Genomic DNA, 72,089 nt, shown 5'->3' on the forward strand with positions numbered 1-72,089 from the left:
ACCCAGGTCCTCCTTCTGACTTGCTGGCAATTGTGTATCATCATCATCCACCTCTTGTGACAGTAATTGCACTTTCCCACCGTCGCCTTCATGTGAGTGTGGCAGCTCAAATATATGGCCATCGATACGTGCGAACTCTTCTTGCCCAGCTTAAAGCAGACCGAGTGAGAGACCCGAAACTATAAATGGAAATGTGAACAGCTCTTCAGAGTGTCCAAGTGTGGGATCACTTGTATCCGGGCACTCAGCATGGTGGGAGGAAGTAGGATCAGGTTGAGGAATATGTGGTCCAGACTCATGGCTACTGAGACTGGACCATGTGGAAGACAGGATGGTGGTGGTGGCAAATTGAGTGGAGGCATTATCTGCTATCCAACCAACAAACTTCTCATTCTGCTGTGGCTCAAAGAGTAGTGTTCTGCGGCCCCCTAGAAAGTGGGACAGGAAGCTAGGTCGACATGATGTGGGTGCTTGTTGTGATCCCACAGCAGGCACAGTTTCATCTTACCCACAGCCTCGGCATTTGCGTGCACCATCAGCATCACGTCCACTTCCCCGTCCCTTACAATGCACCTTGCCCATTTTAAATGGAGTTTAATATTTTGCAGAATGCAAAAAATGTCAGGGTTATTACCGCAGTAAAATTTAATCACGTGATGACCAATTTTTTTGGACAGTGCCGGTATAGCAATGCTATTGGTCAGCGAACAAGTGTGGATATATTTTGGACCCACAAGTAGCAGAATTTAAATGGAGTATAATATTTTGCAGCTTGCAAAAAAATGTCAGGATTAATACCGCAGTATTTGATCACGTCTAGTGATGGGCGACTGCGCTTGCCACTGCTCGGTACTCGCCCGAACATCACTGTGCTCGGCGAGTATTTCTGGGTTGCTCTGGCGGGAACTCAGGTCACCTGCCTGCATGTTTGGCGCTCTTTAGAGAGCCAATGAACATGCAGGAATGGCCTGCCACGCTCTGTAATGCCGTACCCATGTTGGTTGTGGGAATTACAGTGATTGGCTGGCCGCACAGCGTCATCAGGTGTATATAAGACCGGGCATCGCCATGCTCGTCACAGTGTACACCAGAATCAGGCAGAATATGGAGAGATACTGCTGCGTCAGGGAGAGATTTGCTTGTTCATAGTTAGTATAGCTATTCCATAACATATATCTGTATCCATATGAACCAAAAGTCCTTCTGAGGACTAATCCAGTTGCATATAATCAGTGCTAGGCAGGCAGGCAGTGTATGTGGCAGACTGCAGTGTACAATACAGCACAAGAGGGTCCATAGAACGTCCTGTCTGCTGCTGCTGCTGTAATAATTACAGATATTTCTAGACATATCTGGTGCTATCAGGGGCAAGGGAAAAAAATTGTTTTATCTTAATCCTGGCTATTTGCTTAAAAAGCAACCCAGAGTACACCATTTTTTTGCTCACTGCAGAATAAAGCCAGATCTGTTCCATATTACAGCGATAAAAATCCAGAAATTTGGACTGAACGTGGAAAATATTGGCCTCCTTTTCCATTCTGTTGCAATGTGTCGGTGAAGCTATTCACACTAGGTCTCCATGTAGAATAATATTAGTAAATTACAGGCCTGCTATGTAAAATTGTGGTTCTCTGTCAGACATATCACATATAACTGCGTTCCAAAATTAACCATTTCTCGTGAACGTGGAAAATATTGTCCTCCATTTAAAATGGGAAAGGTGCGTGGCAAGGGACGGGGAAGTGGACGTGATGGTGATGGTGCAGGCAGAGGCCGAGTACGTGGCAGTGTGCAAGGTGAAATTGTGCCACAACAAACACTCACATCTTCCTGCTTGACCTTCCTGTCCCAATTAAAAGGGGACTGCAGAGCACCACTATTGCACACAGAGCAGTGTCAAAAGATTATTGGTTGGATAGCAGATAATGCTTCCAGTCACTTGGCCACCACCACCTCCACCCTGTCTTCCACACGGTCAAGTCTCAGTAGTCGTGAGTCTGGACCACATATTCCTCACCCTGATGCTCCTTCCTCCCACCATTCCAAGTGCCCAGAGACAACTTATCCCACACTTGGACACTCAGAAGAGCTGTTCACTTTTCCATTTGTAGATTTGGGCCTCTTGCCCGGCCAGCTTCAAGCGAGTCAAGAGAAGAACACGTGTAGCGATACCTGAATATTGGAGCAGCCATGGTCACACGAAGGCAATGGTGGTAAAGTGCAACTACTGTCGCAAGATGTGGATGATGATGATGAGACACAATTGCTAGAAAGTCAGGAGGAGGACCAGGGTGCGGAAGTAGAAGACGAGGTGGTGGATGATAAGGTAACTGATCCAACCTGGCAGAGGGATACACAGAGCACACAGCGGGAGGGAGGCATAGCACCACAACAGGCAAGAAGAAGCAGTGTGGTGTCCGCAGATACAAGGTGGGAAAGAATTCCTCGTAACGCCAACACGAAGGAAGTTGCCAATACAACTGTTAGGTCTTCACAAGTTTGGTTGTTTTTAAAGACTCTGCAGATAGCCACAAAAAGGCCATCTGCACCACTTGCCAGGCCAGCATCTGCAGGGGTAGCAAAACTAGCAGCCTGACCACTAGGCATGAGCGAACATTTCAGTGTTCGGTTTGGAAAAGTTCACCGAACAAATTGATATTCGCCGAATTTATTCGCCGAATGTTCGTCGAACATTTCGGACTCCCATAGGAGTCAATGGGGGGACCAAAAAAATGCATATACAACACCTAGAAACAGGATCAAAAGCTGCCAAAACACATCAAATTAGGTGTAGACACCAGGGAAGTGCCATCAATTGACCCAGAGTACAAGTACTATAATTATTGTTACTGTGACAGAGATATTTATTCAGTTGCGCTTTACATGTCAAAAGGGGTCACCGACTGGTACAACAGGAGAGAGGACCCTGACTACAAGGGCGCACTGTCACGGACGTGGTTTGTGGAACCACTGTGCCACAGACCCCGGAGAGCCTGGAGGGGCTTGACTAAGCGAGCACCGGACTGTTCACTAGAGCCTCTGATTAGAGGTTAGACTTGGCTCCCGATGAACGCCAGGTACCACTCCAGGACAGACCAACGGACGCGCAGCAGCTGGACCCAGTAGGACAGACTAGATGGTGCAGCAGGCAGAGTCTGTATCAGGAGTGCAGCAGACAGAGTCTGTTTGAGGAGTGCAGCAGGCAGAGTCTGTATGAGGAGTGCAGCAGGCAGAGTCTGTATCAGGAGTGCAGCAGGCAGAGTCTGTATGAGGAGTGCAGCAAGCAGAGTCTGTATGAGGACTGCAGCAGGCAGAGTCTGTATGAGGAGTGTAACAGGCAGAGTCTGTATGAGGAGTGCAGCAGGCAGAGTATTTATCAGGAGAGCAGCAGGTAAAGTCTGTATCAGGATTGCAGCAGGCATAGTCTGTATCAAGAGCGCAGCAGGCATAGTCTGTATCAAGAATGCAGCAGGCATAGTCTGTATCAAGAATGCAGCAGGCAGAGTCTGAATCAGGAGTGCAGCAGGCAGAGTCTGTATCAGGAGTGCAGCAGGCAGAGTCTGTATCAGGAGTGTAGCAGGCAGAGTCTGTATCAGGAGTGCAGCAAGGACTGGTAAGCAATCTTGCACAACTTAGACTGCAGAACAGGAAGGTTCCACTACAGCCAACCCAAAAGATGGAGACCAAATCAGGATTCCCCACATTTAAAAAAATTAGTGGCAGACACCAACAAAGTGGCATCAATTTCACTACTGTACAAATAGTGTAAATAAGACCCACACCTCTTCCAGTACAGCCAACCCTGGAGATGGCGACCTAACCAGAAGTGTTCACATTGCCATAAATGAGGGCCTAACACTAGAGATGAGTGGTGTTCAACTAGAATGGTTCGCCAATCTCAAATTCGAGCTGTTTTGGGCGGTGTTCGAGTCGTTCGACGAAAGCGAACGATTTGCAAAAAATTCAGCTGTTCGAGGTTATGTTCGATAACTGTTCGTGCACCAAAAGCATGTCCTGCATGTCTGGCGCTTTTTAGAGCACCAATCATGCAGGCATTGTCTGCCACTCACTGTAATGCCACAGCCATGGTGGTTGTGGCATTACAGTGGTTGCCCAAATCGATGAGAACAGTGCTCACAGTGAAACATGAAAAGCCGGCAATTCAGCAGCGGCATACACCGGTACCCGACAATTTAGAAAAGAAAGAATCGAGTATCACACATAGATTAGATAGATAGAAACATATCAGTCACATATATAATAAGTACAGTGACAGTGTTGGTTAATGTACTTGTCATTTAGTGTTAAAGGATTTATTAAAAAAATAACGTCATTGACGTGCATGAGGTGAGCTCATGTCCAATGAACTCAGCTCACCTCATGCACGTCACTTACAGCATGGGAGAATTCTCCTATGCTCAGCGCTTGAGCAGGAGAATTCTCCCACGCTGGGATGGCATTGAGATGACAGGCTGGATCACAGCTGAGCGCTGCCATCCAGCTTGTCATCCTTCAGAGACACTGCAGAGCGCAAGCATGGTGATTCCAAAATTTTTTCCTCAGAATTGAGTGATTCCATAATTTTTTCCCTCTGCTTGGTCTGAAAAAAATTACCCTTACTGAGTACCACATTTTTAATCTTGATTTCTTTTAATGTTTCTTAAAGCCCTAAAGTTGCGATCAATTTGAAATGACTTTAGTTTTGTGCCATGTCTGTGATCTGCTTTTTTTCAACAACATTAAACAACTGAATGAACATCCTCCGAGCCCGGTGATTCCACAATTTTTGCCAGGGGTTGTATCACAGATTGCAATTTCAAGAGATCAATGCAGCACACTCAAAATGACAACATCGCCTACTCTGTACAGTCTGGAATTGGGGTGCACAAGTCCTTAGAGATCCTTGACTTGTTCATCTTGATGAAAGTTAGGCATTGTACACTTTCAGGGTACAGCCAGGTTCACTTATCCGTTGAGACACTATAAGCAGCACTGAAGACACGTTCAGAGAGGACGTTGGCTGCCGGGCATAATAAAACCTACAAGGCGTGAGAGGCGAGCTCAGGCCATTCATCCATTTTTGAAGACCAAAAGGTAAAAGGGTCCAAACCCTTCCTGATGGTATTGATATTGAACTCTAGATACTCCTGCACCATCCTCTCCAGTCGTTCACCACGTGTCAGACTTGTACTCTGTTGTGCTGGTGCACGAGATGGTGCAAAAAATGTGTGAAAGGACTTCCAGAAGTTGCTTCTGCCACTTACTCTGCTGCTGCTGCTAATGTTTTGGCATTGACGAACTGACGTGCCGGAGGTTGAAAAACTAAAGCTGCGATGCACACTGTGTGCCCCACTGTTATCTTGGGGAAAACCTCTATTAAGGTTGCTTAAAAGTAGAGATGAGCGGTGTTCGACTAGAACTGTTCGCCAATCTCAAATTCGAGCTGTTTTGGGCGGTGTTCGAGTTGTTCGACGAACCCGAATGATTTGCAAAAAATTCGGCTGTTCGAGGTTATGTTCGATAACTGTTCGTGCACCAAAAGCGTGTCGTGCATGTCTGGCGCTATTTAGAGCACCAATCATGCAGGGATTGTCTGCCACTCACTGTAATGCCACAGCCATGGTGGTTGTGGCATTACAGTGGTTGCCCAAATCGATGGGAACAGTGCCAACAGTGAAACATGAAAAGCCGGCAATTCATCAGCGGCATACACCGGTACCCGACAATTTAGAACCGAAAGAATAGAGCTTCACACATAGATTAGATAGATAGAAACATGTCAGTCACACATATAAGAAGCACAGTGACAGTGTTGCTTACTGTACTTGTCATTTAGTGTAAAGGATTTATCAAAAAAAATAATAGTGTTTTCATGCACCGTCTCTTTAAAAAAGCCGGCCGGCAATTCAGCAGCGGTACCTGACAATTTATAACAGACAGAATAGAGCTTCACACATAGATTAGATAGATAGAAACATGTCAGTCACATATATATGAAGTACAGTGACAGTGTTGATTACTGTACTTGTCATTTAGTGTAAAGGATTTATTAAAAAAAATAATAGTGTTTTCATGCACCGTCTCTTTAAAAAAGCCGGCCGGCAATTCAGCATCTGTATCCAACAATTTAGAATAGAAGGAATAGAGAATCACACATAGATTAGGTAGATAGAAACATGTCAGTCACATATATATGAAGTACAGTGACAGTGTTGCTTACTGTACTTGTCATTTAGTATAAAGGATTTATTAAAAAAAATAATAGTGTTTTCATGCACTGTCTCTTTAAAAAAGGCGGCCGGCAATTCAGCATCTGTACCCGACAATTTAGAATAGAAGGAATAGAGAATCACACATAGATTAGATAGATAGAAACATGTCAGTCACATATATATGAAGTACAGTGACAGTGTTGCTTACTGTACTTGTCATTTAATGTAAAGGATTTATTAAAAAAAAATAGTGTTTTCATGCACCGTCTCTTTAAAAAAGCCGGCCAGCAATTCAGCATCTGTACCCGACAATTTAGAATAGAAGGAATAGAGAATCACACATAGATTAGATAGATAGAAACATGTCAGTCACATATATATGAAGTACAGTGACAGTGTTGATTACTGTACTTGTCATTTAGTGTTAAAATAAAGGATTTATTTAAAAAAAAATTGGCGTGGGGATCCCCATAATTTTAGGCTCTAGCGGAGGTTAAGCAGACGGCTGGGGCAGATGTTTGAAGCCTGGGAAGGGGGTAATACCCACGGAGCTTCCCAGGCTACTAATATCAGCCCCCAGCGGAATACCTAGCCTTTACTAGCTATTAAAATGGGGGAACCCCCAAAAAAATGACGTGGGGTCCCCCATATTTTAATAGCTAGCAAAGGCTAGGCAGACAGCTGGGGGCTGATATTAATAGCCCAGGAAGGGTTCCATGAATATTGGCCCCCTCCCAGGCTAGAAACACCAGCCGTCAGCCGCCCCAGAAATGGCGCATCCATAGGATGCGCCAATTCTGGCACTTAGCCTCGCTCTTCCCACTGCCCTGTAGCGGTGGCAGTGGGGTAATAGGGTTGGGGTTGATGTCAGCTTATAATGCCAGCTGACATCAAGCCCAGGTTAGTAATGGAGAGGCGTCTATAAGACACCCCCATTACTAACCCCATAGTCAAAGTTAAAAGAAAACACAAACACCCAGAATAAAATCCTTTAATTGAAATAAAGACACATTCCTTTATTGTTCTAAATTAAACCATACTTACCACCACGCCCATTCCAGCTGAAGCCAACGATCTCCTGCAATAAAAGAAAAATAATAAAGCAACCTCATCCTTACCTTTCCATGGTTCCCACGACAGCTTCAGCTCTGCTACATCGAGATAACAGGCTGGACCGCAGCAGAACGCTGCCATCCAGCCTGTCATCCCGCAGACACTGAGAAGCGCAGGCATGCTTGCGCTCTGCAGTGTCTGGCTGTGACGGCATAAAGATGAGACGAGTTCATGTCCAATGAACTCGGCGCACCTCATGCACGTCACTGACAGCGTGGGAAAATTCTCCTGCACTCAGCGCTTCAGCGTGAGAATTTTCCCACGCTGTCAGTGACGTGCATGAGGTGAGCTCATTCATGTCCAATGAACTCAGCTGACCTCATGTACGTCACTGACAGCGTGGGAGAATTCTCACGCTGAAGTGCTGAGTGCAGGAGAATTCTCCCACGCTGTCAGTGACGTGCATGAGGTGCGCCGAGTTCATTGGACATGAACTTGTCTCATCTTTATGCCGTCACAGCGAGACACTGAGGAGCGCAAGCATGCCTGCGCTTCTCAGTGTCCGCGGGATGACAGGCTGGATGGCAGCTTTCTGCTGCGGTCCAGCCTGTCATCTCGATGTAGCAGAGCTGAAGCTGTCGTGGGAACCATGGAAAGGTAAGGATGAGGTTGCTTAATTATTTTACTTTTATTGCAGAAGACATTGGCTTCAGCTGGAATGGGCGTGACGGTAAGTATGGTTTAATTTAGAACAATAAAGAATTGTGTGTTTATTTCAATTAAAGGACTTTATTCTTGGTGTTGTGTTTTTTTAAATACTTTAATAGAAATTCATGGTGGTCATGTCTAATATTGGCGTGACCCCATGAATTTCGGGCTTAGGGCCAGCTGATAATGCCAAGCTGGCCTTAACCCCTTTATTACCCAGTGAGCCACCGCACCAGGGCCCTGGATGAGTTGGGTACAGCGCCAGAAGATGGCGCTTCTATGAACGCGCCATTTTCTGGGGCGGCTGCGGACTGCAATTTGCAGCGGGTGGGGCCCAGAAAGCTTGGGCCTCCCTGCGCTGCGGATTCAAGCTCCCAGCTGCCTAGTTGTACCTGGCTGGGCACAAAAATAGGGCGAAGCCCCACGCATTTTTTTTTTACATTATTTCATGAAATTCATGGAATAATTAAGAAAAAAAGGGCTTCCCTATATTGTTGTGTCCAACCAGGTACAAATAGGCAGCTGGTGGTTGGGGGCAGCCCGTCCCTGCCTGCTGTACCTGGCTGGACACAAATATAGTGCGAAGCCCCACGTCAATTTTTTTTTAATTATTTCATGAAATAATTTTTTTAAAAAAGGGCTTCCCTATATTGTTGTGTCTGGCCAGGTACAAATAGGCTGCCGGTGGTTGGGGGCAGCCCGTTCCTGCCTGCTGTACCTGACTGGACACAAATATAGGGCGAAGCCCCACGTCAATTTTTTTTAACTTATTTCAGGAAATTCATGAAATAATGAAAAAAAAAATTGATGTGGGGCTTCACCCTATATTTGTGTCCAGTCAGGTACAGCAGGCAGGAACGGGCTACTCCCAACCACCAGCTGCCTATTTGTACCTAGCCGGACACAACAATATAGGGAAGCCCTTTTTTTCTTAATTATTCCATGATTTTCATGAATTTAAAAAAAAAATACGTGGAGCTTCGCCCTATTTTTGTGTCCAGCCAGGTACAACTAGGCAGCTGGGGGCTGGAATCTGCAGCGCAGGGAGGCCCAAGCTTTCTGGGCCCCACCCGCTGCAAATTGCAGTCCGCAGCCGCCCCGGAAAATGGCGCGTTCATAGAAGCGCCATCTTCTGGCGCTGTACCCAACTCATCCAGGGCCCTGGTGCGGTGGCTCACTGGGTAATAAAGGGGTTAAGGCCAGCTTGGCATTATCAGCTGGCCCTAAGCCCGAAATTCATGGGGTCACGCCAATATTAGACATGACCACCATGAATTTCTAGTAAAGTATTTAAAAAAAACACAAACACCCAGAAAAAAGTCCTTTAATTGAAATAAACACACAATTCTTTATTGTTCTAAATTAAACCATACTTACCGCCACGCCCATTCCAGCTGAAGCCAATGATCTCCTGCAATAAAAGTAAAATAATAAAGCAACATCATCCTTACCTTTCCATGGCTCCCACGACAGCTTCAGCTCTGCTACATCGAGATGACAGGCTGGACCGCAGCAGAACGCTACCATCCAGCCTGTCATCCCGCAGACACTGAGAAGCGCAGGCATGCTTGCGCTACTCAGTGTCTGGCTGTGACGGCATCCAGATGAGCCGAGGTCATGTCCAATGAACTCGGCTCAACTCATGCACGTCACTGACAGCGTGGGAAAATTCTCACGCTGAAGCGCTGAGTGCAGGAGAATTTTCCCACGTTGTCAGTGACGTACATGAGGTGAGCCGAGTTCATTGTCGGCTCATCTGGATGCCGTCACAGTCAGACACTGAGGAGCGCAAGCATGCCTGCGCTTCTCAGTGTTCGCGGGATGACAGGCTGGATGGCAGCGTTCTGCTGCGGTCCAGCCTGTCATCTCGATGTAGCAGAGCTGAAGCTGTCCTGGGAACCATGGAAAGGTAAGGATGAGGTTGCTTTATTATTTTTCTTTTATTGCAGGAGATCGTTGGCTTCAGCTGGAATGGGCGTGATGGTAAGTATGGTTTAATTTAGAACAATAAAGAATTGTGTCTTTATTTCAATTAAAGGACTTTATTCTGGGTGTTTGTGTTTTTTTTTTAACTTTGACTATGGGGTTAGTAATGGGGGTGTCTTATAGACGCCTCTCCATTACTAACCTGGGCTTGATGTCAGCTGGCATTATAAGCTGACATCAGCTCCAACCCTATTACCCCCTGCCACCGCACCAGGGCAGCGTGGAAGAGCAAGGCTAAGTGCCAGAATTGGCGCATCCTATGGATGCGCCATTTCTGGGGCGGCTGACGGCTGGTGTTTCTAGCCTGGGAGGGGGCCAATATTCATGGCTCCCTTCCTGGGCTATTAATATCAGCCCCCAGCTGTCTGCCTAGCCTTTGCTAGCTATTAAATTAGGGGGGACCCCACGTCATTTTTTTGGGGGGGTCCTCCATTTTAATAGCTAGTAAAGGCTAGGTATTCAGCTGGGGGCTGATATTAGTAGCCTGGGAAGCTCCGTGGGTATTACCCCCTTCCCAGGCTTCAAACATCTGCCCCAGCTGTCTGCTTAACCTCCGCTAGAGACTAAAATTACGGGGAACCCCACGCCAATTTTTTTTAATAATAAATCCTTTATTTTAATACTAAATGACAAGTACAGTAACCAACACTATCACTGTACTTATTATATATGTGACTGACATGTTTCTATCTATCTAATCTATGTGTGAAGCTCTATTCTGTCTGTTATAAATTGTTGGGTACAGATGCTGAATTGCCGGCCGGCTTTTTTAAAGAAACGGTGCATGAAAACACTATTATTTTTTTTGATAAATCCTTTACACTAAATGACAATTACAGTAAGCAACACTGTCACTGTACTTCGTATATATGTGGCTGACATGTTTCTATCTATCTAATCTATGTGTGATTCTCTATTCCTTCTATTCTAAATTGTCGGGTACAGATGCTGAATTGCCAGCCGGCTTTTTTAAAGAGACGGTGCACGAAAACACTAATATTTTTTTTTAATAAATCCTTTGCAGTAAATGACAAGTACAGTAAGCAACACTGTCACAGTACTTTATATATATGTGACTGACATGTTTCTATCTATCTAATCTATGTGTGAAGCTCTATTCTGTCTGTTATAAATTGTAGGGTACCGCTGCTGAATTGCCGGCCGGCTTTTTTAAAGAGACGGTGCACGAAAACACTATTATATTTTTTAATAAATCCTTTACACTAAATGACAAGTACAGTAAGCAACACTGTCACTGTACTTCATATATATGTGACTGACATGTTTCTATCTATCTAATCTATGTGTGATGCTCTATTCCTTCATGTCTAAATTGTCGGGTACCGGTGTATGCCGCTGCTGAATTGCCGGCCGGCTTTTTTAAAGAAAGCGTCTTCTGAGCAGTTTGTGAGCTTTTGGACACCTTTAAAGGTGTTTTCTATGTGTTCCTATGTGTTTTTGTTTGCCTGCCATTGGTTTTAACGGTGTTCGACGGTGTTCTAAGTAGTGTTGAGCCACCCCCGTAGTGTTCGAGTTCGGTTCGGTTCGTCGAACACCCGTGTGTTCGCCGAACTGTTCGTCGAACTGTTCGTCGAACACCTTCGAACACCGTTAAAACCAATGGCAGGCAAACAAAAACACATAGAAACACATAGAAAACACCTTCAAAGGTGTCCAAAAGCTGACAAACTGCTCAGAAGACACAACTAACACATGGAAAAGTGACAAGTACATATAGTCATGCGAAAAGAAAAGAGGTGGAGGAGTAAAAGGAGGGGGAGACACAGATATAGGCATGTCATGCCCTTCTAAAATCCAAAAAGTGAGAAGCCGAGACGGCCAGTCCGCTCCTGCCCGTGCCACCTCCGTGTCGCCGGGTTTGTGCCAGAGCCGCGGTGAACCCTGACGGCCAGCCCCCCTCTCCCAATACTGGTGCCTGTCCGCTGGTGGGTCGAGAGAGCCCCCCTGTGGTGGAGGCAGCTCTAAGCTTTTTAATTTAAATTGTCCCTCTAATTTGAATGAATACACTTTAAATCCATTTACAAGGATCTATTGGAGGGCAAGTCTCATGCCAGCAGCCGCGTAATTCCAGCTCCAGTAGCGTCCACTAAAGCTGCTGCAGTTAAAAAGCTTTTATAAGGATCGAGCTCGGCTGTCCACCGCAAGGCATCCTAGTGCCAGTCCCAGCCCCTATGCCTTGGGGTGCCTCCTGATGCTCTTCACTAAGTATCCCGTGGTCCCGAAGCATTTCCTTTGAAAAAATTAAGTGTCCAAACTACAGGTGGTGTAGCTTGCTTAACAGCCGGGATAATCCGCTGACTAGCAGACACTGCTACTAGGCACAAAGTATTTCCTGGGCTAGATGCAGTTAAAAATTTGTAAGTAGATACTCTCGTTGGATGCTGAGAAAGCATTCCATAGAGTCTCCTGGCACGCCATATATGATTCTTTTAAAAAGCTTGGGGTAGGGGTCTAGGGGACCCTTTTATAGCCAAAATCACGGCCCTGTATCACAATACGTCACCTAGGCTGAAGATAAATGGAACTGTAGCACCGAGGGCTCGGTTGCTACAGACGTATTGCACCTCACCCAGAGGTGTGATATCTCACTCTCAGATAAGGATGGAGTGTGGATCAGGACCCGACACCTGCATGCATTACACCACATTGCCGTGGGGCAGGGCGACCAATATGCCCCTGAGATGGGCACGACAGTCCCTGTCCCTGGCTGGAGTGGGGGGAGGGAACACTGAGGAAGGGGAACCCTGCAGTGCAGGAGCAGGGAGGAAGCAGTTCCTGGGTGCATTGAGAAGGGAGTATAAAAGGTGGGCACCATCTTAGTTCAGTGCAGAGAAGTCTGAGCAGAAGTGGCAGGGAGCAGGGGCTCTGCATGAGCTCTGCTCCGGAGGCAGGCCTAGTAACAGAGGCCCAGGCCTGCAAGAGGGAGAAGGAAGGAAGAGAAGGCTCCAGGAACGAGGAATGAAGGGATCCCAGGGGTGCGGACGGGCGAGTCGCCACCGCACGCCCGAATCCACCTGCGTGGAGGGGTCAGGCCATAGGGGGAGACCGGTCCCCGAACTAGTGGAGGCAGGAAACGACCCTCAGCTAGAAACCGGAGGCTCTGACATTTTATGTGGCGCAGCCCCTTGCTCCACCCGCTAGGAAGGCACCACATAGGGTCAGGGAAACTGGCGCCAAGTTTACCAAGAGGAGGCCCGAGGCAGCCGGACAGAAGTGTTGGTAAGAAAGGCCAGAGAAAGGACACACAAAGGGGGTCCTGTGAAGCGCTCCAAAGTTATCTGGGAGTTGTCTGAGCCCCTCACCTGGTGAGCACAGTACAACGTGGGCAGCCGTTACCTGAAGACGTGGTCTGGATAATAAGAACTGTGAGTAAAGGCCCTGAACTGCATCACTGACTCCGTGTCGTTACTGCTGCTGCCCTGCACCATCACCCCCATCCTCCGCATACACTGCCCTGAGGCTATACTCCTCCCGTGGGGAGTTATGCTACGCTCTGCTGCACCCACAACACCAGCCTTAGCGGTCTGCCCTGTAGCGGCGGTTCACTCTGACCGCAATCCACGGGTGGCGTAGTCGGACATTTAAACATCAAAACCACATAAATAGTTCCGCCACTGGTTTGACCGCCCTGAGCCACGGAACCGGATCGCCGCCACGAAGACTACAACCACCAGCATCCACCAAAAAGGGTCCGGCTCCGGGTGTCCCAAGGCCCAGGGGGTGCGTCAGAACATTTTCATCACCTTTCACAATCACCAATGGGACAAGGCAGGGATGTCCTCTGTCCCCTCTCTTATACATCCTAGTGACGGAGCACCTGCTCTCATCAATTCGCCATAACCCCAATATTAGGTGGATTGAGGTGGGAGGCACCGAGTACAAGTGCTCTCTATTTGCTGATGATGTCCTAGTATATATCACTCAATCACATATATCCATCCCTGCTGTTATGGCTGAAATAGATCACTTTGTTACATGGTAAAATTTTAAAATCAATGCAGCGAAGTCTGAGGCCCTCGATGTCTCCCTCCCTAAATCCATATAGGATTCCATCCAGTCCAACTTTCCCTTTGCCTGGCCCTCACAGGGTATCAAATACTTAGGAATTCCTATTCATAGAGACCTCTCCCATCTATGTTATCTTAATTTTGGGCCCTTTATTGAACAATTCCATACAGACCACGGTTGGCAAGTTGGAACTGTGAGATTCACTACGTGCACCACTGGTATTTTGTGGAAAAGCACATGTAAGATTCTGCAACAGTCTCTGCTGATACTCCTGCATGCGTGCATCCCTTTCTATGGCAGGAATAATTTCTGCAAATTTACTTTTGTACCGGGGATCTAACAGTGTGGCAACCCAGTAGTCAGGATTATTTCTAATTCTCACAATTCGAGGGTCATGTTGCAGGTAGTGCAGCAAGAAGGCACTCATGTGTGTTGCGCATCCAGGAGCACCAAGTCCCTGTTGTGTTGGTGGCGAGGTAACAATCATGCTTCCTTCCTCTGTCCTCTCCCCCCAACCTCGCACAACAGAAATGTGATCAAGGTCTCCCTCATCTGATGAGTCTTCCATCAGTTCGTCCTCCACTTCTTCCTGGGCTCCTGCACCTTCCTCACTAGTTTGGCTGCTACCATGCGCCCTGGTAAAATCATCTCCCCCACCTTCACATGCCTGCCGCCCTGGTGCTGCCGACCGTCTGGACCTTGCAGATGTTAGCCCTTCCGCATACAACTCCTCCTCCTCTACTTCCTCCACCTCCTCTTGTGCCACCACCTGACTCCGAATTCTGTTTAACATGTGCTCCAGCATGTAAATCACCGGAATAGTCATGCTGATAATGGCATCGTCAGCACTAAACATCTTCGTCGCCATTTCAAAACTGTGCAGAAGGGTGCATAAGTCCCTGATCTGAGACCACTCCTCCAGCGTGATTTGCCCCACCTCTGAATCTCGTTGGCCCAGGCTATACGTCAGAACGTATTGCACCAGGGCTTGTCGGTGCTGCCACAGTCGCTGCAACATGTGCAGAGTTGAATTCCACCGGGTAGGCACATCGCATTTTAGCCGGTGAAGTGGCAGGCCCAACGACTTCTGTAGAGATGTAAGTCGCTGAGCTGCGGGATGCGAACGGCGGAAGTGAGCACACAGCGACCGTGCCCTCTGCAGAAGGCCATCTAGTCTGGGATAGTGGGCTAAAAATTGCTGGACAACCAGGTTCAACACGTGAGCCATACAAGGCACGTGTGTGACATTGCCCCGGCGAAGGGCCGCACCCAGGTTTGCAGCATTGTCGCACACGGCCTTCCCTGGTTTCAGGTCCAGTGGAGACAACCATTCATGAAATTGGTTCTCCAGAGCTGACCACAACTCCTCAGCTGTGTGACTCACATTTCCCAGACATTTCAATGTAAAAACCGCCTGATGACGTTGAGCCCTACTGCCAGCATAGTAAGGAGGTGTGCAGGATCCCTTCTGCGCAGTTAGAAAGCTTGTGGCATGACCAGACAGGCTTTGGGTGCAGGTGGAAGACCGAGAGGAGGTTGAGGAGGCAGAAGCAGTGGAGGAAAAATGACATAAAGAGGATTGACGCACAACTCGTGGGGACGGCAAGACTTGGACAGCAGCCCCTTGTCCTGCTGTCACCATAGTTACCCAGTGCCCAGTCAGCGACATGTAACGCCCCTGTCCATGCCTACTCGTCCAAGTGTCTGTGGTGAAATGCACCCTGTCACACACAGAGTTTCTCAAAGAAGCGGTGATGTTGTGTGCGACATGCTGGTGGAGCGCAGGCACACCTTTCTTTGAGAAGTAGTGCCGACTGGGCATCTGGTACTGGGGCACTGCGACGGACATAAGGTCTCGAAAATCCTCTGTGTCCACCAGGCGGAAAGGCAGCATTTCTGTAGCCAAGAGCTTGCAGATGGTGAAATTCAACCTCTTAGCTTTCTCATGGCTAGGAGGAAATGGTCTTTTACTTGTCCACATCTGAGGGACCGAGGGCTGGCTATTGTGCTTAGACGGGGTTGATAAGGGTGTCCCCGGCAAACTGCCGGTCTGTGAGGAAGATGCAGGCGGACATGTTAGGTTGCCTTGATCCAAAGGTGGTGCTATCGATGTCGGACAGCGCTCAAGACCAGCTGGTGTTACCACCTCCAAAGAAAATGATGACCTGCCAATCACGCTGGCTGTTGCGGGTAAAGAGGTGGCAGGTCTGCGCCCCAAAACAGGTGTGACTGCTGTCCCCCCAGTCACAGAGGATGAAGAGGCCGCGGATGCACAAGATATGGCAGATGGTGGTTGGCCCGGCCGGCTAGACCACATTGTAGCACACTGAGCTTCCCACTGCAACTTATGCTTCATGTCCATGTGCCGGTTCATGCATGAAGTACTCAAACTATGTATTTTTTGGCCTCTACTTAGCTTTTGCTGACAAATGTTACAGATAACACGAGTTGGGTCATCTTTATCGATCTGAAAAAATGCCCAGGCTATGCAAGGCTTAGCACCCATGCGACCTGAAGAGCCACCACGACTTGTGGTGAGAGGCAGAGTTGTGTTTGAGGATGCAGTTGTTGACGTGCTTCCAGTACTATGTCTCTGTCCAGGAAGGCGCAACCTGACCTCGTCGTCACTAGCATCTTCCTCCACCTCCTCTGCTGACCTCATCTCTTGGCTGACTGTGGGTTGACAGTAAGTGGGATCTCCGACCTCATCATCATCACCCTGTGCGTTATCACACCCGTCGTCCTCAGAGCCAACCTGTTCCTGCCCTGACAAAAAACTAAAGTTGTCGCTCCAATCAGGTATTTGAGTCTTATCATCGTCTTCCTCATTGTCTCCACCAACAGGAGTTACAGTTTGGGAATGAGGGTCTACATTATGGTCAGAACCTTCTGCGTCTGGTCCTGGATCCGACTCATAAAGATTCTGGGCATCAGTGCAGATCATTTCCTCGTCTGGATTCACAGAAGCGCTGGAGTCGACCTCTGATTCCCAGGCTATAGTATGAGTAAACAGCTCTGCAGACTCAACCATCTGTTCTACCTCATACTCAGACGGGCAGCTGGAGATTTGGGAGCTGTGAGGAAGCAAGTGCGATTTGGGTGACACCTTTGAGGACTGGAGTATTTGTGATGTTGAAGTTGATGTGGAGGAGAGCCCACTTAAAGGAGCACTTGATATCCGTTGAAGCACCTGCTGTTTTTGTGCCTCATCTGGAATTTGTAGCGATTGGCGTGGCCGTAAGAAAGGGATCTTATCACATTGTCCGCTAAAAGAAGTAGACATTTTAGTTTGGCTGGAAGATGGTCTTTCTTCTGCACCTACCCCACGGACACAACCTTTTTTCCCCTTCCCAACACGCCTATTCCCCTTTCCACCAGCAGCAGGCCTTTTTCCACTCATTTTGGTGGTTAACTAATTCACAACTCTGGAGTTGTTTGCACAAAAAAACAATGGATGGTAACCGAGCAGAGCTGAGTGGCCAAACTGTGGTATTAGGCCAAAACTATTGGCTGGGTTAGATGCAGAAAAAAATTATTTTTAATTTGCAACCTGATGGAGGTCAGTATAGATGGACTAATAGACCAAGTCCCACACACCGCTAGAAGCCCAAATATTTTTTCAGAGCTAGATGCAGAAAATTTTTTTATTCAATTTGCAACCTGATGGAGGTCAGTATAGATGGACTAATAGACCAAGTCCCACACACTGCTAGAAGCCCAAATATTTTTTCAGAGCTAGATGCAGAAAAAAATTATTTTTAATTTGCAACCTGATGGAGGTCAGTATAGATGGACTAATAGACCAAGTCCCACACACCGCTAGAAGCCCAAATATTTTTTCAGAGCTAGATGCAGAAAAAAATTATTTTTAATTTGCAACCTGATGGAGGTCAGTATAGATGGACTAATAGACCAAGTCCCACACACCGCTAGAAGCCCAAATATTTTTTCAGAGCTAGATGCAGAAAAAAATTATATTCAATTTGCAACCTGCTGGAGGTCAGTATAGAAGGACTAATAGAACAAGTGCCACACACTGCTAGAAGCCCAAATATTTTTTCAGAGCTAAATGAAGAAAAAAATTATTTTTAATTTGCAACCTGATGGAGGTCAGTATAGATGGACTAATAGACCAAGTCCCACACACTGTTAGAAGCCCAAATATTTTTTCAGAGCTAGATGCAGAAAAAAAATATTTTTAATTTGCAACCTGATGGAGGTCAGTATAGATGGACTAATAGACCAAGTCCCACACACTGCTAGAAGCCCAAATATTTTTTCAGAGCTAGATGCAGAAAAAAATTATTTTTAATTTGCAACCTGATGGAGGTCAGTATAGATGGACTAATAGACCAAGTCCCACACACCGCTAGAAGCCCAAATATTTTTTCAGAGCTAGATGCAGAAATTTTTTTTATTCAATTTGCAACCTGATGGAGGTCAGTATAGATGGACTAATAGACCAAGTCCCACACACTGCTAGAAGCCCAAATATTTTTTCAGAGCTAGATGCAGAAAAAAATTATTTTTAATTTGCAACCTGATGGAGGTCAGTATAGATGGACTAATAGACCAAGTCCCACACACCGCTAGAAGCCCAAATATTTTTTCAGAGCTAGATGCAGAAAAAAATTATATTCAATTTGCAACCTGCTGGAGGTCAGTATAGAAGGACTAATAGAACAAGTCCCACACACTGCTAGAAGTCCAAATATTTTTTCAGAGCTAAATGAAGAAAAAAATTATTTTTAATTTGCAACCTGATGGAGGTCAGTATAGATGGACTAATAGACCAAGTCCCACACACTGCTAGAAGCCCAAATATTTTTCAGAGCTAGATGCAGAAATTTTTTTTATTCAATTTGCAACCTGATGGAGGTCAGTATAGATGGACTAATAGACCAAGTCCCACACACTGCTAGAAGCCCAAATATTTTTTCAGAGCTAGATGCAGAAAAAAATTATATTTAATTTGCAACCTGATGGAGGTCAGTATAGATGGACTAATAGACCAAGTCCCACACACCGCTAGAAGCCCAAATATTTTTTCAGAGCTAGATGCAGAAAAAAATTATATTCAATTTGCAACCTGCTGGAGGTCAGTATAGAAGGACTAATAGAACAAGTCCCACACACTGCTAGAAGCCCAAATATTTTTTCAGAGCTAAATGAAGAAAAAAATTATTTTTAATTTGCAACCTGATGGAGGTCAGTATAGATGGACTAATAGACCAAGTCCCACACACTGCTAGAAGCCCAAATATTTTTTCAGAGCTAGATGCAGAAAAAAAATATTTTTAATTTGCAACCTGATGGAGGTCAGTATAGATGGACTAATAGACCAAGTCCCACACACTGCTAGAAGCCCAAATATTTTTTCAGAGCTAGATGCAGAAAAAAATTATTTTTAATTTGCAACCTGATGGAGGTCAGTATAGATGGACTAATAGAACAAGTCCCACACGCTGCTAGAAGCCCAAATATTTTTTCAGAGATAAATGAAGAAAAAAATTATTTTTAATTTGCAACCTGATGGAGGTCAGTATAGATGGACTAATAGACCAAGTCCCACACACTGCTAGAAGCCCAAATATTTTTTCAGAGCTAGATGCAGAAAAAAATTATATTCAGTTTGCAACCTGATGGAGGTCAGTATAGATGGACTAATAGAATGATGCTATGCCCAAAAGATTTTACTTCACTAGGTGCAGTAAAAAAATTGGTATTCTATACACAGGTGGTATATCTTGCAACACAGATAGGCTACTCCACTGACTAACACACTCTGCAATAGGCCAAAAAGGATTAGCTTTGCTAGATTCAGCCAAATGCTGTGAAAAAAACTTGCACAGCACTGGCACAGACCTGCCTGGCAAAAACTGATAGGAACTGATGTAACCTAGTCCTGAAAAGGACTCCAATTACAATTAGTCTTTACTCCCACAATCTATCTATTTAAGAGCACAGACCTGCCTGATAAAAGTCGTAGGAAATGCTGTAACCTAGTCCTTAAAAGGACTGCAATCACAACTATTCCCTACTCCCAAGCTATCTGTATATTTGTGCGAAAATTGGCTTGAAATTAACAAGGTATAGCGCACACAGCAACAGCGGTGCCGTCTAACACGCAGCTGCAGCAGTGAGAAAATGGTGGCGACGGGGAAAATGGCTTGGTCTTATAGGGCAAGGACATGTGACATACACTGCCAATCACACATGCCCTTGCTTGTGTGAAAAAAAGCACTTCGCTCCGTGTGTGTGCTGCTGATAGGCTGACAGATTGCACCTCCCCACTGCAAATGCGGGAAAGAGAAAAAAAAATGGAGATCTTCATTGTTCCTGCAGAGATCCATCCCCTGCCCCTCCCCCCGCCCCGCTGTACACTCAAACTGCGTATTAACATTAATTTTCATCATTACTGAGAAAAAATCCAGTTATGATTTTGGTGCACGAACAGTTATCGAACATAACCTCGAACAGCCGAATTTTTCTCAAATTGTTCGTGTTCGCCGACCGGCTCGAACACCGCCCAAAACAGCTCGAATTTGAGATTGGCGAACAGTTCGAGTAGAACAACGCTCATCTCTAGTTACCATCTCCAAAGAAAATGATGACCTGCCGATCACGCTGGCTGTTGCGGGTAAAGAGGTGGCAGGTCTGCGCCCCTAAACAGGTGTGACTGCTGTCCCCCCAGTCACAGAGGATGAAGAGGCCGCGGATGCACAAGATATGGCAGATGGTGGTTGGCCCGGCCGGCTAGACCGCATTGTAGCACACTGAGCTTCCCACTGCAACTTATGCTTCATGTCCATGTGCCGGTTCATGCATGAAGTACTCAAACTATGTATTTTTTGGCCTCTACTTAGCTTTTGCTGACAAATGTTACAGATAACACGAGTTGGGTCATCTTTATCGATCTGAAAAAATGCCCAGGCTATGCAAGGCTTAGCACCCATGCGACCTGAAGAGCCACCACGACTTGTGGTGAGAGGCAGAGTTGTGTTTGAGGATGCAGTTGTTGACGTGCTTCCAGTACTACGTCTCTGTCCAGGAAGGCGCAACCTGACCTCGTCGTCACTAGCATCTTCCTCCACCTCCTCTGCTGACCTCATCTCTTGGCTGACTGTGGGTTGACAGTAAGTGGGATCTCCGACCTCATCATCATCACCCTGTGCGTTATCACACCCGTCGTCCTCAGAGCCAACCTGTTCCTGCCCTGACAAAAAACTAAAGTTGTCGCTCCAATCAGGTATTTGAGTCTTATCATCGTCTTCCTCATTGTCTCCACCAACAGGAGTTACAGTTTGGGAATGAGGGTCTACATTATGGTCAGAACCTTCTGCGTCTGGTCCTGGATCCGACTCATAAAGATTCTGGGCATCAGTGCAGATCATTTCCTCGTCTGGATTCACAGAAGCGCTGGAGTCGACCTCTGATTCCCAGGCTATAGTATGAGTAAACAGCTCTGCAGACTCAACCATCTGTTCTACCTCATACTCAGACGGGCAGCTGGAGATTTGGGAGCTGTGAGGAAGCAAGTGCGATTTGGGTGACACCTTTGAGGACTGGAGTATTTGTGATGTTGAAGTTGATGTGGAGGAGAGCCCACTTAAAGGAGCACTTGATATCCGTTGAAGCACCTGCTGTTTTTGTGCCTCATCTGGAATTTGTAGCGATTGGCGTGGCCGTAAGAAAGGGATCTTATCACATTGTCCGCTAAAAGAAGTAGACATTTTAGTTTGGCTGGAAGATGGTCTTTCTTCTGCACCTACCCCACGGACACAACCTTTTTTCCCCTTCCCAACACGCCTATTCCCCTTTCCACCAGCAGCAGGCCTTTTTCCACTCATTTTGGTAGTTGACTAATTCACAACTCTGGAGTTGTTTGCACAAAAAAACAATGGATGGTAACCGAGCAGAGCTGAGTGGCCAAACTGTGGTATTAGGCCAAAACTATTGGCTGGGTTAGATGCAGAAAAAAATTATTTTTAATTTGCAACCTGATGGAGGTCAGTATAGATGGACTAATAGACCAAGTCCCACACACCGCTAGAAGCCCAAATATTTTTTCAGAGCTAGATGCAGAAATTTTTTTTATTCAATTTGCAACCTGATGGAGGTCAGTATAGATGGACTAATAGACCAAGTCCCACACACTGCTAGAAGCCCAAATATTTTTTCAGAGCTAGATGCAGAAAAAAATTATTTTTAATTTGCAACCTGATGGAGGTCAGTATAGATGGACTAATAGACCAAGTCCCACACACCGCTAGAAGCCCAAATATTTTTTCAGAGCTAGATGCAGAAAAAAATTATATTCAATTTGCAACCTGCTGGAGGTCAGTATAGAAGGACTAATAGAACAAGTCCCACACACTGCTAGAAGCCCAAATATTTTTTCAGAGCTAAATGAAGAAAAAATTTATTTTTAATTTGCAACCTGATGGAGGTCAGTATAGATGGACTAATAGACCAAGTCCCACACACCGCTAGAAGCCCAAATATTTTTTCAGAGCTAGATGCAGAAAATTTTTTTATTCAATTTGCAACCTGATGGAGGTCAGTATAGATGGACTAATAGACCAAGTCCCACACACTGCTAGAAGCCCAAATATTTTTTCAGAGCTAGATGCAGAAAAAAATTATTTTTAATTTGCAACCTGATGGAGGTCAGTATAGATGGACTAATAGACCAAGTCCCACACACCGCTAGAAGCCCAAATATTTTTTCAGAGCTAGATGCAGAAAAAAATTATATTCAATTTGCAACCTGCTGGAGGTCAGTATAGAAGGACTAATAGAACAAGTCCCACACACTGCTAGAAGCCCAAATATTTTTTCAGAGCTAAATGAAGAAAAAATTTATTTTTAATTTGCAACCTGATGGAGGTCAGTATAGATGGACTAATAGACCAAGTCCCACACACTGCTAGAAGCCCAAATATTTTTTCAGAGCTAGATGCAGAAAAAAATTATTTTTAATTTGCAACCTGATGGAGGTCAGTATAGATGGACTAATAGAACAAGTCCCACACGCTGCTAGAAGCCCAAATATTTTTTCAGAGATAAATGAAGAAAACTATTATTTTTAATTTGCAACCTGATGGAGGTCAGTATAGATGGACTAATAGACCAAGTCCCACACACTGCTAGAAGCCCAAATATTTTTTCAGAGCTAGATGCAGAAAAAAATTATTTTTAATTTGCAACCTGATGGAGGTCAGTATAGATGGACTAATAGACCAAGTCCCACACACCGCTAGAAGCCCAAATATTTTTTCAGAGCTAGATGCAGAAAAAAATTATATTCAATTTGCAACCTGCTGGAGGTCAGTATAGAAGGACTAATAGAACAAGTCCCACACACTGCTAGAAGCCCAAATATTTTTTCAGAGCTAAATGAAGAAAAAAATTATTTTTAATTTGCAACCTGATGGAGGTCAGTATAGATGGACTAATAGACCAAGTCCCACACACTGCTAGAAGCCCAAATATTTTTTCAGAGCTAGATGCAGAAAAAAATTATATTCAGTTTGCAACCTGATGGAGGTCAGTATAGATGGACTAATAGAATGATGCTATGCCCAAAAGATTTTACTTCACTAGGTGCAGTAAAAAAATTGGTATTCTATACACAGGTGGTATATCTTGCAACACAGATAGGCTACTCCACTGACTAACACACTCTGCAATAGGCCAAAAAGGATTAGCTTTGCTAGATTCAGCCAAATGCTGTGAAAAAAACTTGCACAGCACTGGCACAGACCTGCCTGGCAAAAACTGATAGGAACTGATGTAACCTAGTCCTGAAAAGGACTCCAATTACAATTAGTCTTTACTCCCACAATCTATCTATTTAAGAGCACAGACCTGCCTGATAAAAGTCGTAGGAAATCCTGTAACCTAGTCCTTAAAAGGACTGCAATCACAACTATTCCCTACTCCCAAGCTATCTGTATATTTGTGCGAAAATTGGCTTGAAATTAACAAGGTATAGCGCACACAGCAACAGCGGTGCCGTCTAACACGCAGCTGCAGCAGTGAGAAAATGGTGGCGACGGGGAAAATGGCTTGGTCTTATAGGGCAAGGACATGTGACATACACTGCCAATCACACATGCCCTTGCTTGTGTGAAAAAAAGCACTTCGCTCCGTGTGTGCGCTGCTGATAGGCTGACAGATTGCACCTCCCCACTGCAAATGCGGGAAAGAGAAAAAAAAATGGAGATCTTCATTGTTCCTGCAGAGATCCATCCCCTGCCCCTCCCCCCGCCCCGCTGTACACTCAAACTGCGTATTAACATTAATTTTCATCATTACTGAGAAAAAATCCAGTTATGATTTTGGTGCACGAACAGTTATCGAACATAACCTCGAACAGCCGAATTTTTCTCAAATTGTTCGTGTTCGCCGACCGGCTCGAACACCGCCCAAAACAGCTCGAATTTGAGATTGGCGAACAGTTCGAGTAGAACAACGCTCATCTCTAGTTACCATCTCCAAAGAAAATGATGACCTGCCAATCACGCTGGCTGTTGCGGGTAAAGAGGTGGCAGGTCTGCGCCCCTAAACAGGTGTGACTGCTGTCCCCCCAGTCACAGAGGATGAAGAGGCCGCGGATGCACAAGATATGGCAGATGGTGGTTGGCCCGGCCGGCTAGACCGCATTGTAGCACACTGAGCTTCCCACTGCAACTTATGCTTCATGTCCATGTGCCGGTTCATGCATGAAGTACTCAAACTATGTATTTTTTGGCCTCTACTTAGCTTTTGCTGACAAATGTTACAGATAACACGAGTTGGGTCATCTTTATCGATCTGAAAAAATGCCCAGGCTATGCAAGGCTTAGCACCCATGCGACCTGAAGAGCCACCACGACTTGTGGTGAGAGGCAGAGTTGTGTTTGAGGATGCAGTTGTTGACGTGCTTCCAGTACTACGTCTCTGTCCAGGAAGGCGCAACCTGACCTCGTCGTCACTAGCATCTTCCTCCACCTCCTCTGCTGACCTCATCTCTTGGCTGACTGTGGGTTGACAGTAAGTGGGATCTCCGACCTCATCATCATCACCCTGTGCGTTATCACACCCGTCGTCCTCAGAGCCAACCTGTTCCTGCCCTGACAAAAAACTAAAGTTGTCGCTCCAATCAGGTATTTGAGTCTTATCATCGTCTTCCTCATTGTCTCCACCAACAGGAGTTACAGTTTGGGAATGAGGGTCTACATTATGGTCAGAACCTTCTGCGTCTGGTCCTGGATCCGACTCATAAAGATTCTGGGCATCAGTGCAGATCATTTCCTCGTCTGGATTCACAGAAGCGCTGGAGTCGACCTCTGATTCCCAGGCTATAGTATGAGTAAACAGCTCTGCAGACTCAACCATCTGTTCTACCTCATACTCAGACGGGCAGCTGGAGATTTGGGAGCTGTGAGGAAGCAAGTGCGATTTGGGTGACACCTTTGAGGACTGGAGTATTTGTGATGTTGAAGTTGATGTGGAGGAGAGCCCACTTAAAGGAGCACTTGATATCCGTTGAAGCACCTGCTGTTTTTGTGCCTCATCTGGAATTTGTAGCGATTGGCGTGGCCGTAAGAAAGGGATCTTATCACATTGTCCGCTAAAAGAAGTAGACATTTTAGTTTGGCTGGAAGATGGTCTTTCTTCTGCACCTACCCCACGGACACAACCTTTTTTCCCCTTCCCAACACGCCTATTCCCCTTTCCACCAGCAGCAGGCCTTTTTCCACTCATTTTGGTAGTTGACTAATTCACAACTCTGGAGTTGTTTGCACAAAAAAACAATGGATGGTAACCGAGCAGAGCTGAGTGGCCAAACTGTGGTATTAGGCCAAAACTATTGGCTGGGTTAGATGCAGAAAAAAATTATTTTTAATTTGCAACCTGATGGAGGTCAGTATAGATGGACTAATAGACCAAGTCCCACACACCGCTAGAAGCCCAAATATTTTTTCAGAGCTAGATGCAGAAATTTTTTTTATTCAATTTGCAACCTGATGGAGGTCAGTATAGATGGACTAATAGACCAAGTCCCACACACTGCTAGAAGCCCAAATATTTTTTCAGAGCTAGATGCAGAAAAAAATTATTTTTAATTTGCAACCTGATGGAGGTCAGTATAGATGGACTAATAGACCAAGTCCCACACACCGCTAGAAGCCCAAATATTTTTTCAGAGCTAGATGCAGAAAAAAATTATATTCAATTTGCAACCTGCTGGAGGTCAGTATAGAAGGACTAATAGAACAAGTCCCACACACTGCTAGAAGCCCAAATATTTTTTCAGAGCTAAATGAAGAAAAAATTTATTTTTAATTTGCAACCTGATGGAGGTCAGTATAGATGGACTAATAGACCAAGTCCCACACACCGCTAGAAGCCCAAATATTTTTTCAGAGCTAGATGCAGAAAATTTTTTTATTCAATTTGCAACCTGATGGAGGTCAGTATAGATGGACTAATAGACCAAGTCCCACACACTGCTAGAAGCCCAAATATTTTTTCAGAGCTAGATGCAGAAAAAAATTATTTTTAATTTGCAACCTGATGGAGGTCAGTATAGATGGACTAATAGACCAAGTCCCACACACCGCTAGAAGCCCAAATATTTTTTCAGAGCTAGATGCAGAAAAAAATTATATTCAATTTGCAACCTGCTGGAGGTCAGTATAGAAGGACTAATAGAACAAGTCCCACACACTGCTAGAAGCCCAAATATTTTTTCAGAGCTAAATGAAGAAAAAATTTATTTTTAATTTGCAACCTGATGGAGGTCAGTATAGATGGACTAATAGACCAAGTCCCACACACTGCTAGAAGCCCAAATATTTTTTCAGAGCTAGATGCAGAAAAAAATTATTTTTAATTTGCAACCTGATGGTGGTCAGTATAGATGGACTAATAGACCAAGTCCCACACACTGCTAGAAGCCCAAATATTTTTTCAGAGCTAGATGCAGAAAAAAATTATTTTTAATTTGCAACCTGATGGAGGTCAGTATAGATGGACTAATAGAACAAGTCCCACACGCTGCTAGAAGCCCAAATATTTTTTCAGAGATAAATGAAGAAAAAAATTATTTTTAATTTGCAACCTGATGGAGGTCAGTATAGATGGACTAATAGACCAAGTCCCACACACCGCTAGAAGCCCAAATATTTTTTCAGAGCTAGATGCAGAAAAAAATTATATTCAATTTGCAACCTGCTGGAGGTCAGTATAGAAGGACTAATAGAACAAGTCCCACACACTGCTAGAAGCCCAAATATTTTTTCAGAGCTAAATGAAGAAAAAAATTATTTTTAATTTGCAACCTGATGGAGGTCAGTATAGATGGACTAATAGACCAAGTCCCACACACTGCTAGAAGCCCAAATATTTTTTCAGAGCTAGATGCAGAAAAAAATTATATTCAGTTTGCAACCTGATGGAGGTCAGTATAGATGGACTAATAGAATGATGCTATGCCCAAAAGATTTTACTTCACTAGGTGCAGTAAAAAAATTGGTATTCTATACACAGGTGGTATATCTTGCAACACAGATAGGCTACTCCACTGACTAACACACTCTGCAATAGGCCAAAAAGGATTAGCTTTGCTAGATTCAGCCAAATGCTGTGAAAAAAACTTGCACAGCACTGGCACAGACCTGCCTGGCAAAAACTGATAGGAACTGATGTAACCTAGTCCTGAAAAGGACTCCAATTACAATTAGTCTTTACTCCCACAATCTATCTATTTAAGAGCACAGACCTGCCTGATAAAAGTCGTAGGAAATGCTGTAACCTAGTCCTTAAAAGGACTGCAATCACAACTATTCCCTACTCCCAAGCTATCTGTATATTTGTGCGAAAATTGGCTTGAAATTAACAAGGTATAGCGCACACAGCAACAGCGGTGCTGTCTAACACGCAGCTGCAGCAGTGAGAAAATGGTGGCGACGGGGAAAATGGCTTGGTCTTATAGGGCAAGGACATGTGACATACACTGCCAATCACACATGCCCTTGCTTGTGTGAAAAAAAGCACTTCGCTCCGTGTGTGCGCTGCTGATAGGCTGACAGATTGCACCTCCCCACTGCAAATGCGGGAAAGAGAAAAAAAAATGGAGATCTTCATTGTTCCTGCAGAGATCCATCCCCTGCCCCTCCCCCCGCCCCGCTGTACACTCAAACTGCGTATTAACATTAATTTTCATCATTACTGAGAAAAAATCCAGTTATGATTTTGGTGCACGAACAGTTATCGAACATAACCTCGAACAGCCGAATTTTTCTCAAATTGTTCGTGTTCGCCGACCGGCTCGAACACCGCCCAAAACAGCTCGAATTTGAGATTGGCGAACAGTTCGAGTAGAACAACGCTCATCTCTAGTTCTAAGGTGTTCAACGAACAGTTCGACGAACAGTTCCTCGAACATCCCGGTGTTCGACGAACCGAACCGAACCCGAACACTACGGGGGTGGCTCAACACTACTTAAAAGCTTGTTTTGATACTCCAACATAAGCAGGCCCCTTTCCAGGGTGGGAAGCATCTGGCAAAATTGACTCTTATAATGTGGATCTAACAGAGTGGCAACCCAGTAGTCAGCACTATTTTTAATCCTAACTATACGGGGATCATGTTGCAGATAGTGCATCAAAAAGGCACTCATATCGGGCTCTTCCAGGTGGTCCAAAGCCACGCTATACATCATGACATACTGCGTCAGCGCTCATTGCTGCTGTCACAGTCGCTGCAACATGTGCAGCAGAGTATTATTCTACCGCATCGGCGCATCGCAGATCAACCTGTTAACTGGCACCGACAAAGACCTCTGTATCGATGCAAGTCGATGACATGAGGGGTGCGAATGGCGGAAGTGAGCACACAGCTTCTGTACTTTGTGAAGCATATCATCCAGGCCAGGATAGTGGCGGAGAAATCTCTGTACCACCAGGTTGAGGACGTGAGCCATGAAAGGCACATGTGCAAGCTTGCCTCAGCCTAGGGCCGCTAACAGGTTCACACCGTTATCACACATGGCCTTCCCTGACTCTAGGTTAAGCAGAAACAGCCATTGCTCAAACTGAGCCTGGAGAGCTGCCCACAACTCTTCACCTGTGTGACTGCGATCTCCAAGGCATGAAGACTCCCTGATTACGGTGAGCCCTGACTGCGCAGTACGGAGGAGGTGTGTATTCGCTCTGCACCCTTGGAATGCGTGTCTTGTTAAGGCAAAGATTTAGTGCGCAGGTGGTGGTCCTAGAGGAGATGGGCAGAAACGCAAGTATCTGAGTCTCATCGGGATCACCTCACTCCCCTGCGGTTAACGTCTGGTGGCGAGGGTCAGGAACCTGCTCAGACCCTACTTCGTCCTGCCCCGAATCCAAGCTAAAAAAAATTTGGGCATCGGTGCAGATGCTTTCCTCCCGTTGACTCTGTGACTGTTTGGAGTACACTTCTGATGCCCATGGTGTAGAATGGGTGAAGAGAACTACAGACTCACCCATCTGTGGTTCTCTACAGTCAGTTGGGCAGTGGGCCAGTTGTGACGCGGGGGGAAGCATGAGTAATTGGTGTGCCACCTCTGTGGACTGTACTGCGTGTGATGTTGAGATGGAGGAAGAAGAGGAGAGGGCACTGGAAGCAGAGCTTGCCATCCACTGGAGCACCTGCTCTTTCTGGTCCTTATTAACAAGACGTATTGCTGTGCGGCTTCCAAAGGAAGGGAGTGCAGTAGGTCGTCCACTAACATAAGTTGTCAGTTGTCTTTGGATAGGACCTGTTTGTGTTTGTTCTCTAGTGCTTTCACTTACATTACCACGTACCCCACGTACATCTTGAACACCAAGCCTATTCCCCCTTCCACCATGCCCTCTCTTTTTCCCACTCATGCTGGTCAGATAGAGTGGCAGGAGCACGCAATTAACTAAAGAAAAATACGTTTTTTCGTGTGCAATAGCTCAGCACACACCTGAATTTCAGTGACACTAAATGACAAGGTAAGATATGGCCTGCAGTATAACGTTACTAACAGACAATATAAATTTTTTAGTGTGCATGAGGCCGATAAAACCTACGGGATATTCTCCAAACAATTTCAAACTGAGATGTCCCATGCTGTATTACTTTAGGAACAGAAAAAAAATGTTTTTTGAATGTGGATGAGGTCAGTATGACATAGAATATATGCTCCAAAATATTTCAAACTCAGATCTAGCCAGCTGTATCACTTTACTCAGAGCCAAATACATTTTTGGGTTACTCTGCATAAGCTCTGCGTCCAGCTGACTTTGAACGCCACTGAAGTAGTAGCTGGCTTATAGCACTGTATGACTTTTGTCACAGGAAAAAATATTTATTGGACCGAGCCTACAAAGAGAAGTTTTTTTTTTTTTTGTGTGAAACCTGGACAAGTTCAACGCCACTAAAATAGGATCTGCCTTTTAGTAGACTGGATCAACTTTGCCACAGTAAAAAACCTTTGGTGTACACTGCCTGCCAACCAAAAATATATACACTGTGTGCAGAATTATTAGGCAAGTTGTATTTTAGAGGATTATTTTTATTATTGATCAACAGCTATATTCTCAATCAACCCAAAAGACTCATAAATACCCAAGCTTAATATTTTTGTAAGTTGGAGTGGTTTTCTTTTAGATTTGGCTATCTTAGGAGGATATCTGTTTGTGCAGGTAACTATTACTGTGCAGAATTATTAGGCAACTTAATAAAAACCAAATATAATCCCATCTCACTTGTTTATTTTCACCAGGTAAACCAATATCAGTGCACAAAATTTAGAAATAAACATTTCTGACATGCAAAAACAAAATCCCCAAAAATTAGTGATCATTATAGCCACCTTTCTTTATGATGACACTCACAGCCTCCATCCATAGATTCTGTCAGTTGCTTGATCTGTTTTCGATCAACATTGTGTGCAGCAGCCACCAGAGTCTCCCAGATACTGTTCCGAGAGGCGTGCTGTTTTCCCTCGCTGTAGATCTCACATTTTATGATGGACCACAGGTTTTCTATGGGGTTCAGATCAGGTGAACAAGGGGGCCATGTCATTTTTTTTTCTTCTTTTAGACCTTTACTGGCCAGCCACGCTGTGGAGTAGTTGGATGCATGTGATGGAGCATTGTCCTGCATGAAAATCATGTTTTTCTTGAACGATACCGACTTCTTCCTGTACCACTGCTTGAAGAAGTTGTCTTCCAGAAACTGGCAGTAGGTCTGGGAGTTGAGCTTCACTCCATCCTCAACCTGAAAAGGTCCCACAAGTTCACCTTGGATGATACCAGCCCATACCAGTACCTCACCTCCACCTTGCTGGCGTCTGAGTCGGACTGGAGCTCGCTGCCCTTTACTGATCCAGCCTCTGGCACATCCATCTGGCCCATCAAGAGTCACTCTCATTTCATCAGTCCATAAAACCTTTGAAAAATCAGTCTTAAGATATTTCTTGGCCCATTCTTGACGTTTTATCTTATGTTTCTTGTTCAAAGGTGATCATTTTTCAGCCTTCCTTACCTTGGCCATGTCCCTGAGTATCGCACACCTTGTGCTTTTTGATACTCCAGTAACTTTGCAGCTCTGAAATATGGCAAAACTGGTGGCGAATGGCATCTTAGCAGCTTCACGCTTGAGTTTCCTCAATTCATGGGCTGTTATTTTGCACCTTTTTTGGCCAACACACTTCTTGCGACCCTGTTGGCTATTTGCCATGAAACGCTTGATTGTTCGTTGTTTGGAAATTTCAAGACTGCTGCATCCCTCTGCAAGACATCTCACAATTTTGGACTTTTCAGAGCCCGTCAAATCTCTCTTCTGACCCATTTTGCCAATGGAACGGAAGTTGCCTAATAATTAAGCACATCTTATATAGGGTGCTGATGTCATTAGTCAACACCCCTCCTCATTACAGAGATGCACATCACCAGATTTACTTAATTGGTAGTTGGCTCTCAAGCCTATGCAGCTTGGAGTAGGACAACATGTATAAAAAGTATCATGTGATCAAAATACTCATTTGCCTAATAATTCTGCACACAGTGTATAGTTTTGACTGTGCGTACAAGCTGAATTTGACGGCCACTGACGTAGTAGCTGGCTTATAGCACTGTATGGCTTTTGGCACAGGAAACAATATTTTTTGGACCGGATCTAGTAAGAGAAGTTTTGTTTTTTTTTACTGTGAAACCAGGACTGGGCATAGCAAGAGAAAAAATGTATTTTTTTTACTGTGAAACCACCTGAAGTTCAACTCCACTAAAATAGTATCTGACACAAAAAAAAACTTTAGTGCACACAGCTTTCAATATCCCAATAGCAACATGAAAAAAAACAGATTTTGTGCTCTGCAATAAGAAGCTCTGCAGACTGTGCAGAGCACAATTTCAACCCCACTAAATTAAGGTGCACTGTAGTTGCTTGATCACATTAGCAAGTGCAAAAAAAGATTCAAGTTATACTGAGACATGGAGCTCTATACCAGCAGTGCACAGCACTATTGTATGGCATGAGCCCTCTGTTTCTGTCAGAATCTCAGTACTTGCACAAGAATACCAAAAATGTGCTGCACCTGCGGTTGCAGAGGTACACAGGCCAGGAATTATCTACACTATCTGACTACCACACAAGCACCCATCTATCTAGCTAATATCTCTCATTACACAGGAGAACACTCAACTGCTTCTCTCTCCAGCAGTGACATGGATATAATGGCGCTGAAGGAACATGGCCACTTTTTATGATGAGAGGACATGTTATTTCTGGAGCCAGTTGCAGAAACCCTTATGTCTGGACAGTGTAGATGCTTCCTATGATTGGCTGGCCACGCTTTCCTCAGTTAAAGTTACCGCCCACAGGAGAAAAAAAAACAAAAAAACTGTGCACCACTGATCTAACCTGTTCAAAGCTCTCCACAGCCCCCACACTAACCTGGCACATGTCACCTCTCATCATACACTTGCACTATGCTAACAAAACTGTTCAAAATGCCGTGGTTGCCGTGTAAATTGCAAATTCTTCGAACTTTTCCGATTTTAAGAAAATATGTGCTCGCCTTTGTGATCACGAATCCGAATGTGCCATATTCGTGCCGAATTTGAAACTTTCGAACATTCGCTGAACAAATTCGCTCAACACTACTGACCACCACCAACATGATCAGGCATATGGCAGCAAAGCACCCAACTAAGTGGGCCGAACCCCAGGGTCCAGCAACAGTATCTGCGGGTGACACCACTGCTTCTTCCGCTGTTGTGCATGCAAGCCAATCCCCTGTCCATGGCGCATGCCAAGATGCCTCCCGCCCTGCACCTGTCGTTGTACACTCTAAAGTAGCATCATCAGCAAGCACGTCCACGTCCTTGTCCGAGCACAGCATTCAGTTGTCCCTACCCCAGTCCTTGGAACGCAAGCGCAAATACGCAGCTAACTCCCCACAGGCTACAATACTAAATTCACACATTTCGCGAATGCTTGCGCTCAAAATGTTGCCTTTTAGGCTACTGCAGCTTTCTGCAACCTGATGGTGGCGGCTGTCCCTCGGTACTTGGTCCCAGCCACCACTATTTCTCCCACTGTGCCGTCCTCACATTACACAAGCACGTGTCCTACAATATTAGATGTGCCCTCAACAATGCAGTTACTTTTAAAGTCCACCTAACCACGGACACTTCGACAAGTGATTGTGGGCAGGGACAGTACATCTTGCTGACGGCACACAGAGTTAATATAGTGGAAGCTGGGACCCAGTCGGACCTTGGGACGGAACACGTCCTCCTGATGCCGAGGATTGCGGGCCCTGGGTCAATCAGTGGTGCACCCACATTCTACAGCTCCTGTACCTCCTCCTCTTCAGCCTTTCTCTCTGAAATGACCACATCAGTCGCAAGCTGAAAGCACTGCAGCACTGCCTCGGCCAAGCAGCAACAGACTGTGCTGAAGCTAATATACTTAGGTGACAAACCACACAACACTGAAGAGTTGTGGACAGCTCTGAAAGAGCAGGCAGATCTGCGGCTGACACCGCTGATCCTACAGCCAGGCATGGTCGTGTGTGACAATGGCCGGAATCTGGTGGTGGCTCTGAGGCGAGGTGAGCTCACACACGTACCATGCCTGGCCCATGTGCTTAACCTCGTAGTTCAGCGGTTTCTCACCGGATCTGCTTGTCAAAGTACGCCGCCCGTGTGTCCATTTTAGAAAGTCAGCTACAGTTTCCGCTGCCCTTGCCGTGCTCCAGCAGCGTTTGCAGCTTCCAGCTCACTGACTGATCTGTGATGTCCCCACGCGTTGGAACTCTACATTGCAGATGTTGGGAAGGTTTTGTGAGCAGAAGAGGGCAGTTGTTGACTACCAGTATCAACAAGGCCATCGGTATTCAGGTCACACTCCACACATAAAACCTCAGAAGTGGACATGGATGTCAAACATCTGTACCATTCTCAAAAACTTTGAGGACTCCACCAAGATGGTGAGCGGTTATGACAACATAATCAGTGTCACCATCCCGCTTCTCTGTCTTTTGAAACGCTCTCTGCTCTCAATTAAAGAGGATGCATTGCAGGTGGAGCACGATGAGATGGAGCAAGGAACAAACAGGGAGAATACACACAGCCCAGCCTCATCTCATTCCAATGTGGATTGGGTGACAAGAGAGGAGGAGGAGGAGGAAGAACAGGAGCTAGTTTCCTCTATAGGCGGTACTATCTGCACAACTGTCATACTCTCTGTTCAGCATGGATGGCCTGAGGACAGGGAAGAGGAGGATGAGGAGGAGAGCATAGTCAGTCGTCCTCTTGGTAAGGACTTGGAAGTCTTGCCTCTTTGCAGTCTGGCACACATGGCTGATTTTATGTTACGCTGCCTTTACCGTGACCCTCGAATTGTCCAAATTTTGGGTGACAGTCATTACTGTTTGGTGACACTTCTAGACCCACGCTGCAGGGAGAAATTTATGTCTCTTATTCCTTTGCAGGACAGGCCTAATAAAATGGGGCAGTACGAGAAGGCTCTTGTTGCGGAATTATTGAAAAAATTCCCATCTGAATACGCTAGCGGCAGAGGTCAAGTTCATTGGACAACCAAGGAGTACTGGCGACATAGCCACAAATGCAATCCAGCAGTGGCAGGGGAACATTGTCAACGTTCTGGGACAGTTTTCTCTGACGCTCCCATCGCACAGGTCCTGAGGCGGGGAGTACTCTCACAAGGAGTGCAAAGTTTCGGAAGATGGTGTGCGAGTACCTTGCTGACCGTACCAACGTCCTCCGTGATTCCTCTGTGCCTTATAATTATTGGGTATCCAAGCTGGACATGTTGCATGAACTGGCTCTCTATGCCTTGGAGGTCCTGGCCTGCCCTGCTGCTAACGATTTTAGTGTCGCCGGCGGAATTATAACCGATAGGCTCTTCCGCCTGTCAGCTGAAAATGCTGAGTGACTCTTATAAAAATGAACATGGGCAGGATTGGGCCAGATTTCTCAACGCCACCGAATGATAGCAGCATAACATAAGCTCAAATACAGTGTCTTTTTTTGGGAGGTCTAACTCTATTCCCATGCACCTCTGTCTTCACACCCAGACATGGGTATATGCTTCCTGATTTTGTCTATTTGCTCTTGTCCTCCTCATTCTCCGCATCCTCATCATCCACCACCATATCACCATCATATGTACCATATCAACATATCTATGTCTCTTGCAAGGGGCATTGGAGTTCCTCCAAATTTTTGGCAACCATTGCTTCACTGCATAGACAAACAGTATGGGAGACCCATTTCCTAATAATGGGAACATTTTTTTTAGGAGGCTATAACAATATAGGAGACCTACTCGTTAATAATGGGAACAACAAAGCATAGCTGGCTGATGGCTCTCTAACAATAGCAAGGGCTGACTGCTGGCCCTTTAAGAATATTGCGGGCCGCCAGATGGCCTTATAAAAATAGGCTTTGTGACTTTCAGTGTCCCTCCATCATAAATGAAACAGGATGTGTCTAATGATGTGTCACACACCAGATGGCCAGATAAGGTTGTAAAATGTTAAAATAACATTTCCCGGTGAATGCATTTGTCTTAAAAAATAACATAAAAAAAACAAAAAAAAACACAGCAGGATCTTTCTTTAGTATAAAAACCGGAGTTGCCAATGTAAAATCAATGTAATCATATTGTTCAGCTCTTGCCCCTCCTCCTCCAGTTAGGCCGCCATCTCCGAAATGACCACATCAGTCAAAAGCTAAAAGCACTGCAGCGTCAACAGGCTGTGCCATATATAACTTGCTTGATTCTTAGGTGACAAACCTCCCACCACTGCAGAGTTGTTGAAAGCTGTAACACAGCAGCCTAATCTGTGGCTCTCACCGCTGACTATACAGCCAGGCATGGTCGTGTGTGACAATTGGTGGAACCTAGTGATGGAGAAATGGCAGCCAGAGTAGATAGGGTTTACCTCTATGCCAGTCCTTTCACCGAGCTAAAGAATATGGCTGTGGTGAAGTACAACTCCCACTGAGAAGCTGTTTCAAACTGAAAAACATTGGGCCCACCAGAGGATTTGATTCTGAGGGCTAACCTTTCTCCCCCACTCAAGAGCCCCATAGCTGCTGCAAAGTTTGCGGTATCATGAACTCTCCTGATGGAGAAGCCAGGGGCCACCCAAGGATTCTCTGGTGGGACTGTCCAACCCTGCCGAGAAGCAGTCCTGGCTAAGAAAAGTGTATGGGAAGGTTCCTGGACACACTATGGCTCCTTTTTTACTGAGGTGGAAACCCACACAAACACGGGGAGAACATACAAAATCCTTGCAGATGTTTTTCTTGCTGGGATTTGAACCCAGGATCCCAGCGCTGCAAGGCTTCAGTGTTAACCACTGAGCCAATGTGCTGCCGATAACCCTCTGATATCTAACAGGCTGGAGAAACTTGCACCCATTGCCACCCTATATTCAGCTCCTTTGTGAGAAACTAATATATTTGGGCAGCCACTCAGTCTGCCAAATAGAATTCCTGAGAAGGAAATTGGGGACGGCTTCGCTACTGGTACTGGAGGCAGTGCTAATACCATGACGTCATACCATAGTTCATGGGAAATATTACAGGCTGGTAGGAGGCAAGCAGATTCCCACAGAGTAGTACCAGCAAAAATGTTCAGGTACCCTTGCTTGTGGAGATGATACCAGTAGGAATAGTGGCGGCTGGGGAGTATGATCACCTGACCGCCGGCATGAGGTTGTGGACAGCTTCCGCCTCCATGAGACTAAAAGGCCACATTTCAAGTGCAAGCAGCATTAGAGGACTTCCTGGTAGAAATGACAGCTGGAGTAGAAGCGGTTTCACCAAGCTAAAGAATATGGCTGTGGTGAAATACAACTTTCTGCAAAAAAAACTGTGGACTGGCTCCGTACCGTCCCTGGCCATATTCACTTGACCACGTGTTTGTGGTTAGGTGGTCCTTCCCAGTAAGTCCACTGGGGAGGGCACGGGTAATGTGGGACCCGTGCATGTGGAAGGCCGAGACGACACCGGGAGAAATAGTGGTGGCTGGGGACCGAGTATGGACACCCGGCCACCGCCATGAGGTTTTGGCCAGCTTCCGCCTTCACAAGCCTAAAAGGCCACATTTCAAGTGCAAGCAGCTGTCCAAAAATATGGCAGTATTGTATTGCAGCCTGTGGGTGGCTGGCTGCTTACTTGTGCTTGCATTCCCAGGAATGGGGTAGGGATAACTGAAAGCTGAGGTGGGACAAGGACATGGACGGTGACTGTTGCAAGTCTGCAACGACATGTGTATGGAGGTAGGCATCTTCGCATGCGCCAAGGATCACTTATGATGGGTACACTTTTAGGCAGCGACCTGCAAGTCAGAGATGCTTCCAGGGGTCCTCCACATGCTGTTCCCATGTCTTTTCAGCACTGTATGCATGTGTCTGATGATGTGTCACACACCACATGGCCAGATAAGGTTGTAAAATGTTAAAATGACATTTCCCAGTGAATGCATTTGTCTTGGTTGAAAGCAATGCAAATGTGCCAAAACGCATTAAAAACGCTACGTGTGAACATAGCCCAAGGTGTGGAGGAGCATTTTTATTTTTGGTTAATTATTTTGCCTTATATACAAGTCATTACCCTGGTCAGGATATTCTTTAACATATTTCCCAGGAAAATCCATTTTGGTTTCATTTTTGCATGTTTTATTGTGAGTCGGTAAAAGTGGCATAATAAATCTGACAACATTGTTCACAGCAGTGACCTGGAAGTCAGAAATGCTTCCAGGAGTCTTCCCCATGCTGTTCCTATGTCATTTGAGCACTGTTCCCACCGATTTCCTCAATTTCTAGGCCCTCTGCAGACCGCCGGGGGGGGGCGCCGGAAAAATGCTCGAGTTTCTCAGACTTACATTGGGCTCGTTACTCCGTCCGAGCACTCGACCCGAACAATGACTACCCAAGCATTTAGTGCTCGCTCATCACTAGTAGGCTATTGGGGCACTCAAAAGAAATTGATAAACAAACAGATTCACTTTTTCCTATAAGCCCTTATAAAATGAAAAACTAAGGTTAAGTGCACACTGAGCATTTTTGATGTGTTTTCGCAGCATTTTTCCACACGGAAATGCACCAAAAACACTAGGTAATCCGTCTGCCAGCTAATGCAATGACAATCCTGATGTGCTGTGCACATGATGAGGAATTTTCCGCTCAGGATTGTCATTGCTTTAAAATCCGCTGCATGTCCATTCTTTGTAGCGCTTCTGCTGCGCAAAAAAGCTCAAAGATGGTGCCCAGGCCGGGGAAGAAGACTACTTCACCCATTATCCAACCGCCACTCCCGCTGATAACAACGAGAGTGGTGCAGCTGAGGGGAGTAGTAGTCTCCTCAGCTGAGCTGGGTCTGTGATCGGTGAAAAAAAAAGTAAAAATCTATTTAAAATAAAAAAACTGTTAGAACCCTCCTGTTTGTTTTTTCCATCTTGTGTTTTGCGGTCACGTGACCATATGCCTTTATATTCCTGCTCCGCCCTTTTGGCTGTGCTAGACTTCAGTGTTTTTTGACTGTTTTGCTAGCCAGGTGCTTCGTTGCCTTTCTCTGTCAGTTCGCTTGGTCCTTCTGGGACCTCTAGTACCTTTTGTCAGTTTATCTTTTTGTGTTCTGCAACAACTACTCTGTTTAGGAGGTGTCCCATTTTGTTCCAGTCCTTAGTTCTTTTAGGGACCCCTCCCCTTATGCTATAGGTCTTCGTTCAGACTAGCCGAGGTCTGTTCACAAGGAACAGACAGCCCGCTACATCGTAGGGATAGCTTTCCCCTTTCTTTCCTTAGTACTTATTGCAGATCATAACAAAAACACCTTTTATCCTCAACTGTCCGGCATCCCCCGGTGTCCTGCTGTCCTCCTGATGTCCCCTGGCAATGTGATCATCCCGGCGGCCGACGGTACACTGACGGGAGTGTGCTCACTCCTGGCAGTGTACATCACTGTGCTGCCGGCTCAGGTCACGTGAGTTGATCAGCTGAAAAGCTCCGGGACCTCACTTTTCTGCATCGTTGCTGTGGGAATGTTCTCACTAATGTTCCCACGCAGTACTGATGCAGTATGAGGTCACCGTGGCTGATCAGCTGATCTTCAGCTGATGAACTCACATGACCTCATCCTGCAGCACAGCGATGTACACTGACAGGAGTGATTTTACACTCCTGTCAGTGTACAGTGCTGTCTTCTACAGCAGTCACATCAGTGATTGATGTGACTGCTGTAGAAGTGACCCATATTGCCGAGGGGCAATCTGGATTACGTCGTGACGGCGGACAGGTGAGGGATATGGTTGTTTTTTATTTTTGTTTTTTTTCAGGAGATGGAGGGCGTCGAGGATTGGGTGAACAATAAAATAATTATTAAAACTGTGTAATTTTATTTCAATAAAAGACTTTATTCTGACCGTGTCTTTAATGAAAAAGCATTGAAACAGTTTACTATGGGGTTAGTAATGTGGGCATCTTATAGATACCTCTCCATTACTAACCTGGGCTTCATGTCAGCTGCCAATACAAGGCTGACATGAACCCCAACCCCATTACCCCACTCGCCACCGCTGCATGGCAGTAGATAGAGTGGAGGCTAGGCACCAGATTTGGTGCATCTTATGGATTTGCCATTTATGGGACTGCTGAGGGGTGATATTATTAGCCGTGGAGGGGGCCAGGATCCATGGCCCCATCCCTGGCTATTAATATCAGCCCATATGTATCTGTTTAGCCTTTTCTGGTTCACTTTTATAGAGGGTCCCTAAGTCAATTTTTTTCTGGGGTCCACCTGTAATCTAGCCAGTAAAGGCTAAGAAAACAGCTGTGAGCTGTTATTAATAGCCTGGGAACATTTTTGGCTAATGGCCGCTTCCCAGGCTACTAATATCAGCTCCCAGTGGTCAGCTTTCCCTCTGCTGGTTTTAAAAATGGCTATGTGCCCACGATCCGGACGAAGCAGCGCTTTGGATGCAGCATATTTTTACTGCGTCAAAAACGCTGCGTTGTATTGAACACAGGTAAATCCACGTGTTCACTGAACCATGCAGATTTACCGCATTCAATTCATTCTAGTGGTCAAATTTCTGTTGTGGAAACTAGTGACTCCGCAAGAGAATTTGACATGCTGCGGCATGTCAGTGTCCATGGGCGATCCGCATCCTCAGATGCACGCATAGTGGACATGGGATTTTTAGAGATCCCACCCACTATGCTGTAACATTTGGACGCTGCAGGTTTGACGCAGCTTCAAACTTGCAGTGGCTCCTGACCGTGGCCATGTACCCAAACTCACCCACAGCATATCAATTTCAGTAGTGGACATGCTAGTCTCTGCTGCAGATTTTGACCAATTGAAATGTCATTATATGTGGTAGATCTGCATATATTGACAACAAAAGTGCAGCATTTTGGACGAAGAGAAAATACGTTGCGTCCAAAGTGCTGCTTGCTGCTGTTCGTGAGGATGTGGCGGCTAATGAAAAAGCTGTGAGCGGTTATTAATTGCCAGGGAACATGTTTGCCCCAGAAATGACTTGAATGGAAATGCTAATGAGATTGGGTATATGGGATTAGCTGACAACTAGCCCTTTTGTTTGGTGATAACAAGCTCCAAAAAACATTCATTGATGTCCAAAAACGCATTAATAAACGCATCAAAAATGCATCAAAATGCGCGTTTTTCTGCAGCTTTTTCCTGCCAAGAGATGCAGAAATGCTCCAGAAATTTCTCCATTCAAATCCTGAACGTGCTCACATAGCAATTTATTGGCAAAAATTTAATTATTCTTTCTTCGTCACCCAATGGTATAAAATTATGTGAAACACATGGGGTGTTAATATGCTAACTGCAGCCCTAAATTAATTAATTGAGGGGTATAATTTGTAAAGTGGGGTCACTTATGAGATGTCTGCTTTTCTGGTATATCAGGGGCTCTGTCAATGTGACGAGGCACTCCCAAACCATTCCAGCAAAATTTGCACTCCAATATGGTGCCCTTTCCCTTCAGAGCATTGAACTGTTGCTCAAAAGTAGTTTTTCACCACATAAGGGTATTAGCGTACTCAAGATAAATTGCATTATAATTTGTAATGTTTGTTTGCTGCTATCACCCCTTCTACAAATTAAAAATGTGGGGCCAAAGCAACATTTTAGTGGAAAAAAATTGTAATTTTCCATTTACTCAGCCGAATGTTCTACGAATCTGTGAATCGCCTGAGGTTTAAAAATGCTTACTACACCCTAGATTAATTTCTTGAGAGGTGTAGTTTCCAAAATTGGGATTTTTTTATTTTCATGTCTCAAAGTTATAAAATTCTGTGAAGCACCTGCGGGTTCAATGTGCTCACCACACAGGTAGATAAATTACTTAAGGAGTGTAGATTACAAAACTTGGTCACTTGTGGGGGGTTTCCACTGTTTAGGCACATCAGGGGCTCTGCAAATACATGGCATCCACTATCTATTCCAGACAATTTTGTGTTCCAAAAGTCAAATGGCGCTGCTTCCCTCCTGAGATATGTCATGTGCCAAACAGCAGTTGTCCACCTCATGTGGGGCATTGGGGTACTCAGCAGAAATTGCACAACAAAACATATGGTCCATTTCTCCTATTACCCTTGTGAAAATTCAAATTTTGGGCTAAAGCAAATGTAATAATTATAATGGATACCTCAGGAGTCTTTTTGCGTGGAACAAAGATACAACAGAACACAACTTATAGGTGTCAAAGTGTATATTATAAACACACGGTGTTTCAAACAAGTGCAGACGAAAACACAAAGTCCATAAACTCTCAGGGGAAAATGCAATTAGCAGAGCAGTTTGTAAAGCACTGTTCAAACTAGAGGATGCTAGAAAACAAGGAAGTCTTTATCAAGTCCAAACAATATATAATATATAATCCAGGGAGGCCTGGGTAGGAAGTCCCTGATAGTTGCAGAGCACGGGACTGTGCTGCACTATCTAAAGCAGGTGAGTCAGAGCAAAAACCAGCTTACTTGTTTGCAGAATGCAGGTGAAGACTGAGGCTCAGAGGTAGCAGCAGGAGCAGCCAGGAGAAGGAGGAATACTGGTAACAACTGAATGCAGCAGAGTCTCTGAGAGCAGGTAACAGAAGATCCAAACAAGTCTGCAGGGCAGAGCAGGAAACTAGGAAACCACCTGAAGCAGATCACAGGCAGAATACTCTAGCACTGATTAGAGGCTGGGGTGGAGTTATAAAGCAGGAAGACGAGGGGCACATGAGACAAAAGACACCATCTTGAAAGAGGGCAAAAAAGGCCAAAATGTAATTAAAAATATTTGCAGTCCTGACATTACTCCCTCCTTAGAAGTGGCCTCAGGACGTTCCTGGACCCGGTTTCTCAGGAAATCTCTGATGGAAACGAGAAATCTTCTGTTGGGCATTGATGTTTTCCACAGGTTCCCAAGAGTCTTCTTCAGGGGGATACCCTTGCCATCTTATCAGATAATGGAGCCGATTCCTGCGAAACCTAGAATCAATAATCTCTTCCACCACAAATTGTTCCTGCCCATCAATCACCACAGGCTGCGGAGGTGGCACAACACGTCCCTGGAAGGTATTATGAGATACAGATTTTAGTAAAGAAACATGGAAAACTGGGTGTACCTTCATAGTCCTAGGCAACTTCAGACGGCAGGCCACAGAGTTCACAATACCGTTGATCTTGAAAGTACCGATGAATTTCTGTCCAAGTTTCTGTGAAGGAACATTCAACTTCAGATTTTTAGTGGATAACCACACGGAATCTCCTACCTTGAACATGGGTGCCGGTTTACGAAATCTATCAGCCGATTTCTTTTAACGTTCCTGAGCTGAGGTCAAAGATTCCTTCAGAACCTCCAGATTTTGCCTCATCACAGTCAGCCTCTCCTCTACAGCTGGAACCGGAGCATTAATCAGAGACCTAGGTAAGATACCTGGATGGTAACCCAGATTGGCAAAGAAAGGTGTGAACTTAGTGGAGGCACTCTGAGAATTGTTATATGAGAATTCAGCTAATGGAAGTAACTCCAACCAATCATCCTGAATATGGCTGACATAGCATCGTAGCTATTGTTCCAAGGTCTGGTTGGTACGCTCTGTTTGACCATTCGTCTGGGGGTGATAAGCGGAAGAAAGACAGACATTAATATTGAGTGCAGAGCAAAACTCCTTCCAGAATCTTGAGGTAAACTGCACTCCACGGTCAGAGATGATTTCATCCGGGACCCCATGCTGCCGAAAAACATTCTGTATAACCAAGTTCACTGTATCCTTAGCTGAGGGAAGACCGGGGCAAGGAACAAAATGAGCAGCTTTAGTCAGGCGATCCACTACCACCTGATGTAGGCAGCTCCACAATGAAGTCCATTGAGATAGACCCCCATGGGCGGGACGGAACAGGTAATGGTTTAAGAAGACACGTAGGTGACATACGAGGAGTCTTATAACGAGCACATACCTCGCAAGAGATAACATAGTCCTTAGTATCCTTCAGGCAAGTCGGCCACAAGAGAAATCGGCTTAGGAACTCTTGTGTCTTCTGTACCCCCCTGTGACCAGCCACCTTGGAGTCATGGACCCACTTGAGGATCTGCAGACGAACGGCCTCAGGGACGTAGATATGTCGATCCCTGAACCACATGCCACCCTTAAGGACAAGATTAATATCAACAGGTGGATTGGCCAGAAATACATCACCATCATAGGCCTCCTTGAACTCCTTCCACAAGTCCTGATCGTGGATAACTCCAATGAAGTTGGCATCGGATAGAATGGTCTTGGACGGGGCTCCAGGTACGGAATCCGCAGCATGGATTCGGGATAAAGCATCAGCCTTCCTATTACGAGAACCTGGACAGTACGAAATAACAAAATTAAATTGATTTAAAAATAGGTTACAACGAGCCTGACGAGGAGAAAGACATCTAGCGGATCTGAGAAACTCCAAATTGCGATGGTCAGTCAGTACTATGATCTGTTGTGTGGCTCCTTGCAGATGATGCCTCCATTCTTTGAAAGCTACAATAATAGCTAGCAGTTCCTTGTCTCCCACATCGTAGTTTTTCTCAGCTGAAGTAAGTCTACAGGAAAAGAAAGCACAAGGGTGTAGCAGAGTCTTCTCTCCAGTTCTTTGGGAGAGAATGGCTCCTAAAGCATTATCAGAAGCGTCCACCTCCACAAAGAAAGGAAGTGCAGGGTCTGGGTGGATCAACAGCGGTGCTGAGGTGAAACAAACCTTAAGTCGATCAAAAGCCTCTTGAGCCTGTGATGACCACTTAAAGGGCTTTTCCTTCTTTGTCAAAGAAGTAATGGGACAGACAATGTCAGAAAAATTTCTAATAAAACGTCTATAGAAATTTGCAAAGCCAATAAAATGTTGGACCTCTTTAACGTTCCTGGGTACTGGCCAGTCAAGGATTGCCTGAATCTTACCAGATTCCATGTTCAGCCCCTGAGGAGAGATGACATAACCTAAAAACTGTATCTGAGAACGATGGAACTCACTTCTCCGGCTTAATATACAGATGGTTCTCTTTCAGACGTTTCAAAACAGTTTTGACATGTTCTTCATGTTCCTGTAGAGAGTCAGAAAAAATTAAAATATTGTCCAAATAAATCACCACAAACTGATCCAATAAATCTCTAAAAATGTCATTAGCCAGATGTTGAAAAGTCGCAGGGGTGTTACAAAGCCAGAAGGGCATCACCAGATATTCAAAGTGTCCATACCGGCATCTGAATGCTGTCTTCCATTCATCACCGGAACGAATACGCACCAAATTAAAAGCCCCACGAAGATTTAGTTTAGAGAACACCTTGGCATGGCGGACTCTTTCCAATAATTCTGGAATCAAAGGCAAAGGATAACGATTCCGTACGGTTACCTTATTGAGTTCCCGATAGTCAATACAGGGTCTTAGGGTCCCATCCTTCTTTTTTACAAAAAATATAGGAGCCCCTGCTAGTGAGGAAGAAGGACGTATAAAGCCTTTGGCAAGATTTTCATCAATATACTCCTTCAAGGCTTGTAGTTCAGGTGCTGCTAAAGGATATACGTTGCTAAAAGGAATAGCCGCCCCAGGAAGCAGCTCAATGGGACAGTCATAATGCCTATGTGGAGGAAGCTGATCTGCTTTCTTCTTGTCACAGATGTCAGAGAATCCTACTAATATTATAAATGCGAAAGTTTGTGAGTATGTATGTTTGTTACTCTTTCACGAAAAAACTACCGGACGGATTTGCATGAAACTTTAGAGTAATATAGATTATACATCGGAATAATATATAGGCTACAATTTGTAATGATTTTATGTAATTTTGGTCGTAATATAACGATACATGTCAATTAAGTCGGAAAAAAATCTGGCCTCTGAGAGCTATCTTGGCGTACGCTGCCTAAACCGTTGGAGTTACACAAAGATGATGTACCATAGAATTGTTTGTGTTGAATAGTTCTAAATAAAAGTCTGCGACAGCATATATCTACCTTTTATGTGGAAGCCACTATGACCAAAATTGTGAACCATAAATTTAATTAAATTAGATACTATTTTACAATGCACATTTTAGTATATTTATCAAACTTTTTAGTATATTTATCAAACTCTTATATACACACATACACAGGTGATATTTAAATGGCTGATTTACAGCAGTCAGAAGAGATTGATAATACAATAATTTGCCCATAGTGGATCATTGTATAGTGAGGTCACAGTTGCCGCCTGTCCACAGTCAGAATACAGAGGTGATCATATACCATGGCAAGGTACAAGTGTGGCACAGGGGGTTCACACACGACCCCCAGGGACTGACATTTCCTAGAAACTTTGGCAGCTGTCAGTCATGAGCTCACCCTGATACATTACACTCTGGAAACAGCTGAAGGGAGAAGGATAATTTATGACATTCTCAAACTTAAAAAAATAAAAAATAAATAAAAAACACAGAAAACAGCCCATATGTCAGGAACAGGTTACTAGGGAACTACACGTCCCAGCACGGCCTGCCCGCGCCCACAGCCCGGGGGGAGTGTTAGGCTTCCTCCTGCAGGTTGCCCGGGGGCACGGGGCCGTCATTGTCCTCACACAGGGGGTCCCCGCCGCCATTGTCCCTCCACATAACACCGTATAATAAAACATGCACTCACCTGCGCCAGCTGCTGCAGCCGGGAAAGTTCCGAGCGCCTCACCTGGGCGGAGGGGAAGTGACTCACACACGGGGAGGGGCAGTAACCTGAGCGCGGCTCCATGGAGGATGCACACACTGCAGCCTGACAGCACCGGCAGCAGCGCTACACAAATGGCGTCCTCCCCTCCTGTGTGCAGCACAGCCCTGTGTGTGTGCAGCGCAGCATGTCACCCACAGCACCAGCAGGCTGCTCTCAGCTCCCACAGAGCACTGGGAATGGTTGCTATGGGTAACCGCACCACAGCTGCTCCTCATAGACCAGTCATATACAACTGATATCGTCTGTACAGTGATCATAATATAACTAATTAGATTGTTTAAGTATTTTGTTTGAACTTTACCAAGTACCTATTTTGTAATTAGTACTTATAAAAATGCCGCGAAAGTGTAAGTCTAACATTTCCCAAAGCTCTAATAAAGCCCGAGCTATGAAAATAATTAGACGTGATGAGATGTCTCAACAAGCCGAGCAAAGAAGGCTGGAGCAGGCAGTGCGTTGTGCGGCACATAGAGCTGCAGAGACTCCAGAACAATCCCAAGCCCGATGTGAACGGAATGCGGAGTTTTTGGCATCTCAACGGGCTGCTGAAACTCAAGAACAGTCCCAAGCCCGACGTGAACAGCATGCGGAGTATCTGGCGTCTCAACGGGCTGCTGAAACTCCAGAACAGTCCCAAGCTCGACGTCAGCCGCAAGCGACTTACATGGCGTCCCAAAGAGCCACTGAAACTTATGAAATGGCCGAATCTCGCAGACGCACTGTTACTGAAAGGGCAGCACAGCGACGTCAAACATTTACAAGAAATACATGGATATTGTTTAATAAAGCTGCATTTGAATATGACGAGACTCTTGATTATGAAACTCACAAGCTTATAAAAATAGAAGCAATGACCATAGATTGCAAATATTGCGGAGCTCTTAAGTGGAAAGAGGAAGCAGCAGGTATGTGTTGTTTGGGCGGGAAAGTAGCTCTTCCTTATATAGACGAGCCAGCTTAACCTTTAAAAGAGCTTTTCTCTAATGAAACTAATGAATCTCGCCTTTTACTAAATAATATAAGAAAATACAACATGTTCTTTCATATGACATCTTTTGGAGCAGATCAAATTGTCTCAATGCCAGGGTTTTGCCCGACCTTTACTATACAAGGACAAGTATACCACCGTATCGGTTCTTTAATTCCTACGTCCATTTTGCAACCACAATTTTTACAAGTTTATTTCATAGGTGACGAAGAAGAACAAATCAACAGGCGTACTGAGTGCGTGCAAAGCGTAGATAGAAACATAGTTAAAAAATTAAAACGAGTACTTCATGACCACAACATTTTGGTGCATGAATTTAAAACGGCTAGAGACAGAATGATCAATGACGATCATTTCAAAGTAGTGATTCACCCAGACCGTGTACCACGTGGTCAACATGAGAGACGATTCAATGCCCCTACTACAAATGAAATAGCTGCTGTAATAGTTAGTAGCGAACAAACTATGTCTCGGGACATCGCTGTGCAGCCGCGCGATGGCATGCTCACTAGGGTTCCCGATACAAATAGATTCTATGACGCTCTCGAGTACCCAATAATTTTTTGGAAAGGACAAGAGGGGTACAGCATTGATATTCCTCAGATAAATCCAATTACCAAACAAGCAATGCCAAGCAAAAAGGTGTCCTGCAAAGATTTTTATGCCTTTCACTTGATGGTCCGTCACAGCGATTTTAATTTGATGCTTAAGTGTAGGCTCCTACTTCACCAGTTTCTGGTCGACATGTATGTAAAGATGGAAAGTGAGCGCTTAAGGTTCATTTCTATAAATTAAAAAAAAACTGCGCGCAGAAAATTATATTCACTTGCAAGATGCAATAAGAAATGATGCGGATTTGGATCCAAATAACTTAGGTCAGATGGTGATTCTCCCGTCATCATTTGTAAATAGCCCGAGATACCTACACGAATACACACAAGATGCGTTCACATACGTACGTAATTATGGGAGGCCTGATTTATTTATTACAATGACTTGCAACCCCGCTTGGCAAGAAATCACCAAAGAGCTTATGGCTGGTCAAAATTCAACGGACAGACATGACTTAACAGCCCGAGTATTTAGAATAAAAGTACAGAAGTTGGTAGCTCTACTTACAAAAGGTAACATATTTGGTGATATGAAATGCTTCATGTACTCGATCGAGTGGCAAAAGCGAGGTTTGCCTCATGTGCCCTTACTGCTGTGGTTAAAGGAAAAACTGCATCCGAACCAAATTGACGAACTCATATGTGCCGAGATACCAAACCCAGAAACCGATCAAAAGCTCTTTGATACAGTGACAAAGAATATGATTCACGAGCCATGTGGTACATTCAATTCATCATCGCCATGCATGAAGGAAGGAAAATGTACCAAAAAATATCCGAGTAAGCTTTTAAAAGATACTCAAACCAATGACAAAGGTTATCCTTTGTACAGGCGCAGAGCACCAGAGAATGGTGGACGCACGACGATTATAAAAACCCGTAGAGGAACACAGGAAATATTGGTGGACAATAGCTGGGTGGTCCCATATTCTCCACTCTTATCAAACATTTTTAATTCTCATTTAAATGTAGAGTTCTGTAATACGGTACAGGCGATAAAATATATTTGTAAATATATTAATAAGGGTAGCGACCAGGCTATTTTTAACATCCGCCAGCAAGGGAATGTTAACATTGACCCAAGAGATGAGGTGCAGACCTTTAGAACTGGCCGATATGTTAGTAGTAACGAAGAAGCCCGGCGGATCTTAGGTCTGCCTCTGCACGAGAGACACCCAACCGTCACTCATCTCGCGATTCATTTACCCAATGGCGAGAGGGTTTACTTTACGGAAAATTATTTTAGAGACAGATTAGAAGTACCACCTAAAACTACACTAACTGCATTTTTCCTAGTGTGCCAAAGTGATACGTTTGCAAAAACATTACTTTACATTGACGTGCCTCGCTACTATACTTGGAATGTGGCACGGAAGCAATGGAAACGTCGTTTACAAGGAACACCTGTCGATGGCTGGCCAGGTGTGAAGGCAGGAGACGCTCTAGGTCGCATTTACACGGTGCACATTAGCAATTTTGAATGTTATTGCTTGCGTATGCTGCTGAATGTAATAAGGGGTCCAACCAACTTCTCGAATTTAAAAACATTTGATGGTCAAGAACTTGCAACTTTTCGGCAGGTGTGTGAGAAGATGGGGTTGTTGGAAGATGATAACCACTGGGATACCACCTTAGAAGAGGCTGTGCTATGTCGCTCCCCGGCGCAAATAAGAGAGCTGTTTGCCATATTGATATGCACTTGCGGTTTATCCAATCCTCTACAACTCTGGCACAAGTATAAAACTGTGTTATCTGAGGATATCATGCACAGATTTGAAAGAATGGATCACGTTAACGATGATCTCTGTTTCAATGAGGCGTTGGGGCTTATCGAGGACAAAATATTAATAATTTCTGGAAAGAAATTGTCCGATTTTGGTCTACCCTCACCGCGGCATAGAGAAGAGCTGTCGAACGAGTTGATAAAAGAGCTAAGCTATGATACCAACCAGTTAGACGCTCACATTTGCGAAACTGAGCCACGTTTGCTACCTGATCAAAGAGATTTATCACAAAATAGTAGGACGAGTTGAGAATGGTGAAGGCGGACTTTTTTTCCTTGATGCCCCGGGTGGTACAGGAAAAACTTTCTTGCTTAATTTACTTTTTGCAAAAATTCGTAGCGGTCATAGCGTTGCATTAGCTGTGGCTTCCTCTGGAATTGCTGCAACATTGCTTAGCGGTGGACGGACGGCACATTCAGTCTTTAAATTACCTCTTAATCTGGTGAACGAAGAAACCCCATCATGTAATATCAGCAAGAGCAGAGCCTGTGGCCTCCTGTTGCAACAGTGCAAACTAATCGTGTGGGACGAGTGCACAATGTCACACAAACGCGCCATTGAAGCTCTTGATCATTGTCTACAAGACTTACACAGTAAACAAACAATAATGGGTGGTGTGGTTGTTTTATTGGCTGGGGACTTTAGGCAAACTTTGCCTGTCATCGAGCGAGGCACTGCAGCAGACGAAATTAACGCATGTCTGAAATCCTCATATTTATCGACCAAAGTTGAAAAGCTGCACCTCACCACCAACATGCGTGTCCAGTTATTCAGTGATCTAGAGTCGGGCGCGTTTGCTGAGAAACTGCTCGAGATCGGTGAAGGTCGAATCGAAACTGACGAACAAGGTATGGTTCTATTCACTAACCAATTTTGTCATGTTGTGGATTCGGAAGACTCACTTATTGCTCAAGCTTTTCCAAATTTGCAACAAAACATCCACGATGAAAATTGGCTATGTGAAAGAACTATACTAGCACCAAGAAATGAAACAGTTGCGAAAATCAATAAAATTATCTTGGACCAAGTAACCAGCAATGCAACAACCTACAACTCCATCGACACAGTCATGTCATCTGAAGACTGTACGAGCTACCCCGTGGAGTTTCTTAACTCTTTGGAGCTATCCGGGGTCCCATCTCATAAGCTCGAATTAAAGGTCGGTATACCCGTTTTGTTAATGCGCAACTTGGACTCCCCGAGATTATGTAATGGCACTAGATTGAGAGTCACTGAACTAGGCAGGCACATTGTAAAGGCCACAATTTTAACTGGAGAAGCTAAGGGTGAAAATATTCTTATACCACGCATCCCAATAATACCCAATAACTTACCCTTTAATTTCAAACGTTTGCAGTTCCCACTTAAAGTTGCATTTTCAATGACCATCAATAAATCGCAAGGGCAAACTTTGAAGGTAGCGGGGATACATTTAGGCACGCCCTGTTTTTCCCACGTCAGCTATACGTAGCTTGCTCACGTGTTTCTAAATCGCAAAATCTACATATTTTCGCTGAACGAAAGAAATCAAATAACATAGTTTACAGGAGTATATTGCAGTAAAAACACATAGATAAATTACCTGCAGATGTCCATTATTCCAATTAAATACTAATTCTTTACTAACACGAACAATATTAAACGCAAGTAACTTCAGTCCGTCCTGTTTATTAATCAGTGTTTAGTAATCCGTTTGTGATGAAATTTGATATGGATAATTTCAAGCCTGGGGAAGGACATAGGGCTACTTTTTATAAACACACCATACAGGCGAAGATTATATAAAACTGTAAACCTGATTGACTGACACACCTAGCGGTCAACGCACAGCCGAAACCACTGAACTTAGCATCTTGAAATTTGCAGATAGGTTCTTTTATAGCTTAAATGAGCACTAAGAAAGGAATTTTGATAATTCCACCCTCAAGAGTTTCCCTCTTATTATTATAGGGGTTCAAAGATTGTATGGAATCTGTCAGTTTTGAAGTTAGACATCTGAAATTTTGGATGTATGAGTAACTAAATAAGATTATTTTTTTCTACTATTAAAATGATCTGTCACGAAACTTAATGTGGCAGACCAAATTCCACGTGAGCGAAGCCGCGGGTAAAAGCTAGTGCTTTATACGCTGAAGGTAAAGTGAATACCTGTACAGTAGATTTTGTATCCGTGGACTCAGGGACAGCTTCAGTTATCGCTGGGTTGCTCCTAGTCGGAAAAATAATCTCCTTGGTCTCCCAGTTGATAGTCGGGTTCTGAGAACGCAACCAAGGGATGCCTAAAATCACAGGGAAATGAGGAGAAGAAATTAACAAGAAAGAAAGTTGCTCCTGATGATTAGGCTCCAACAAAATCTTAAGAGGTACAGTCTCCTGATCCACAGGCCCGGAGATTAAAGGTGACCCATCCACTGTTTCCATGGTAATTGGAGAGGCTCTTCGCTGTATCTCAATACCATGTTTTTGGGCAAATGTAATGTCCATAAAGTTGCCCCCTGCACCAGAGTCAATCAAAGCTGCACTGGAAATCCACTGCCCTGAACACAGGATCTTAATAGGGAGTGAACAGTGAGAGTTCTTTTCCTTCAACTCCTTGGGAGGTGTGGTCATAGAGAGAGAATGGAATACAGCATTTAATGGCAGGCTACATTCAGAGATGTCAGATTCATCATCAATGTTATCATACTCTCCTACCGCTGCTAACACCTTGTTAGGCCGCTTGGGACAGTTGATTAGAAAGTGGTCAGATTGGCCGCAGTAGAAAGATAGCCTCTCTCGCAGGCGGTGCTCCCGGCGCTCATTACTCTCACGCCTCTGCACAGAATTTGCATGGGCGCTTCTTCTACCTCCCAAGATGTTTTACCTGCAGGCTCTTTGGGAGGAAGGGAAAAGTTAGACATACGATTGAATACAGCCAATTTCTCCTGCCTACGTTCAGTAAGGCATATGTCTATGTGTACACAATGCTGTATAAACATTTCTAGCTCTTGTGGTGACTCAGAGCAGGCCAATTCATCTTTTACAATGCTAGACAGACCTCTCTTAAAAATAGGTAATTATGCATAACTGTCCCAGTTGGTATCTACCACTAATCTCCAAAATTCAGTAGCATATTCAATAACAGAACGTTTACCCTGGCGTAAAGATAGTAAAGCAGACTCAGCGGTAGCATGGCGGTTAGGGTCATCAAACATTAATGCCATAGCGGCTAAGAAATCATCCAAATTATTTAACCGTGGGTCATGAGACTCGATCATCGGATTCGCCCAGGCGAGTGCTCGTGAGGTCAGCAGCATAATTACACACAATACCTTAGATCTATCAGTAAGGAAGCGGTCAGCATGTACATCAAAATATAGTATACACTGATTCACAAAGCCACGAAATTTGTCACGTTCACCATTAAATCTGAATGGAGGCAACTTAGGTGGGCTAGCTGGTGGCGGTATCCCAGAAGGTAAAGTCCCTTGTGCAGCCATTTGAGTACTAAAGTCCTGGAAAGCCCATCCGTACTGGGAGTCCAAGCCCGCAAGTTTGTTTTCCGGGTATTTAAGTCCTGTAAAGTTTGTCCAAATACTTGTTCATTACGTTCAATGCCTCCAAGTTTCTTTTGCAGACCTTCCATCTCCTTCTGAAGAGATCTAATTACGGAATACACCTGCTCTAATTTGCTTTCTGCAGACATTGTTCCAGCAGACTCCTTATTTTTTAGGCTAGAGTATCCTGTAATAATTATAATGGATACCACAGGAGTCTTTTTGCGTGGAATAAAGATACAACAGAACACAACTTATAGGTGTCAAAGTGTATATTATAAACACACGGTGTTTCAAACAAGTGCAGACGAAAACACAAAGTCCATAAATTCTCAGGGGAAAATGCAATTAGCAGAGCAGTTTGTAAAGCACTGTTCACACTAGAGGATGCTAGAAAACAAGGAAGTCTTTATCAAGTCCAAACAATATATAATATATAATCCAGGGAGGCCTGGGTAGGAAGTCCCTGATAGTTGCAGAGCACGGGATCGTGCTCTAAATGTAATCAGCAAAGAAATCTGTAAAGCACAATTCACACTAGAGGATGCTAGAAAACAAGGAAGTCCTTATCAAGTCGATGCAAGGAAGTCCATACAATATTTAGATAATCCAGGGAGGCCTGGGTAGGAAGACCCTGATAGCTGCAGAGCACGGGACTGTGCTGCACTATCTAAAGCAGGTGAGTCAGAGCAGAAACCAGCTTACTTGTTAGCAGAATGCAAGTGAAGACTGAGGCTCAGAGGTAGCAGCAGGAGCAGCAGGAGAAGGAGGAATACTGGTAACAACTGAATGCAGCAGAGTCTCTGAGAGCAGGTAATAGAAGATCCAAACAAGTCTGCAGGGCAGAGCAGGAAACTAGGAAACCACCTGGAGCAGATCACAGGCAGAATACTCTAGCACTGATTAGAGGCTGGGGTGGAGTTATAAAGCAGGAAGACAAGGGGCACATGAGACAAAAGACACCATCTTGAAAGAGGGCAAAAAGGCCAAAATGTAATTAAAAATATTTGCAGCCCTGACAGCAAAATTTTTATGGAAAAAAGTAAAATTTTCATTTTTTTCTTCCACATTGCTTTAATTTCTGTGAAGCACCTGAAGGGTTAAAAAACTTATTTGATGTGATTTTGACGGGTGTTGTTTTTAACATGCCGTCACTTTGGGGTATTTTCTGTTACCTAGGCCTTCAAAGTCACTTCAAATGTGATGTGGTCCTTAAAAAAATTGCTCCCTAAAAAAATTGAAAATGTTGGAAAAACGAAAAATTTCTGTTCAAATTTAACCTTTCTAAATTCCTAACAAAAAAAATGTTTAAAAAATTATGCTGATGTAAAATAGACATGTGATAAGTTTTATTTATTAACTATTTTGAATGATATAACTATCTGGTTTAAGGCCATAAACATGAAAAGTTTGAAAATTTCAAAATTTTCTTAATACTCACCAAAATTCTGATAGTTTTGCAATTAAATGCAAAAATTAGCAACCTAAATTCACCTCTAGCATGAAGTGCAATGTGTCACGAAAAAACAGTTTCAGAATCATTGTGATACGTTGAAGCATTCCAGAGTTATTTCAACATAAATTGATATTTGTTGGAATTGTAAAATTTGACTTGGTCAAGAAGGTGAAAACAGGCTGGGAGTGAAGGTGTTAATCATATAGACATCTTAGCTCGCATACACACGTTCAGTATTTGATCTGCATTTTAAATCAGTATTTAGAAGCCAAGATCAGGAGTGGAACAATCAGAGGAAAAGTATAATAGAGACATGTGCATCACTTCTGTATTTTTCACCTACTCCTGGTTTTGTCTTACAAATACTGATGTAAAATACTGACAAAATACTGAACGTGTACACGTGGTCTTAGAGAGGAATTCCCATTCACTACTCCATTCTATGAGTCAGAATATAAAGCTGTCTTGTAAAAGTGCCTCCCACCTCAAGCAGACTCACGCCATACATTGAGATATCAGCGATAAAGGCCAAAATAATTTCCCAAATGTGCAGTACATATATATTTGTACAGTGCAGTGACCATACTTTTTCCTTAACTGAGCTTATTATTACTGAGTAATAGAAGTAACATTGCCATCATTGACGAAGGGGTGGATGTTGTCCGTCTGTGAATTGACTTAGTGGCTTCTGTTATTCACCTTTCTAAATTGTACTGCAATTCCACTCTTAGCACTGAAAAATATTTAGATTTGAGAGTCCTCAGTGGTTGCTACCTTTAAATGGCTAAATGAAAAGATGGTAACAAATTGCAAGCTTTCGAGACTACTCAGGTCTCTTCATCAGGCATAGTATAACACAAAATCTGAAGAGTCACATATTTATACACAGCAACACACAGAAATAATGCAATAGATGAGACAAGTGACGTAAAGCAGAACTATTAGTATGGGAAAGGGATAAACAGTTGTGGCCGTAAATATTGAAATAGTTCATAGATAAGGAGTGTGAAAGTTTTATTGTTCTGTGATTGAAGTCTGGTCCGGGGCTTTGATGCCTCCACAGGTCTGAGGAGCACATTGATATAGAAAGACAGCTGCGGGCTGCAGACTATAGCTGTCAGCTTTATATTTGCTGGTTATCAAAAATAGAGGGCTCCCCACGTGATTTTTTTCATTTATTTATTTATTGCACAGGCGCCGACTGGAGAATACTCTCATCAGTGTACGCCTGCTCTCCCTGCTATCAGCGAGACCAGGCATATGATGATGAGAGAAGTACTCTCATCAGTATTCTTGAGCCACCCCCGTAGTGTTCGGGTTCGGTTCATCGAACACTGGGATGTTTGTGGAACTGTTTGTCGAACACCTTAGAACACTGTCGAACACCGTCAAACACCGTTAAAACCAATGGCAGGCAAACAAAAACACATAGAAAACACCTTCAATGGTGTCCAAAAGCTGACAAACTGCTCAGAAGACACTCTCTTTAAAAAAGCCGGCCGGCAATTCAGCATCGGCACCCGACAATTTAGAACAGAAAGAATAGAGCATCACACATAGATTAGATAGATAGAAACATGTCAGTCACATATATAAGAAGTACAGTGACAGTGTTGGTTACTGTACTTGTGATTTAGTGTTAAAGGATATATAAAAAAAAATAATAGTGTTTTCATGCACCGTCTCTTTAAAAAAGCCGGCCGGCAATTCAGCATCGGTACCCGACAATTTAGAACAGAAAGAATAGAGCATCACACATAGATTAGATAGATAGAAACATGTCAGTCACATATATAATAAGTACAGTGATAGTGTTGATTACTGTACTTGTCATTTAGTGTTAAAATAAAGGATTTAATAAAAAAAAAATTGGCGTGGGGCTCCCCGTAATTTTAGTCTCTAGCGGAGGTTAAGCAGATGGCTGGGGCAGATGTTTGAAGCCTGGGAAGGGGGTAATACCCATGGAGCTTCCCAGGCTACTAATATCAGCCCCCAGCTGAATACCTAGCCTTTACTAGCTATTAAAATGAGGGACCCCCCAAAAAAATGACGTGGGGTCCCCCTATTTTAATAGCTAGCAAAGGCTAGTCAGACAGCTGGGGGCTGATATTAATAGCCCAGGAAGGGTGCAATGAATATTGGCCCTCTCCCAGGCTAGAAACAAAAGCTGTCAGCCGCCCCAGAAATGGCGCATCCATAGGATGCGCCAATTCTGGCACTTAGCCTCGCTCTTCCCACTGTTTTATAAAATTATGTAATAATTTAAAACAATGGCATGGAATCCCTCTATTTTTGATAACCAGCCAAGGTAAAGCTGACAGCTGGGGGCTGCAGACCGCAGCTGTCAGCTTTACATACACTGGATAGCGCGAATAGAGGGGACCGCATATCTTTTTTTTTTTTTTAAATAGTGTGGCAGCCAATAAAAGCCATGCCAATACTTGTCATGGTTGTGATTGAGCTGAAAGCGCCCACGCTGGAAAAGCTTGTTGAATGGCTCCAGTGCAACCTTTCAATAAACTTTGTTTGAGCTGAAGAACTCGATCAGTAACACGGACTTCTGGGAGATGTCCATGTTCGGGGTCCATGCACGGACATTAGGTGTCCAGTACGGACCCCAAATTTTACTGTTCGGGTTCGCCCTTCCCTAAACCCGTTTAAGCAGTCTTGCTTACTGTTTGGGCATACTTAACACCTTTGCCCCCAAAGGTTATTTGCACGTTAATGACCAGGCCAATTTTTACAATTCTGACCAGTGTCACTTTACGAGGTAATAACTCTGGAACGCTTCAATGGATCCCACTGATTCTGAGATGGTTTTTTCGTGACAAATTATACTTCATGATACTGGTAAAGTTTCTTCAATATGACTTGCTTTACTTTGTGAAAATATCGGAAATTTGGTGAAAAGTTTGAGAACTTTGCAATTTTCAAACTTTGAGTTTTCATGACCTTGAATCAAAGAGATATGTCGCACAAAATAGCACAATTTTGGAACCAAAACTTTTTTTATTAGGAAGTTATAAGGGTTAAAAGTTGACCAACGATTTCTCATTTTTTCAACAAAATGTATGAAATCATTTTTTTTTAGGGACCACATAATATTTAAAGTGACTTTGAGCGACAGAAAATACTCAAAAGTGACACCATTCTAAAATCTGCACCAATCAAGGTGCTTAAAACCAGATTTAAGAAGTTTATTAACCCTGCAGGTGCTTCAACGGAATTTTTGGAATGTGGAAGAAAACAATGAACATTTAACTTTTTTCGCAAAAATTTTACTTTAGACCCAATTTCTTTTATTTTTGCAAGGGTAACAGGATAAAATGGACCACAAAATTTGTTGTGCAATTTCTCCTGAGCAGATTCAGAAAGGAAGGAGCGCCATTTGACTTTTTGAATGTAAAATTTGCTTGAATAATTAACGGACGCCATGTCGCATTTGGGGAGGCCCTGATGTGCCTCAACAGTCAAAACACCCCTCAGGTGACACCATTTTGGAAACTAGACCCCTCAGGAAACTGATCTAGATGAGTGGTAAGTAGTGATGAGCGAACTTGCTTGCCACTGCTCGGTACTCGTCCAAGCATCACTGTGCTCGACAAGCTCGGCGAGTATTTCCGGGTTGCTCGGGCGGGAACTCGGGTCCCCTCGCTGCATGTTTGACACTCTTTAGAGAGCCAATGAACATGCAGGGATTGCCTGCCACGCACTGTAATGCCATAGCCATGTTGGTTATGGCATTACAATGATTGGCTGACCGCACAGCGTCATCAGGTCTATATAAGACCTGGCTCCGCTATGCTCGTCACAGTTTACTCTGAAAACAGGCAGAGTAGGGAGAGGTGCTGCTGAGTCAGGGAGAGATTTGCTTCTTTATAGTTAGTATAGGTATTCCACAACATATATGTATATATAAATTCATCTGAACTAACAGTCCTCCTGAGGACTAATCCAGCTGCATATATTCAGTGGTGATAGCAGGAGTTATGCAGGGAGGCAGGGTATGTGGCAAACTGCAGTGCATATAGTGCAAGAGGGTCCATTGAACATCCTGTTAGTATAGGTATTACACAACATATATATATATATATCTCCATCTGAACTAACAGTCCTTCTGAGGACTAATCCAGCTGCATATAATCAGTGTTAGCAGGCAGGCAGTATATGTGGCAGACTGCAATGCATATAGCGCAGGAGGGTCCATTGAACGTCCTGTCTGCTGATGCTGTAATAATTAAAGATATTTGTAGACATAACCCCAGATATCAGGGACCAGGGCAAATTTTTTTTTTATCTTAATCCTGGTTATTTGCTTAAAAAGTAATCCAGAGTACTTCATTTTTCTGCTCCATTTGCTTGTTAGCACTGCAGAATACAGCCAGATCTGTTCCATATTTCAGCAATAAAGATTCAATAAAAATTCAGATATTTGAATGTAGAAAATATTGGCCTCCTTTTCCATTCTGTTGCAGTGTGTCGGTCATGCTATTCACACTAGGTGTCTGTGAAGAATAGTATTAGTAAATTACAAGCCTGCTATTTAAAACCGTGGTTCTCTGTCAGACATACCACCTATAAGACTGTTCCAAAATCAGCCATTTCTTCCAATTTCATTTAGTTACAGTGTGTAGGTCAAGTTATTCACACTAGGTCTCTGTGTAGAATACTATTACTAAATTACAGGCCTGCTATTTAAAGCGGTGGTTCTCTGTCAGTCTGTCAGACACATCACCTATAACAGGGTTCCAAAACCAGCCATTTCTTCCATTTTCATTTCGTTGCAGTGTGTCAGTCAAGCTATTCACACTAAGTCTCTGTGTAGATTAATATTAGTAAATTACAGGCCTGCTATTTAAAACTATGGTTCTCTGTCAAATGTATCACATATAACTGGGTTCCAAAATCAGCCATTTCTCGTGAACATGGAAAATATTGTCCTCCATTTAAAATGGGCAAGGTGGGTGACAAGGGACAGGGAAATGGACGTGATGGTGATGGTGCATGCAGAGACCAAGGTCGAGGACATGGCCATGGGCAAGATAAATTGTGACACCACAAACACCCACATCTTGTCGCTCAACCTCCCTGTTCCAATTACTATGGGACCTCAGTACATCACTATTGAACCCAGAGAAGTGTCAAAAGGTTGTTGATTGGATAGTAAATAATGCTTCCAGTCACTTTGCCACCACCACCACCCTGTCTCCCACACGGTCAAGTCTCAGTAGCCGTGAGTCTGGACCGCATATTTCTCACCCTGATCCTCCTTCCTCCCACCATGTCGAGTGCCCGGAGAAAACTGATCCCACACTTGGACACTCAGAAGAGCTGTTCACTTTTCCATTTGTAGATTCGGGCCTCTCACCCAGCCAGCTTCAAGCGAGTCAAGAGTAAACTTGTGTAGCTATGCCCAAATATTAGAGCAGCCACGGTCACATGAAGGCAATGGTGGGAAAGTGCAATTACTGTCGCAAGAGTTGGATGATGATGATGATGAGACACAATTGCCAGAAAGTCAGTAGGAGGACCAGGGTGCGGAAGTGGAAGATGCGGTGGAGGATGATATAGTAACTGACCCATCCTGGTAGGGGGACATAGAGAGCAAGGAGAATAGCACACAGGGGGAGAGAGGCGTATCACCACAACTTGCAGGAAGAAGCAGTGTTGTGGCCCCAGACACAAGGCGGGAAAGCGTCCCTCGCAAAGTCAACACAACGGAAGTTGCCAGTACAACTGTTAGGTCTTGCCGAGTCTGGTTGTTTTTTAAAGACTCTGCAGATAACCCCAAAAAGGCAATTTTCACCACCAGCCAGGTCAGCATCAGCAGGGGTAGCAAAATTAGCAGCCTAACCACCACCAGCATGATCAGGCACATGGCAGCAAGCACCCGACTTTGTGGGCCTAACCTCAGGGTCCAGAAACACCACTGCCTCTTTCTGCTGTTGTGCGTGCACGCCAATGCCCTGTCCATGGCACATGCCAAGATGCCTCCTGCCCTAAACGTGTCGTTGCACACTTTCAACTAGCACCATTAGCAAGCACATCCACGTCCTTGTCCTAGCACAGCGTTCAGTTTTCCCTACCCTCCTTGGAACACAAGCGCAAATACGCAGTCAATGCCCCACAGGCCACACTACTAAATTCACACATTTCACGAATGCTTGTGCTCGAAATGTTGCCTTTTATGCTCGTGGAGACGGAAGTTATCCGCAACCTGATGGCAGTGGCCATCCTTCAGTACTCGGTCCCCAGTAGCCACTATTTCTCCCAGTGTGCCGTCCCCGCATTACATGAGCACATGTCCCACAACATTAACCGTGCCCTCAGCAACACAGTTCCTGGGAAAGTACACCTAACCACGGACAGGTGGACAAGTGCTTGTGGGCAGCTGATGGCACACTGGTTTAATATAGTGGAAACCGGGACCCAGTCGGATCTTGGAACGGAACACAACCTTCTGATGCCGAGGATTGCGGGCCCTGGGTCAAACAGGACTGCGCCCACATTCTACAGCTCCTGCACCTGCTCCTCCTCTTCAGCCTCCATCTCCAAAATGATCACATCAGCCACAAGCTGGAAGCACTACAGCACTGCCTCAGCCAAGCGGTAACAGGCTGTGCTGAAGCTAATATGCTTAGGTGACAAACCACACGACACTGAAGAGTTGTGGCAGCTCGGAAAGAGCAGGCAGATCTGTGGCTGATACCGCTAACCCTATAGCCAGGCATTGCCGTGTGTGACAATGGCCGGAACCTGGTGGCGGCTCTGAGGCAAGGCGAGCTCACACACATACCATGCCTGGTCCATATGCTTAACCTCGCGGTTCAGCGGTTTCTCATAACCTGCCGGAATCTGACAGATCTGCATGTCTACCTGCCCAACTGTCATACCGTCTGTTCAGCTTGAATGGCCTAAGGACAGGGAGGAGGAGTAAGAGGAGGAGAAGGAGGATGAGGAGGAGAGCATGATCTGTCATCCTCTTTTTGAGGATACGGAAGTCTTACCTCTTTGCAGTCTGGCACACATGGCTGAGTTTATGTTACGCTGCCTTTCCCGAGACCCTCGTGTTGTCCAAATTTTGGGTGACAGTCATTACTGGTTGGTGACACTTCTAGACCCACACTACAAAGAGAACTTTCTGTCTCTTATTCCTTTGCAGGACAGGCCTAATAAAATGGTGCAGTACTAGAAGGCCATTGTTGCTGAATTATTTAAAAAATTCCCATCTGAATACGCTGGTTGCAGAGGTCACAGTTCGTTGGACAGCCAAGGAGTACAGGCGACAGAGCCACAACTCAAATCCAGCAGAGGCAGGGGAACACTGTAAAAGTTCTGGGACAGTTTTCTCAGACCCTCCCATCGCACAGGCCCTGAGGCGCGGGGTACTCTCCCAAGAAGGGAAAAGTTTCGAAAGATGCTGAGGGAGAACCTTGCCGACCATACCAACATCCTCCGTGATTCCTCTGTGCCTTATAATTATTGGGTATCCAAGCTGGACACGTGACATGAACTGGCTCTCTACGCCTTGGAGGTCCTGGACTGCCCTGCTGCTAGCACTTTGTCAGAGCGGGCTTTTAGTGCCGCCGATGGAATTATAACCAATAGGTGCATCAGCCTGTCAACTGAAAATGCTGACAGGCTGACTCTTATAAAAATGAACAAGGGCTGGATTGGGCCAGACTTCTCAACACCTGCAAATGATAGCAGCATAACATAAACTCAAATACATTGTTTTTTTTTGGGAGGTCTAACTCTATTCCCATGCACCTCTGTCTTCACACCCAGACATGGGTATAGGCTTCCTGATTTTGTCTATTTGCTCCTGTTCTCCTCCTTCTCCTCATCCTCATCCTCCACATCCTCCTCCATATCACCACCATATCTACCATATCTATGTCTCTTGCAAGGGACATTGGAGTTCCTCCAAATTTTTAGCAGCTGTTACATTCACTGCATAGGCCACCAGTATGGGAGACCCACTTCCTAATAATGGGAACATTGTTTTCAGGAGGCCCTCCGACCTCTACGTCTCTTGCAAGGGGCATTGGAGTGCCTCCAAATATTTGGCAGCCATTGCTTTCACTGCATAGGCAAACAGTATGGGAGACCCACTTCCTAATAATGAGAACATTGTTTTCAGGAGGTCCTCCAACCTCTACGTCTCTTGCAAGGGGCATTGGAGTGCCTCCAAATTTTTGGCAGCCGTTGCCTTCAGTGCATAGGCAAACAGTATGGGAGACTCACTTCCTAAAAATGGGAACATTTTTTTCAGGAAGCCCTCCAACCTCTACGTTATTTGTAAGGGAACATATTGTTACTGTAGCCCAGCTCTTTTTCTCTTTAAATTGTTAGTGGGGTTTTTCCCAAATTTTGTCAGCCCTTGCAGTCACAGCATGGGCATTACCACGTTAGGAGACTCACTCCTTTATTATCGGAACTTTTTTTTACTGAAACCCTCTTCTATGTCTCTTCAAAGGGGTATTCGGGTGTGTCCAAATTTTTGGCAGCCCTTGCAGTCACTGCATACGCAATAACAGTATAGGAGACTGCTGGCCCTTTAACCCCTTTACCCCTTCAGGTGGTTTGCTCGTTAATGACCGGGCCAATTTTTACAATTCTGACCACTGTCACTTTATGAGGTAAGATCTCTGGAATGCTTCAAAGGATCCCCCTGATTATGAGATTTTTTTTTGTGACATATTGTACTTCATGATAGTGGTATAAATTTCTTCGATATGACTTGGGTTTATTTGTGAAAAAATATAAAATTTCAATTTTCAAAATTTTAATTTTCATGCCCTTAAATCAGAGAGATATGTCACAGAAAATAGATAATACATACGATTTCCCACATGTCTACTATACATCAACACAATTTTGGAACCAAATTTTTTTTTTTGTTAGGAAGATATAAGGGTTAAAAGTTGACCAGCAAATTCTCATTTTTACAACAAAATTGACAAAACCATTATTTTAGGGACCACATCACATTTGAAATGACTTCGAGGGGCCTTTATGACAGAAAATACCCAAAAGTGACACCATTCTTAAAACTGCACCCCTCAAAACCAGATTCAAGAAGTTTATTGACGCTTCAGGTGCTTCACAGGAATTTTTGGAATGTGGAAGAAAAAAAATAATATTTAACTTTTTTCACAAAAATGTTACTTTAGACCCATTTTTTTTTTATTTTTACAGGGGTAACAGGAAAAAATAGACCGCAAAATTTGTTGTGCAATTTCCCCTGAGCACGCAGATACCTCATATGTGGGAAAAAAACACTGTTTGGGCTCACGGCAGGGGTTCAGAAGGGAATAAGCGCCATTTGACTTTTTGAATGTAAAATTTTCTTGAATAATTAGCGGACGCCATGTTGCATTTGGGGAGCCCCTGATGTGCCTAAACAGTGGAAACCCTCCACAAGTGACACCATTTTGGAAACTAGACCCCTCAGGGAACTTATTTAGATGTATGGTGAGCACCCTGAACCCCCAAGTGCTTTACAGAAGTTTATAACATGGAGCCGTGAAAATAAAAAAAATCAAACTTTTTCCACAAAAATTATGTTTGAGACCAGGGGTCTCAAACACGCGGCCCGCGGGCTGCATGTGGCCCGTCCGGCTGCTTCATGCAGCCCGCAGGCACATAGACCCCGTAACGATCACGGCTCTCTACAGCAGGGGCGGACAACAGCGCAGTAGTGCAGTGTATTGCCAAGCAGAGACCGGCTCTCTGCACAGCAATACCAGTGCCGGCCTATCAGAGGCCAGTAGCTGACATCTGCGCATAGCAGTGATGTCAAACGCCGCTGCGCTGAGACGCAGATGTCAGCTGCTGGCCTCTGATAGGGGGCACGTCTGCAAGGTGAGGACCAGTTCAAAAGGTGTATAGAAAATAAAATGTTATCACTAAACATGTCACTGTGCAAATAATGCGGCCCCCCCCCAAATTAAATGTTTTTCCGTGTGCGGCCTATATACCCAGCTGAGTTTGAGATCACTGTTTTAGACACAATTCTTTTTATTTTCACACGGGTAAGAGGAGAAAATGGACCCCAAAAACTTTTGTACAATTTCTCCTGAGTACGCCAATACCCCTTATGTGGGGAAAATACATTGTTTGGGCGCACGGCAGAGTTCAGAAGGGAAGGAGCACTGTGTGACTTTTTGAGCGCAAAATTGGCTGGAATTGAGAGCGGACGCCATGTCGTGTTTGGAGAGCCCCTGATGTGCCTAAGTAGTGGAAACTCCCAACAAGTGACCCCATTTTGGAAAGTACATCCCTCAAGGTATGACACAGAAATTGATAACATTAGGTCATCATATTGAATAAGTTGTCATTAGTCTTGAGTGCAAGTGCTCGCTACTTGAGTTTGCATCGGGTTCTCGGGTATGCACCATGTATCGCGGGTGCTCGATTGACATGCTTGAGTTCCCACCCGCATGTTTCATGGTTGTTAGACACCCAAAAAAAACATGCGGGCATCGCTCGTGCATGGCAGGCAATCCCCGTGAGGCTTTTTTTGGCCGCGAAGCATATGGGGCGGAGACTCGAGCATGTTACTAGAGCACTCACGATACTCGGTGCATACCCAAGCACCCGATGCAAACTCAAGTAGCGAGCACTTGCGCTCAACACTAGTCGCCATATCATCATCATTTTTTTTTTTCTTTTGAAAAAGTCCTAACCCTAGCACAACCCTAACCCTAGCACAACTCTAACCCTAGCACAACTATAACCCTAGCACAACCCTAACCCTAGCACAACCCTAACCCTAACCCTAGCACAACCCTAACACTGACCCTAACATAACCGTAGCACAACCCTAACCTAGCACAATCCTAACCCTAATGCAACCCTAACCATAGCATAACCCTAACCCTAGCATAACCCTAACCCTAGCACAACCCTAACCCTAATCCTAGCACAACCCTAATCCTAGCACAACCCTAAGCCTAGCACAACCCTAACCCTAGCACAACCCTAACCCTGACCCTAGCACAACCCTAAACCTGGCATAACCCTAACCCTAGCACAACCCTAACCCTAGTACAACAATAACCCTAGTGCAACCTTAACCCTAGAGTTTATTCTTTACCTCGTTCCTCGTGCGGTATAAGTGATTAGATGACTTTATTCTTTGGGTCAGTGTGATTACAGCGATACCAGACTCATATCGGGTTTTTATGATTGACAGCTGTCACACACTAAAAAAACCTTTTTTTTGCAAAGACTAGTTTTTGCATTGCCATATTTTGAGAGCTATCATTTTTACATATTTTGGCTGACAGAATCATGTGATGGCTTATTTTTTGCGGAACAAGTTGGCGTTTTTATTGGTATCATTTTCAGGCACGTGACATTTTTTGATCATTTTCTATTCCGATTTTTGGGAGGCAGAATAAACAAAAACCAACAATTCAGGAATTGTTTTTTTTGCTTTTTTAATGCCGTTCTGCGTGTGGTAAAATTGATAAGGCAGCTTTATTCTTCGGGTCAGTAGATTTACAGCGATACTGCATTTATGTATTTTTTATGTACTTTATTCTGAGAGCTATAACATTTTTATTTTGTGGCTGATGTGGCGGCTGTATGGCGGCTTTTTTTTTGCGGGACAAGATGACGTTTTCAGTGGTACCATTTTTATTTACATTCGTTATTTTGATTTCGTTTTATTCCATTTTTTGTTTGGCGGTATGATGATAAAGCATCATTTTTTTGCTTTGTTTTTTATTTATTTGGTTCACTAAAGGGGTTAACTAGTGGGACAGTTTTATACGTCACGTCTTTCTGAATGCGGCGATACTTTTATGTTTTTTTTTTTTCATAATAATATTTATTTATGGGTACAGTATATTTTTATTTTATTATTTTTTTAATTTTTTTTATATTTTTACTATTTTTTTCCCTTTTTTCACTTTCTGACACTTTTACACATTGTCCCACTATGGGAATTTCATTTTTTGCAGGCTGATCGCTTGTATAGCATAGGGATGCTGAAGAATTCCTATGCTATGCAGGCTGTCAGCTCTGCACTGGCACAAGTTAGATCACGCACTGCGCATGATCTAACTAACTTCCTGATGCCTGGTGACCCGGATGTCATCATGACAACATCAGGTCACCATGGCAACGATCGGGACCCCGCACTGAAAGTGCAGGGTCTCCAATCCAAGGTAAGAGGTGCTCTCTTACCTCTGCCTGCTCATGAAATGATGCGATCTATTTCAATTCCTGGCACAGAGTATCGGGTGTCAGCAGCTGTCAGAATGAGCTGACACCCAGCGGCGATCGCGCCCACACAGCCCCTGTGTGAGCGCGATCTCAGAGGCGTAATAATACGCACCTGGTCATTAAGGCCCAGGGCTCAGGGATGTATTATTATGCCTCACGTCAGAAAGCCACAGGGAACATTTACTCATTGCTTGAGTATTATGTTTAGAAGTTGTTTAATTCCAGTCTCCAGCTCCTGAACTACCTCACTCAGACTTTTCTCAATTATCCCCAAATTGTTTCTAAAATTTCCATTGCTATATCCACAGGAAAGGAAGATTTGTGGAATATCTGCGCTGGTGGTAATCAATGTGACAAATCCAAGTCCAGACAGTTGTATTTGCTGTTCTTTTATTTAGTCAATATGTTTCGAAGTACTACAGACTTGTTCATCAGGACAGAATATCAAAACTTAGTTTTCATTTTTGGTGTTTGCTACCTCACAACCTGGAATTTCACTGTTTTTTGAGGGTTTGCATCAGTTCATGTAAAGAACATACCTAAAACTGTGAACATTTGGTTTTCTTTTTATTGTTACTGAAAACTTCAGTGTGCATAACTCTTTATCCCACTAAAGTCAGTACTTTGTAGAGCCTCCTTTTAAGTCAATTAGAGCTGCAAGTGGCTTTAGATAAGTCTCTATGAGCTTTCCATATCTTGCCAATGGAATTTTTTTCCATTACTCAAGGTAAAACTGCTCCAGCTCTTCAAGTTACATGGTTTCCTCAGGTGAACAGCTATCTTCAAGTCTGACCACAGATTCTCAATTGGAATCAAAGTCTCGGCTTCGACTAGGCCACTCCAAAACATTTGCATGGCTCCCCATAAACCACTCGAGTGTTGCTTTAGCAGTATGCTTTGGGTCCTTGACTTCTTAGAAGGTGAACATCCATCCCTGTCTCAAATTATTGAGAGACTGAAACAGGTTTTGCTCAAGAATATCCCTGTATTTAGCACCATCCATCTTCCTCTTGATTCGGACTATTTTCCCTGTCTCAGATGCTGAAAACATCCCCACAGCATGATGCTGCAACCACAACATTTCACTGTGGGGATGGTGTTTTTGGGGTGATGAGCTGTGTTGTTTTAGCGCCAGACATAGCATTTACCTTATTGTCCAAAAAATATCAATTTTGATCTCATCTGACTACAGCACGTTCCTTTATACATTTGGGAATTCTCCTACATGTCTTTTGGCAAACTCAAAATGAGCCTTACATCTTACATCTCTATGGAGTGTATGACTTATTGGGGTCCTATGGACAGATACTCCAGTCTCTCCTTGGGAACTCTGCAGCTTTTTCAGAGTTACCTTTGGTCTCTGTGCTGCCTCTCTGATTAATGTCCTCCTTGCCTGGGGTGATAATTTTGGTGGGCGGCCTTCTCTTAGCAGGTTTGTTGTGGTACCATGTTCTTTCCATTTGATGATAATGGATTTGATGGTTTTCTGGGGGATCATCAGAGATTGGGATATTTTTTTATAACCCAACCAAGACTTGAACTTCTCAACAACTTTGTCCCTGACTTGTTTATAGATCTCCTTCGACTTCATGGTGTTGTTTAGTAATTGGGCCTCTTGGTAAATGGTATTGCAGCCTCTGTGGCCTTTCAGAAAATTTGTGTATATACTGACAGATCATGCGACACATAGATTGCATAGAGGTGAACTTCCTTCCGCTAAGCATGTGACTTATGAAGGTAATTGCTTGTGACAGAAATTTTTAGGGGCTTCATAAAAAAAGTGTTGACTACATACATATGTACATGCCAATTTTTAGTTATTGGATCCCATAAATTTAGTTTATGTATATATTTTTCTCACTTCATTCACCAACTTAGACTATTTAGTGCTGATGCATGCCACAAATCGGATTACAAAAATAATTAGACACAGGTTGTAATGTGACAATATAGGTAAAAAACCAAGGGAGGTGAATACTTTTGCAAGCCACTGTATCTCTTAAATTCTCACTCACTGTTGGTTTATTGGTCCCTAATTATCTGTAAATATAGACTGGTGGTGAACGACTAGACTGAATAAGGATAAAGAAAAGGTCAATTTGGTTTCACCGTATTCATACTGACCCAAAGAAAAAGAAGCTAACATTATTTATAAAAGGCAAAGAATGCTTTAAAAGCATAGCTTACAAAACAATAACAAAACTGTTGTATTTTCGAAGCCTTCAACCCCCACCCACCTAAAAAATTAATCCTGTCTACATCAATGTAAATATTAAAAAAAATCTTGCTCTTGGGCACAAAGTGGTAAAATAACAAAAACCTTGTTATGTCCACAAGGCCCGAAATACCTGAAATACCTGTCCTACTAGTCTACAGGGCGGTCTCGGTATCCGACGTCTATTACACTTTTCTCTGAAACACCGACAGATTCAAATTAAAGGGATTTTGTCACCAGGTTTTTTTACCTAATCTAAGAGCAACATAGTTTGAAGACAGAGACCTTGATTCAAGCAATGTGTCACTTTACTGGGCATCTTAGCATAGCTTTTAGACTACCTTTCCACGAAGCCTCTAACATCACTGTGCGCCATATGGTCGTGACTAGTGTTGAGCGAGCACTAAAATGCTCGGGTGCTCGAAGCTCGGGCCGAGCTCGCCGTGATACTCGGGTGCTCGACCCGAGCAACGAGCCCAATGCTATACTATGGGAGACCCGAGCATTTTTGCGGCGGCACCCCCGGCTTTTAAAAGCCTAACAAGTGCCCAAAACGATAGTGACAGTGCTCAAATGACATGGGGACAGCATGGGGATCGCCCCAGGAAGCATTTCTGACCCCCAGGTCACTGCTGTCAAAAACGTGGTCAGAGGTATTTAGCCACTTTTAAGGGCTCACAATAAAATGTTCAAAATTGAAATTGAAACTGCTTTCCTGTCGCCCCTATTTCTCCTGTCAACTTCCCCCCACACACTTTTCTTAGCCCGGCTTGCTTTAGGGCAGCATTGGACGAGCCCACCAGAGAACCAGACTCCTCCGGTGGGCCCAGGCTTCTCCATCAGGGGAGTTGAGAGTGCCAAGGTGAGGAGCATGATGATGATGATAGAAGTTAGCATCTGCTTTGTTTTCTTGGAATGCAAGCGTAAGTATGCAGCCTGCCACCCACCCACCCCCAGGCTGCAATACCATACTGCTAGCTTGCACTTGAAATGGGGCCTTTTAGTTTGGAGGAGGCCGAAGCTGGCCACTACCTCATGGCTGCTTCGGCAGCGAGGTATCCTTACTCAGTCTCCAGCCACCCGGCGTCCGGGTGTCCACGCTCGGTTCCCAGCTGCCAGGGGACGGCTGGGTGTCCATACTCGTTCCCCAGCTGCCCCGTGGCCGGGTGTCCACGCTTGGTCCCCAGCTGACAGGGGACAGCCGGGTGTCCATAAACGGTCCACAGCTGCCCATATTTCTCCTGTCAATTTCCCCCACACACTTTTCTTAGCCCGGCCTGCTTTAGGGCAGTATTGGACAAGCCCACCAGACAACCAGACTCCTCCGGTGGGCCCTGGCTTCTCCATCAGGGGAGTTGAGAGTGCCAAGGTGAGGAGCATGATGATGATGATAGAAGTTAGCATCTGCTTTGTTTTCTTGGAATGCAAGCGCATGTATGTAGTAGCGGCTAGGCCTGAGGTGGTCAGCATTTTGGCGCATATCCTACCTCCTCTGAGAATTGCTGGTTTTCCTGCAACTATCCCAGTTCTATGACTCCTGTTAAAACAAAGCTTCAGGTGATAAATGATGGATGAGGTGGTGGCAAAGGAGAAAGAGCAGGAGGAACAGGGACCATTCACATCAATATCAGGCCAGTCAACCACATATGTCTTGTAGGATATGTTTCTGTAACAAAAGGAGTGGTTCGGCTACACAGTTATAGGGCATACAGTGAGTGCAATGCCTACCAAAAATTTCGAGGCACTCCAATGCCCCTTGGAAATGACATGAAGGTCAGAGGGCCTTAACTAAACCGTTTTTTCCATTTATAGAAACTGGGTCTCCTGTACACTGTTGGCCTAAGCAGTGAATGGAAGGCTTTCCAAAAATTAGGAGGAACTGCAATGCCCCTTGATACAGACGTGGATTACAGCATACTAAAAACCTTCTACCCATTATTGGGGAGTGGGTCTCCCTTAGTTTTCGCCTTTGCATTGAAAAGCAAAAGCTGAATAAAATTAGAAGGAAATGCAATGGAGGTTAGAGGTAATTAAAAACAACATTTCAATGCCCCTTGAAAGAGTTGTGGAGTTCAGAGTGGCTTAAGAAGACGCTTTTAATGCCCCTTTGAAGAGAAGTGGAGGTCACAGTAGCTTAACAAGATGGTTTTAATGCCCCTCGGAAGAGACGTGGAGGTCCCAGTAGATTAACAAGACGCTTTTAATGCCCCTCAGAAGAGACATGGAGGTCCCAGTAGCTTAACAAGACGGTTTTAATGCCCCTTGGAAAAGTGGTGGAGGTCACAGTAGCTTAACAAGACGCTTTTCATGCCCCTTGGAAGAGTCGTGTAGGTCCCAGTAGCTTAACAAGACAGTTTTAATGCCCCTTGGAAAAGTGGTGGAGGTCACAGTAGCTTAACAAGTTGCTTTTAATGCCGCTCAGAAGAGACGTGGAGGTCCCAGTAGCTTAACAAGACGGTTTTAATGCCCCTTGGAAAATGACGTGGAGGTCACA

The sequence above is a fragment of the Phyllobates terribilis genome, unplaced genomic scaffold, assembly GCF_046119375.1.
Source record: "Phyllobates terribilis strain yellow unplaced genomic scaffold, ASM4611937v1 Scaffold_2__4_contigs__length_985480577, whole genome shotgun sequence".
NCBI lineage: Eukaryota > Metazoa > Chordata > Amphibia > Anura > Dendrobatidae > Phyllobates > Phyllobates terribilis.